At 35.6% G+C, this 51,714-nt stretch overlaps 4 protein-coding genes and 1 long non-coding RNA gene across 6 annotated transcripts; 2 read left to right on the top strand and 3 right to left on the bottom strand.

Annotated features, from left to right (window-relative positions):
* The first annotated feature begins 6,335 nt into the window (after window positions 1-6,335).
* On the top strand, window positions 6,336-9,406 carry LOC104906615 (putative glycerol-3-phosphate transporter 1). The gene is made up of 3 exons (XM_010695390.4): window positions 6,336-6,495; window positions 7,293-8,432; window positions 8,629-9,406. The coding sequence occupies exons 2-3, from the start codon at window positions 7,388-7,390 to the stop codon at window positions 9,177-9,179; spliced, it is 1,596 nt and encodes a 531-aa protein (XP_010693692.1). The 5' UTR covers window positions 6,336-6,495; window positions 7,293-7,387; the 3' UTR covers window positions 9,180-9,406.
* A 4,021-nt stretch (window positions 9,407-13,427) lies between these two features.
* On the bottom strand, window positions 13,428-18,907 carry LOC130590891 (uncharacterized). The gene is made up of 3 exons (XR_008968743.1): window positions 18,524-18,907; window positions 15,666-15,755; window positions 13,428-13,723 (listed from the first exon to the last, which is right to left on the bottom strand). It is a non-coding gene; the product is annotated as an uncharacterized LOC130590891 (long non-coding RNA).
* Window positions 18,908-22,272: 3,365 nt separating this feature from the next.
* Window positions 22,273-30,165, bottom strand: LOC104906614 (proteasome subunit alpha type-5). 2 transcript variants are annotated; one of them, XM_010695389.4, is made up of 10 exons: window positions 29,973-30,162; window positions 29,685-29,721; window positions 29,490-29,571; window positions 29,094-29,174; window positions 25,889-26,002; window positions 25,672-25,773; window positions 24,645-24,703; window positions 24,416-24,518; window positions 23,021-23,086; window positions 22,273-22,770 (listed from the first exon to the last, which is right to left on the bottom strand). In XM_010695389.4, the coding sequence occupies exons 2-10, from the start codon at window positions 29,696-29,698 to the stop codon at window positions 22,678-22,680; spliced, it is 714 nt and encodes a 237-aa protein (XP_010693691.1). In that variant the 5' UTR covers window positions 29,699-29,721; window positions 29,973-30,162; the 3' UTR covers window positions 22,273-22,677. The 2 variants fall into 2 exon arrangements, with proteins under 2 accessions (XP_010693691.1, XP_048497020.1); XM_048641063.2 differs by lacking the exon at window positions 25,672-25,773 and having other exon boundaries at window positions 29,973-30,165.
* A 7,339-nt stretch (window positions 30,166-37,504) lies between these two features.
* On the top strand, window positions 37,505-48,661 carry LOC104906612 (E3 ubiquitin protein ligase RIN2). Its single transcript, XM_010695388.4, has 13 exons — window positions 37,505-37,666; window positions 38,155-38,584; window positions 40,331-40,408; window positions 41,368-41,454; window positions 41,523-41,644; window positions 42,780-42,876; window positions 42,972-43,074; window positions 44,348-44,505; window positions 44,591-44,728; window positions 44,897-44,964; window positions 45,056-45,274; window positions 46,246-46,624; window positions 48,199-48,661. The coding sequence occupies exons 2-13, from the start codon at window positions 38,345-38,347 to the stop codon at window positions 48,253-48,255; spliced, it is 1,746 nt and encodes a 581-aa protein (XP_010693690.1). The 5' UTR covers window positions 37,505-37,666; window positions 38,155-38,344; the 3' UTR covers window positions 48,256-48,661.
* Window positions 48,662-50,482: 1,821 nt separating this feature from the next.
* Window positions 50,483-51,480, bottom strand: LOC104906611 (transcriptional regulator TAC1). The gene has a single exon (XM_010695387.3). The coding sequence runs from the start codon at window positions 51,460-51,462 to the stop codon at window positions 50,950-50,952; it is 513 nt and encodes a 170-aa protein (XP_010693689.3). The 5' UTR covers window positions 51,463-51,480; the 3' UTR covers window positions 50,483-50,949.
* Window positions 51,481-51,714: the final 234 nt, after the last annotated feature.

Below are 51,714 nucleotides of genomic sequence, written 5' to 3'. Positions count from 1 at the left end.
AACATCGTGTAAGGTGATCATAATATAAATCTTATGATTCACGTGGGATCGAATTCCATGTATATTAATATTCTCAAGGCTCCATATACAACAAAATCAAATATTATAGAGAGTGGAATATTAGAGTAAATTAAATTAGTTGTTTGGCTCGAGCGATATCCAAGTCATTTGACAAGACTTTGTGATATAAATGTTGGATTGACAATTAAATGTTGTAGCTTAATGGTTGGATGATGACTTGCATATTAAGAAATCAAGAGTATGAGAATTTTTAAAGACATTTTGGGAGGAATGGAGGCGACAGTGATGATACCTCTTTTTTTTTTTTTTTTCTTGATTATATTAACAAAAAAAATGGATTTTACCTATAGGTTTAAGTTCATATGAGCACTCTTATGGTGAGAACCGTGAAAACCACTCATTTTTCCTCATTTTACGAAAATTTTGATCATTTCACAACGTTTTTGCACATTTTATGCTCTACTTATTTTATATTTTTTTTCATTTAACATTTTTATGCTCATTTCGCAACTTTTTGATCAATTTACGTTTTTTTTTCTCATTTAACTGTTTTATGCTCATTTTACATTTTTCTCCCGTTACATTTTTGCTTATTTTACGTTTTTGATAATTCAATGTTTTCTATTCATTTTATGATTTTGCTCATTTTTTTTACTTTTTTTTGGCTCATTTTAGGAAGTTTTTGATAATTTAAGTAGTTTTCATGGTTTTAACCATTAGAGGGTTCTCACGATATATATATATATATATATACATATATATATATATACATATATATATACATATATATATATATATATATATATATATATATATATATATATATATATATACATACATATATATATGTATGTATATATATATATATATATATATATATATGTATATATATATATATGTATATATATATATATGTATATATATATATATATATATATATATATATATATATATATATATATATATATATATATATATATATATATATATATATAGGGTTGGGATCCGGTGAGAATAGGTCCCTATGTGAGAACACTTTTTTATGTGAGAATGAATCTCATCCGTATGTTCTCACATAAAAAAAGTGTTCTCACATAGAGGAGGTGTTCTCACAAGAGTGTATATATATATATATATATATATGTGTATATATATATATATATATATATATATATAATCTTATTGTTAAAATACTCTATCATAATTCAATCTAATCTTATTGTTAAACTACTCTATATCTCTTTCTTTCTTGCTTTCTTTCTTTCTTTATCTTGTTATGAATACTTTAAGAGCCTAACACTCTGTTATTTTAGACTGAATTAATCAAAATGTAGTTCAGTTAAGACAAATTCTATTAGTTCAATTTAATTCAGGAAAATTCAGTTCAGTTAGTTTCCTCTCACAGGTTTTTATTCACTTTAATTTAGTTTAACTCAGTTTAGTTAAATGCATTTTAACTCAGTTTAGTTAAATTCATTTCAATTCAGTTTAGATAAATGGAGAAATTATTTTTAATAAGTTAACCTTTGCGCGTTCTTCTAAGTCAACCTTTCGATTAACTATGAATAAGTTAACCTTGTATATGCTTTTGCTATAAATGAGCTAAATCACAATGTAATCCTATTAAAATGTATAGGTGATCATTTTGGCCCGGCCCGGCCCGCCCGTATTGTTTTGGCTTTGGGCGGGCTTTGGGCAAGCCAAAAACTTTTTAGTCTATTTTTTTACCCCGGCCCGTTTTGGCCCGCAAAGCCCGTTAATTTAGGCCCGAAATAGCGGGCTTGGACACAAAAATTCGGCCCGAATTTAGGCCCGTCCCGACCAATGGGTAAATTTGTTTGGCCGCGGCCCGGCCCGGCCCATGATCACCTCTATTAAAATGTGACACGTAGCACAATTTCAACGTCATTAACTCGTTTACAGCAGAAGTAGATACAAGGTTAACTCATTCTAAGATAAGCAAAAGATTGACTTATTTTGAGAAGATCAACCAAAGTTTGACTTATTAAAAACTAGAATTTTTTGCACGCGATGCGTGCTTGAATTTTTTTTGAAACAGAAACTCGATTTTCCTCGGCATAAGAGTCAAATTTTGAACATTAGACATACGAAATTGTTTTTAGTTGCAAAATTTGATTGGTTTAGTTTTTGTCATTTAAGTCTCTCACCATTCTTTTTTTTTTTACTTTTCAAAGTTAAATTATATGAACAAAATATAAATTTTATTGAATTTATTTATGATTTCTAATATTATAATTTTTTAGTTGATTTTTGAATTAAGTACAGTACTTCATAAATTGTAAAGAAAGTGGATACTTTGATTTCAAGTCACTTTTTTCATAGGTTGTATTAGTTTGTAAGTGAATTTTTAAGTTTTTGTAAAGTTTTCTCATTTTAGTGATTTGCATAAAGTAAATTATGCAAATTTATGATTTTAGTTGACTTGTGAGTGATTGGTATAATTATATTTTTGGTATTTTTGTTTGAAGCCCCTTTGATTTGTAAGTGAATTTGTAATTTAGAATGGGAAGGGGGAACATGGTCTCTTCATTCGGGGACATCATAGCTCCCCCTTCCCTTATATAATAGAGATATGTTGTACTTTAATTCTTGAATGATATTTTACATAAACCTTTTTACCTTGATAATTAATCGCTATTATATAATAGAAAAAGATAGGTCCAATTATATGTAAAAGTTTCATTATATATAGGAAACACTAAAAAAAAGTAAATAATTTTTTTCCTTGTTTAACTTTTAAATTGTGATTTCACTACAAATACACATCTATTTTTTTTTATCATGACCCGCCATTAATTGTGAATGGTTCTTGAGAATAGTGATTTGTAAGTAAATTTTTGTAAATGTTTTTGTATGTATTGACGTTCTAGGTTATTAGTTTTAGTTCAGTATGTTAATTTTAAGTTTTAATAAAGTTTCCTGATTATTTGAGTGATTGCTGATTTTTATAACGTGATTTTCTCCATTGTATGGTGATTTGTAAAGTTTCTTCTTTTAAGTGATTTATGAGTGAGAGTTGTAAATTAATTTTCGGTAGTTTTCTTTGAGTGTCGATTTTGATTTTGACATTCCTTTTGTAATTTAGAAAGGGAAAGGGGACAAAATAGGCATTTCAAAAGAGGACATCATTGCTCTCCCCCTTCCCTTATATAATAGAGATAATTTTTCCTAGATAAATTAAGTTCAGCTCAGTTCAAACAAATTCAATTTAATTCAGTTCAGTTCAGACAAATTCAATTCAGTTTAGTTCAATCCAAAAGAACAACCCTTAGACACCATCCTTAATTCTAATTATACTTATGGATCAAAAGAAAAAAATTATACTTTAAAGGACTCTGTAACAAGAAGAAAAAAATTAACTTAACCAAATAAAAAATAGATCAATGATATGATCATAGCATGATATTTTCATTGAGAAAAAATTTAGAAATTATGCAATAGTTTCAAATGTGTAAAAAAGAGTAGTTATAATTTTTTTTTCTAATGAAAATACGTTGTTAAATGTTAGATACTACTATAAGTTACAACTTTATCAAAAGTACATTCATCATACATCCATATGTAACGTATACCATGTTCATAATTCCTCTATATGTATGATAAAAAAATCCCCTTTTATCAGGTTTAAATTATCTGTTGTTATTAAAAATTCATTGATTATTTTTTTTTGGGTGGTGGGCATGGGCCGGCCTGTTCACAGGATCGGCCCGCGGGCTTGAGGAAATGACGGGTCGGGTCGGGCCCATGCCCATGAGTGATGGACCGTGCCAGGCCGGACTTGAAATTTTAAAAATTTGTCCACGGGCTGGCCTCGTGCTTTCCGTGGGCCTGACCCATGTTTTATGTTGTATTTTTGTCATTTTTAGGGTAAAAAACAAAGGAAAGAAGCGTTCGACCCGCGAGCCGGCCCACGCAGGCTCGTGCCGATGCGGGCCGAAAATAAAATTTCTTGACCGTGACTGGCCCGCGACCCACGTAGCAGACAACGGGCCGGTCTGGGCCGGACCCACCTCTACCTGCAAGCTATATAGACTTTGCTTGCATAAACCAAACACATTTATCTTATACTTATGCTACATGAGAAAGCAACCTCTATATATTAAAAGCAAATGGTGGTATTTAATAAAAAACAATCAATTGAATACATCAATTAGTCTTAAATAAGAAACAACAATTATAAAGACATGTTTACAATTTTTAGTTTTAAATAATAAAGATTTTACATTTTTTTTCTTATGATTGATAGATATCTCTTTATCCAGCCAATTTTTTTTTTGAAAAAATCAATTTTAAAAGACATATATCACTTCAAAATTTCGAGTGCTTGATGGGAAAAAAAATATTAATAAAATAAACACCAGTGTTCTGAGGTGACAAAAAAATGCCCATCCGGATTATGGCACAAGAAGGAATAAATGGAATATGCTTTCGGATTGGTCCGTATCTAAGGACAAAAGAACGAATATGCTCTTTTGCCTCTCCCAATTGAACCGCATAGACCCACTTCTACATTTCCTTGGTTTACTTTGCTTCATCCACATATATATCTAATATCCTTATATCGGAAATCAAAATTAGGACTTAGGAGTGATAACTAGTGGCACTCAAAATGTGGAGAGTAAGGCTTTGTTCTTTTAGACTTAATTAACGAAAATTTAGTTCAATTTAATTTGGTTTAGTTTAAAAAAATTTAGACGGTTCAGTGAATTTTTTCTCACAGCTTTTATTTACTTTCATTCGAACAAATTAAGTTCAATATGATTCAGCTCAGTTCAAACAAATTCAGTTTAATTTAGTCCAAAATAATAAAACCTATATCTTAAATCTAAGAGCCTATCTATTTCATATAAGTTAAAACAAATATCAAATATTTTCAAATAAGTTTCACAATGTTAAACTTGTAGGGGTCTTCGAACGACGCAAAAAGAAAAAGATACGAGAATCTAAAAGGATAGCTAGAACCCTTTACAGAAATAGAGGATGGTTAGGACATAAATGAAAATCAACGTAATTTTTTTAAATATAGTTAATCATTTTGACTTTATTCATTGACTTTCTTTCTCATGAAATTGTCCTTTGCACTAAATTTTTTAATCTCTTCCAATGAAAAGATAAATAAATAATACACATGTCTCCTAAACGCTAAAGTTAGTTCGAATATTATATGACTAAGTGATATACACTTTTGATTGGTGATGAAAGAATAGAAACTTGGATATTTGTGATGCAAACATTTAATCTAATCTAAATCTAAAAATTTATATTAAAAAGCGTACGGAAATATAGAACTGTAATAAGAGTAGGACTATAGTTTTGTAAAAGAAGAGAATTACAATAAAAATAGGAGACTATATTACTATATAAAGATAATAATTCGAGTAGAAATAAAAGACTATAGTATTACCGATCACATATAGATACAAAAGACTATAGCCTTATAAATACTTCAAATCTAGCATTTAAAAACTAGTCTATACTAATATATTAAAAGGTGTTCATAAGAAAGTTTGTGTGCCTCGTGACACTCTCATGTAAAGCTATAATACAAATGCTTTATTTTCAAGTAAAACCCTCAATTTTTAAAAAATAATGTCACACAAGGTATCAACACATGACCTTTGAAAGGAAAAGCGAAAGCTTAACCATTAATCCACCATAACTCCATTGTTTAGTATTTCAAAATAAAATATTATAATGTCTTGTAATTGTATCTAATTAAAAGATGTGTACAAGTAGTTAGATACCTAACCTTTTTATGATAATAACAAGATACTATTATAGACATACACTCTTAATCCAATTCTTTGTTCAAAGAATTGGATTAAGAGTGTATGTCTATAATAGTATCTTGTCATTATCTATAATAGGAAGAGATTAAGCGATTGGTTTCATCCTGAATTTTTAAAGTTTTAATTTTCAAAATCATGCAATTACGTATCGTGTCATTACGTCAATTTTCTTCACTTGAGAAAAAGTTACGAAAAGTAACAATCCGAAACATCGCCCGAGACCCACACTAGTTTTACATTAAAGGTAGAACCTGTAAAAACTTTACTAATTATCTTAGTGAACATAGATAGTACCCATCATTAAAAATATAATACACTAATTTATAAGTCATTATATAATTTATATAGGTAGAGAAAATACGCTACGCAAAAAGAAAATAAATAAAAAAAACTTCCCTAGTTCTTCACTCCTCCTAGTTGGCAAGTTCTAAACCAAAAAGTTACTGACTTGGATAATAACATTTATATTGTTATTATATCCTATAGTTTTTCATATAAGTATCCCACGTTAAGCTCTGAAAACGGCCTCGCTTCAAACAACCAACTCTTCTTCTTGAAGAGAAGCAAGCTATACCCTTCCAAAGTCTTAACAGAAAAGAGGAGAGAGAATATTAAGATAACCAAGTAATCTACTCTATATATCAGCAGAATTATTATTTCTAAGGTATATTTTCTTCATCATTTATTTCCTCTTTAATTCTTCAAGTTCTTACTTATTTTTCTTGAGTTAAAATACAATGGATGTTAAAAAGATTGAGTCTTTCTTATCTTAGATGAAGAATTAGCATTTTTTTTTGTTGAGAGAAAGAAAAAATTAGTAAAAGGGTGATCGTTAAATTTTGGGTATTGTTAGATAATTTTTTTTGATGTTTTTTTTTGTTATCATAATTTTTCTTATCATGCAAGAAAAAAAAAATTAGGGGTGTTATGAATTCTGGGTTTTGTTTGGATTATATTATTATTCTCATTAATAATAATGATTATTTTTGTTAAGTTATAAAAGGAGAAAAAATGGGGTGAGTTTGTTGGGTTAGTTCATGAAACAGAGGAATTTATTGCTTAAGTTGAGTCTAAAATCAATAGTTTTTTGTTATTTGCTGGCTGATAATTTTGGAAGTTATACTGTTAATAAACATTTTTGTGCTTTTGGAATAGTAGTGATTAGTAAATGGTTAAATATTCAAAATTGATGGTGAATAATGGAGTTTTTGGAATGATCTACTCAAATTGATTGAGATAATAATATAATTTTGTGAGTCACTATGATAATTTACTTATTAGTTATTACTCATTTGATTTGGAAAAAAAAAATTGAAAACTGTGTCAAAATCTTTTCATTAATCTCTAATAGATTATCAATTAGATTTTGTTTTTTCGAGGTATAAAATAATAAAATTATTGATTTATTAAACAATGATGTAATTGCACTCTAATATGTGTTTCTTTGTTTCTTGTTTACAGCTTGCTTGATTTGTTTCATGTAAGAAGAGATTAACCTTATTTTCCCTCTATAACCCAAAACTTTGGCCTTATTCCTCTATCTTTGATCTAAAATTATGGGTTCATCAATAAATTCAATTCATGAGCTATATCATAGTATTGAGATCAAAGATGAAAGACCTTTCGCAATTCGAATTATCGAAGATATAAGGAAGAGATCCCTCTCATACCATACCTACCAAGGACTTGTATTGATAGTTACATTCTTATCATACACAACATACCATCTAACCCGAAAAACCTCGAGTATAGTCAAAAGTGCCCTTGATCCTCAAACACCTACATCAGCATCTTTGAACTTACAATCCTACCCATGGCAAAGAAATTACCTGAACTTATCAAATGGAAATGGAACATTATTGGGTGCTAATGAAAGTGGATGGGCGCCATTTAATGATAGCAATGGCACTGCATTGCTCGGTTACCTTGATGTGGCTTTTCTTGCAGTGTATGCTGCAGGAATGTTCTGCTCAGGGCACCTTGGAGATCGAATGAACTTAAGAGTGTTTTTAACCATTGGAATGTTGGGTACCGGCTTATTTACAGCATTATTTGGATTAGGTTATTGGTTTAACATCCATAACTTTTACTATTATTTGGTAGTACAAATGCTTGCCGGTTTGTTCCAATCAACCGGGTGGCCTTCAGTTGTCGCAGTTGTCGGAAATTGGTTTGGAAAAGGTGGGAGAGGTTTAATTATGGGGATTTGGAATGCGCATACTTCAGTTGGAAATATCACTGGCTCATTGGTTGCATCTTCTTTGTTGAAGTATGGATGGGGATGGTCTATGTTTGTTCCTGGTGTTATAATTGGGTTCTTTGGCGTGGTTGTTTATTTCTTGTTGCCTGTTAGTCCCCTGTCTGTTGGGATGCATATGGGCGATGAAGATACAAATTCTCCTAAGAAAGGTTTCTTGGCAGAACCCTTTATACCTTTGGAGACAATTGATGAACACGAAACACAAACTGAGGAGCGGGCTATTGGATTCATGGAAGCATGGAAGATTCCTGGAGTTGCTAATTATGCTCTTTGCTTGTTCTTTGCGAAATTGGTCGCCTATACGTTCTTGTATTGGCTTCCTTTTTACATCAGTTATACAGGTACTTACTTTTTTTACTTCTTTGGATTGTTATCAATTAAAACTAATTGGTAAAATTCTATTCTTATCAATTAAATCACTCGTTGTGGGTTAACGCCTAGTGTCTGCATCTACATAACACATAAGACTACATTTTTCTAAGGCAATATAAGACTACATTTTTGCTTCATGACTAATTTCCATGTACTATATTGCAGAGATAGGAGGTGAATATCTTTCTAGTGAGACAGCAGGGAACCTATCAACCTTCTTCGATGTAGGAGGCGTAATTGGAGGAATATTAGCTGGTTTTGTATCTGACAAACTCGATGCAAGGGCAATAACAGCAGCTTCCTTCACATATTTCACCATCCCAGCTCTCTACATGTACAGAAATTATGGGTTCATCAACATGTACATGAATATTGGGCTGATGTTTATCACTGGAATGTTTGTTAATGGACCATATGCCTTAATTACAACCGCAGTTTCAGCTGATCTAGGAACGCATAAATCGTTAAAGGGTAACTCGAGGGCACTTGCTACTGTCACCGCGATTATAGATGGTACGGGTTCAATTGGGGCTGCAATAGGGCCTTTGCTTACTGGTTATTTCTCAGCTATAAGTTGGGATGCAGTCTTTACAATGTTGATGACAGCAGCTTTGATCGCGGGATTACTTCTTACTAAGCTTGTTATTGAGGAGATACGAGCAAAAATCGATGGATACAGAACTCCTAGAGGATCAACTGAAGATTTTCTTGTATGAAAAACAAATAAAAATTCCCAAACGATAAAAAAATGTTTGAAACAAAAGAAAGGGATAAAAATTTTGTGTTTATTGTGTGTGAAATCCCTTCTTGGGATCTCAGATAGGGAAAAGAAAGATGTGCATTTTTATTGTTCCTTCCATAAACTATATTTGGAATTATGGAGGGAGAAACTTGATGTTGTAAATTATATTTTTGTATATGTACAGAGTTTTTGGTATGTTTACTCAGAATTCAGAAATCGGCATTCGAAAAGATGGTTTATTCATGAAGCACAGAGTTATTTTTCTCCATTCTTTGATTTTGTACCATACCATTTTTTGAGATTTTTGAAGTTATATGCTCTCTTACTCCACTCTGTGTATATGAAACATTTTGATTAAGGTAGTCGTGCAAGAATACAGGTATATAATCACCTTGTGGTCATTTTTCTTAAAAAACACAATAAAGATTACAGTTACATAAAAAAGGTACAAGATGTCCTACATTGGTTGTTAAGTATGCTGCTCTATATTCTTCGCAGTAAAGATGATTGATTTCCTAGTGCTCAAAATGTTGAAGAAGTAATTTGATGTTTGTGACGATATTCTGAATTTTCTGTGGAGTGCTCCAATGGCCTTTATCAACGTTGATCATTTGCAAATTGTCGCCTTTAGATTATTGTTCTTAAGAGACTGATAGTAACTTTGGAACTTTTGAAGTGCTAATGTTTCCGCTATATATGCTAGTGTCGTTCCGAGATTGAAAGGTACAAGCTGTATTAGTGTTGACATCGGAGTCGTGGAGGATGTTACATGTTGTCGAGGATTATTTCTGCACGGGCCGTCGAAGTTGAGTTTGTTGATACCCGACGGGGGCATCCGATGTACCATTGTTGCAAAATGGGTGCTTAACACTTGATAGGAGTCTACCATCATTCTGAGTTCCCATTCTCGATATAAGAAGATAGTTCGAGGAAAACTAATCATCATGAGGGAACAAAAAGTTGTCGCTGAATATGCAATCATTGTGCTCTTCTAATTTGCTTCTGATCACAAAAATGAACAAATGTATTATGCTCGATCGTAACTTACAATCAGTTAGTCAGTTTTTGAAGAAAGTTGTCTGAACTTGTTAGGTATGACTTAACTAATGTTTATGGTGCATAACTAATAATTGTAGTATATGTACTTCTTTTGTCGACAATTAGTTATCACAATATTCTTAATGTCTCCTTATTAAGAATATGAGATTAAAACATTTTTTAGGGGATGATATTAGCATCTCGTGTTATAACACTAATATCTCGATTATCTCCCCTATTGTCTAACTAAGAAAAGGCGATGATAAATTTTTTTCACTTTATCTTGAAAAAGGCTTAATAGGAAACTTGATATCAATCGAAGAGAGTAAAAGTTGGTGTCGGGCTCACAACACTTTAACCAAAATGCCATTTTTCACATGTATGGTGCAAACCATTATATATGTACTCTAATATTTCGGGAAAAATAGTTGTTGAGACATTGTGAAATCTATTTAATTTAACCTCTTTCAAGATAAAGCAATTTCGCATAAGCTAATTAACTATGTTAAAGGCTAATACGTTCATATTAGTTTAGTTTAATACCAATAAATTCGGATAAAGTAATGTTATAAGAACTACCTCAGTTCATAGCCTATTCACAACTACCGTAAAATTCCACATAACTTTAAGTTCATAGCCTATAAAGAACTACCTAAGTTCGATTCACAACATCTTAAGTAATTAATTTTGCAGAATTAAATTTACAACCAATAATTTTAGATGAGTTAAGATGAAAGAAAATCAAGTAAAAACAAGAGAAATTATTTACATAAGTCCAAGGGAAAAAGTCATAATCGAATTGATATGACATGAAAATGTTAAAATTATTGTAGACAAAGGAAATTTCTTCCCCCCTTGTCCTCATCATGAGCCAACAAGAACATAGTTGTAACCCATTTGAAGGTTAGGCAAATGCATACTGCTCATTACACTCCTTATAAAACAGAGACATATGAGTAGAAAATGACATACACTCATACCACCAATTATAACCTATAGTTACCAAGTTTACTTGGTGGAGGTGGTGAGTCACAAGTTCGAACACTATTACCTACTTACGCTTGGGAGTAGGGATTTCCTTATATCCTTCTTATTTTCAAGCGTTGACTTGTGTTGTTGGGTTGGCTGACCTGAGCGAGGTGTTAGTCCAGTAGGGTCCTTCTTACCAACGAGTCTCTAATAAGGTCCAAAAAAAAAATTTATAACCTATAGTTGCCTTACACAATAAAAAAAATATAACCCATAGTTTTATTATCCCAATCTTATATAATATATACTATACTATAAAATGTCAAAGTTACATGTAGTGGTGATTGGTGAACGGTCTACCCTGTTTACTGGAAACAATATTAACCTTATATTAATAGTGATTAGCAGGCTTAAGTAGCTATCAAATGCTAAGTCACAACGAAATGGACAGAGAGATCGAAAGGGGTATTATCATTTTTTATGATAAATGTTGTGGTAATTAAAGTCTTGTGTAACGAAAAGAAACCAGGGACCACAATATATGAAAACAGTTGAGGTACATCATGCAATCTTTCAACGTATTAAGTATTAGGATGTGACGCCAGAAACCGTCAAAGGATGAGGAAACTATATTGCCCTTCAATAATATTAAAACTAGGGTTGTTCAATGTCGGACATCAGATCGAATTCGATCCGAAATTTTCAGATAAGAGGAATTGTGATCCGAATCCGACCCGAACTTTTCGGATCGGGTCGTTGACATTTTTGAAAAATTTCGATCCGTGTCCGATCCAAAAATCCGGATTTTTTTTTTCGAATTTTCGGATCGGATATTTCTTAACACCCCTAATTAAAACAAAAAAAAACAGAGAAGTGGAAATTGGACGAGTTTTTCAAGGTGGATTAACATTCTTAATCAATGCGTTATAGGTTCGAGATTAGATTAGGAGATCTACTTGAGCCCTTGATAAAAGAATATTACAGTTTGGACCACTTAAAAATCAAAATAAAGTTTTATCGTAAAACCGATTACAATGAGAAGAAAACTTCTTCCTACCATGTATAAATGTAGAAATAATTGTGTCATTATCTTGTACATTTTCTTGGATTTTAAACCTTGATCATACTTGATTGCAAGGACGGGAAAATATGAGCAAAAATAATGGAGGTTATGTACAATTTTCTTAATCGGGGTTTCATTTGTAGTTCAAAAAAGATAGAAGTATAAGATTCGTATTTCTAACTGACTAATGACGACTATCTTCAAAAGTTTAAACAACAAAACTTTGATGAATTTCATGGTCACATTATTTCTTCCCTTACACTTTTACCCTTACACTTTTACTACTGATCCAAATGTTTTCTTTCGTCTAATCTTCAAAAAAATAAAAATAAATATATTTTGGGGTCCCTATTCCGTCGCCGTGATTGCATGGGCCAAGTACCACCCTGCTTGATTATCCAAAGCAAACGCATCTATTAGCACAAATATAGCAATATACAAAAACAATTTACACGTACTGTTTTTAGAAAAATGGCTTGACCATAAGTCCATAACCAGTACTTGAGCTATAGGTTACTGAAACCTTTACTTGTCTTCTTCACGAAAGATGAAGGTTCATATGTCGTGGGAAAGCGGACTTGCTAATTTAAGTGCACAGTTGACAAAATTTGTAGACAAATGACTTTGATAACCGTAGTGACAAGAGATAGACGTTCACCATGAAAGATTCTACTAAATTATTTCTTGAATTGTTGGAAATTTGGCTCGTCGAATAACAAACTCTTGCTTAAATATTTTGAACACGCAAGTCTTAAAGTTGTAGTGCTCGTATGAATATTCTACACCTCATTTTCTAACTCCTATTATTAAACTATGTGTTTGTTTGGAACAAGTGACATAGGTGAATGTGCAACAATGGAGACAAAGCTTGTGAATTGAGATCCACACGTTCAATCTCATTAGAAAGTCATACTCATAGTCGCATCATCAAGATAAAATGCTTCACACTAATTATTGGTACCATAACCCAAAGAAGCATGAGTATAATTGGAATCATAACACATAAAGCATAGAGTATAATTGGTATCATAACCCAAAGAAACATGGAGTAACATTTTTAGTGTTACGTAGGAGTATAACGTTTTAGTTTCAAATACTTAATTTTACATGTCATTATCATTAGTGGAAGCCAAAAGGTTTAGGACTGTTAAAATTAAGTTTCGCAAGCTAGTACTAACAATTCGGACAATGAAGTATAATTGGTAAACGAATTTGGGCCATGTTAGTCATGGAGGAGTGCAAATTCACTTTACAAGACCAAGGAGGTTCACCAAAAAAAACATATGGTAATAATAGAAGTATTCTCTTATCCTTATAAAGTGGACACAACTCATGTATGTATTTCTTCAATGTGGAATACACATCCCAACACTCCCTGTAATCATGGCCCAGATCAATCCAAACCCAACTTGGCCTATGATACCATGTTAAACGAGCCTGGGCCGCGCCTGCCATAGAGGAGTGCAAATTCACTTTATAAGAACAAGGAAGTTCCACGTTAAAATCATATAGAAATAACGGAGTAGTCCCTTAATTCCAAATTCATTAATTGTGGGACAAAACTTCTAATTACATGGAGGTTGTTCATGGGCTCAACAATAATTAACAAAAATAAAATAAAAAACTAAACAATAAAGGTTACACAAAATTTAATGTTGAAACTACGAACATGTCACATATTGTTTATCACTTATATTACTTATAACTTTGACCGAATTGAGTTTTCGTCGAGTAAATTTCGACTAGCTTGCAAGTGACTCATGTTAAAAGCAACCATAAGGTAGAAAAATGTCGAATTTAGGCATTTTACTATTGATAATTGGGTCTTCAAGCTTCTTACGAGTTTTTGAGTCGAGTATTAGTTGTTCAACTCGACTCGCCAACATCTCGAGTTGAGCTTTAACCGAGTCGACCTCGAGTAACTCGCGAGTTGTCTGGCCTCATTTACACCCCTAACCGAAACAGGAAAAACTTTGTTTTTTGAACAGACATAAGTTCTTCACATTATTGGCCAACCTGAATGAGTCAGACACAACACACAACACACAACGTCGCAAAATTAAGGAAAAAGAGCCCACCAAAATGATCTTCTCCTAACAACGAAAAGTTAAACCACCTTAAGCTAAATCGCAAACCATCACCCCTAGAATAACTCTAAAAAACCAGTCATCAGAAATGAAGCAAAAGTAGTGTTTAAATTATTTCAAGTGATCATCGGTCATATGTTGGGGAGATTAATAATTTGTGTCATCCTCCAACAATTAAGCTACTAATGATAAATGATTAAGATTAATTAGTGTCATCATGCATCATTCGTGCTAAGCCAGACCTTGTGTTTACAATTTTTTATTTTCAGGTGGAAAGTAAAGTCGAATTATAAATTTAGAGCTTGTGGTTTGGACCACCCTAATCTCTTATGTGAACCACAAATTTGATGCTAAGCATCCCCTTAGCCACTTAAAATTAAGGTGATGATAACATTGCTTTACAGTGACATTAACCTTGATTATTTTTATCAATCAAGGTTCATTACTGTAAGTCTTACAGTGACATTAACCTTCCCTATTCGCAATATTAAAGTACCTGAAGCTGGAAGTAATGACATATTACTTCCTCCACCTTTTATAGTTCTATCATATTGGCTTTCGACACTACTCTTATATTTTACTTTGGACCATTTTGTATTATTTATACGTAAACGAAAATATAATCATGTGAAATCTTGTTACATTCATCTCAACGTACATTTTCAAAATATCCATTTTTTATAAATTTATTCATAAAAGTCAATATTTTAATGCTTGAAATTTTGTTTGGCAAATGTGCAAAATAAAAATCGTAGAACTATAAAAACAAAGCAATATAGTATTATACTTCCTCTGTTTCAAGATATTTGACACACTTCGTCGATTATGCTGGCCAACGGTTTACTCTACGTATTAATATTTTTGATTCCCTACCGGTAAAAGTTATCTTCAAAAAGTATATACCAAGACGTATCTAAATCCCACATGACTAATTGACTATAATTTTACTTATATAAGAATCACAAAACATGATTAAAGGAGAGTGTATAAGTAATGCAAACGTCAAACCATGTTATCTATTTTGAAATGGATGAAGTATATAGACTTGACAAAGGTAGTTCGGCAGTCGTGCGTTACTGTACAAAAAACTGCCTATTACAATAATAACGCCTGGGTCCTTAATCTTCAATTTTCCGAGGCTAATTAGTAATTATTCAGATTTCGAGGGAAAACATAAAATTTCAGTTAATTCCCTGAGTACCAATTTTAGATTATAGGCTCAGTGTGGCTCATGATAGATTATACATTCATTGGCCATTGCTCATTTGAAAATGAGATATGCAATAAGAGTAAGAGGACTCACTTGGGCCAAAAACGCAGGTTTTCGAAACACGCATACCACACAGGTAGAACACTAAATGCATGATAGTGCACGCCTATGAATAATAAGGCCCTGTTTTTTAGCACAGATTCAATGCGATTTAGTTCTCTATCACAATTTCAGATCAGTTCAATTCAGCCCAAAAGAACAAGGCTTAACTCTAACTAACCACACAATTGTTATAAATCTGTACGTGAAAATCACCCCGTAGTACTAGATCAAATGATTCAACTCATTATTTAAAAAAAAAAAGGTAATCATATTTACATTCCTGTATAAAAAATATTGAATAATATTGGGGTATGAAAATGATAACAGCAAGTACACAGAAAATCTGAATTAACACGGCCACCGTAACATTGAAGGAAAAGTTAATAGAAAGTACAGAGTCTGGTATTCTGGGAGTAAATTCATTGCGCGAATCGTAGTCTTTATATTAGGGCTTACTACACAGCCCAGAATGATTTAAGTTCAAACCATGAAAAGAATGGTTCCCTAACCATGTCATCTTCCCAGCAGAATGGTTGTCACAGTCCACAGATAGGGTTTCCAGACTTCACTCATAGGCAAGCAGATCCAAGTAGGCTTGTCAATCCAAACCGTACGTTGAACCTATCTCGATTGCACTGAGTCAAATCGGTTATACTTGTGAATTAAAACCACTTTCATTGACGTCCCATTTGGTAGTCGCTAATGAATTGTGGTAATGGGAATGAATTTTAAGTGTAGGTTACGAGGGAAGCAACATTAAATCTCCATGGGGAGGAAATTTCAACCCCCAAGTTTGTTTTTTTCTCAATGGGGAAGCAATTTCACCCTAATTTTCATTACCACTAATTACCATCTAACAAGGTGGTATTGAATGGGAATGAAAATTCAAGAAGAAAAATAGACACTTTAGGATAGATTAACATTACCATGAGAATGAGCAATGATTTTCTTCACAAATTTACATATAAATTCATTCTCATTCCCACCATTTATAACCAAATAACAAACGGGCCGTCAAGGTAGGTCATCCTGTTCCTGTCTTTGTTCAGCATACAAGTGCGCTCCATGCATGCTGTATGTTCAGAGTCGAGTTTCTTTAACTGATCCCTAATCTTAACAATTCCATAAATATAGTTCGCATCATACGTTCCTCCTAAGATGACATGATAACTGACAACCAATCAAGAATAGCTTGGAAAGACCACATTCCTAGAAAACAGAATGTAGGAAACGTAACAAAGAAGACATCCTCTTATTCTGCATTACGAATCTGCCACTCATTATTGGCATTGCAACAACAAGAAGCCAAACAAATCGAATAAAATCTAAAGGCAGAGCTACTGGATGTATAAAATTTGAAGGCAAGAGCTACTGGATGTGTAAACATGCAGCTATGCCGCTCCAACAAACTTATTTTAACAAGCTTTCCGCAAGCTCCCATGACTAATCATCATTCAGCAGGACTGCCTAATAGGGTGTAAAAAGTGACCTTAACCATGGCCCCAAATTTAAGGGCCTAAAAATTCTAGATAGTCCAAACAGTAAAGCAAAACTCATCACTCACCCTGAGTCATCTCGCTCATCTCATTAGGTCTCCTAGTGTTCCTTAAACCTTTTGGCTAATATTTGCTTAGATAATGATGCGGATTGTATATACTTCAGACATTGTGTCATCTTCTTTTTTATTTGGTCCCAATTATTAACATTAGCCCAAGGCCACCAATTGTATTGAGACAGTCTTGCTAATCATGCAAAGATACTAACATCGCACACAAATATGCAATGTTTACAGGTTAAGTGTCAGATAGATATGGCAAAAGGGCTATCATAAATCAGTTTCAGGAAATAAAACTGATAATTGGTTGATTGAAGGGGAGGGATTTGAGGCTCATGCACAATTCCAGAAAACTTGACATCTCACGAGATAAAGTTCAAGTACAATAACGAAGAAGGCTGGCTAAAGAGAAAGATAAATCACAATTCACTATCAAGCTTTCCATTGACACCTCCCATGATCTCATCCCTCAACCTAATTCCTAAGGAACTACAAATCAAAAGAAACGTATGAAAAGTCCACTCAGACAATGCAATGCAATATCAAGCTTTCCATTGAGTTATCTCATCCCTCGTCCTAATGATCCATAAATCACAAGGAGCTTATGTAAAGACAAGGTAGACATTGCAAGCATTGCAATGCCATATTAAGCTTTTCATTAAGTCATCTAGTCCCTTCCCTCGTCCTAATTAACAAGAACTTATGGGTGCATTCCGCAACATGCCAATTATAGGCAGGACATACTGCATTCACCAGAGGAAAGTGCACTCCCAAATGAGAAATGCTGGCAATACAATGCTGGCATATAGCATCTAACAGCATTCTACATTGCCTTAAAACAGCAGCACGAAAAAGTTCGATTCGTTCTTTTCAACTCCACATCCACGATTATCAAATAAGGTGATCTTGAGGTAGAAACATAACAAATTTCAGCTAGTATAACCTAAAGTATCATAATCATTAATCTACAAGTTGGAATTGAATCTCAATACTTACGCATTCATTCAAAACAAAATCGAAAATTTTCCAACAATTCCACAATAAAATTACAGCAAAAGTGTAAATTCAAAATCTTCCAACCACAAAAACTTCTTCTTGTTTCAATTTCTTTTTCTGGGTATCAAAATTTACATAACTTCATCATTTTCAATGAAAATTGAAACTTCCCCCGAATAATTCAAGTATAACCCACCTCATAAATCGAACTAAATCACCAAAAATTGCTACTAATACCACCAAAATCACATTAAAAAAACAATGAAATGAAACCCTAGTGTAAGAACTGTAAACTTACAAAGTGTTAGATTTAGATCATCAAAAAAAACTTGTTTCTCCATTCACAGAAGATCAATCTTCATCAGGTTTTTTTGGCTTACGATAATTTTCCTCAATGAGACGACCCATAAACAAAGCGGTAGAAGCGAGTTTCTGAACATCAGGAACTTTGTAATTTTGGGCGATATAAACACCACAAATTGTTCCCACCATGAATGAAAAGCAACTCTTCACTATTCCCATCTTTCAAAATCCCACCTTCTTAATTTTGCGTTGAATGTACCCTCAAAATAATTTGAGGGGTTTCGTTTTTGGGTGTCCTCTTTCGCAAGTTTCTCTTTTTACTAGTATTGGAGAGACTTCTAGAAAATAGTTTTGATTTCCTTTCAAGTGTCCCATTTTTTCAAATTATTGTCTTTTACAAAAAGTTAGTAACTTTGGAATAATATTAACACTTACTCCCTCCGTTTCTTTTTAGGCTATGTTCAGTTCACCTTATTTTTGCTTATTTCAGATCTAATCAGATCAGATCAGATCAGAAAAAATAAGTTCAGATCAGATCAGTTCAGATTTTGCTTATATTTAAAAATCATTATATCTTTCATAACATAATAGTAAAAATTATAATAATTGTATATTAATAAAGTACTCATTGAGACGAATCAAACAAGACCCCACATGACTATATTTTTTCTTATATATTGAGAAAAATCTAAAAGATAAGATCTTGTAATCAGATCAGTTCAGTTCAGATCAAATCAGATCAGAAAAAATAAGTTCAGATCAGATAAGTTCAGATCAGAAAATTTCAGGTGAACTAAACATAGCCTTAATCTACACACTTTCTTTTTAATCTGTTTCTTTTTAATCTACACACTGTTGCTTTTTCTATATTTGGTAACATATCACATCTACTTTCTCCCCTTTTTCCACCCATGTCATTCACTTTTTAATATTTTAACCCAATCTTTTGTTTCTCTCTCACACTTTTTAGTTTCTCTTTCCACCTTTTCAGTTTCTCTCTCATACTTTTGTATTTTTTCCTTGGTTTTCCCCCAAAGTGAACTAAGTAAATTAATATGAAACGGAGGGAGTATGAATTATGATTGCCTCTTGATAATTTTTACAATGGCTAAAATAGTATCTATACAAATATATTAAAAAGTATTACTCATGACCTTTGAAATGAAATATAAGAGTTTAATCACTAATTCATTACAATTTCAATGCTTAATGTTTTAAAATAAAACATATAAAGTCTTATAATTGTATGTAAATGTAATTATAAAAACATGTAGATAAGTTTTTTGATCTTTAACCCTTTTATTAAGTAATAACATTCTTTCCCCTAAAAAAAAAGTAATAACATTCTTTTACCCAAATTTTATTGAAATTGTTATTCTTATCCCCAATTTCATAGAAGTTTTTTTAAAATAATTTATCATGCCATAACGTCCATTTTTTAATTTCACATTAGACAAAAATATTACGAAAAGCTAATACAATCAATCATGAAATTTATGAATTATAATATATATTTGATAATTGTAACTGACCCGGAGTATTACCCGGGCCAAAATACTAGCGGTTATCATTATAACTTGAGTGCATACACCTAGATGTACCATGTACATCGTACATCCGATGTTATTTTTTGTTCATTTGCTCATTTAGAACTCTAATTATTATGTGATTATGCTTATTTAGATGTTTCAAACGAGCAATGAGCAAAAAAAAATAGTCTTGGATGTACCATAAGCATGATATACACCCAGGTATATGATATAAATTCTCTTATAACTTGTAATGTAAATAAAAAATATATATTTTAAACTTAATTGTTGATTGAGTTGCTTTCATAAATATATAAAAATAAACATATATGTTATAAAAATAGGCAAGTAAACTAAATTTTGTGATGTATATAGTCTTGTAGAACTCTGTGGATTTTTTTAACAATTTCTGATTCCATGGGCTATTATGCATATTCTTTGTACCAATTCCATACCTGAACTTCTATACATCTCCCAACAATTACTTAAAATCGCCCAAAAAACAATGAAATTACATTTATAACCTTCCTCATCTTTTTCTTAAATCAACACCATCCACCTCACCTCCTGCCTGCCTGGCTGCCGCCACCACCACCAGCACCATCTCCCTCACCTCCTGCCTTCCACCACCACCCACGCACCTCACTCCACCACCCTCACCTCCATTGAAATTACCCCTCTCTCTCCTTCACTGTTTACGTACCACCACCACCACCACCACCCTCACCCTCACCTTCACCTCCACTTCGCGTAACGTCGCACACCACCACCTTCGCATTACGTTGCACAGAACCACCACCGCGTCGAAATTTTTTTATACTGGAGAACGTCCCGACAGGACGTTCAGCCCATGGGGCGATCGTCCAGCCAGGACGTTCAGCCCATGGGGCGATCGTCCAGCCAGGATGTTCACCCCATGGGCAGAACGTCCTGGCCGGACGATCACCCCATGGGCTGAACATCCTGGCGGGGAGTTCTCCAACATAAAAAAATTTCGACGCAAAGGTGGTTGCGATGGAGGTCGACGGTGGTAGTGGGAAGGTAGGTAGTGGTGTGGTGGTGTGTGGTGGGGAAAAGAGAAGGTGAAATGGCAGTAGGTTGATATAAAAGAGGAAAGGGTAAATTGGTCTATAAAAATATATTTTGGGCGATTTTAAGTACTTTATGGGCGATGTTTAATTATCCTCATTGCATACTAAATGTAAATAAATTTAAATTGTAGTTGTTTAAATTCTTGTCTTTTTCTTATTATTGATTGATTTTATTTTAAAAAAATGTACTATTGTAATGCTTTTTTATATGTCTTCTATCTTAAAATGCATGATTATGTTGAGAGAAGTTAGTTTTGAGGACAATAACTGTTTTTGGAGAATGACGTGTAAGAAACAGAATTTGAAAAAAGAAAATTGCAAGGGTTAAAAAATGAGAATTGGCTAAAGCCTAAAGAGAGGTGGCAATTTACGTGTATGTTCAAAGGACCATGAACATAATCAGGTATCAAGAATATAAATTGCAAAATGGAAAATATTGAATTGCTACGTTTGAAAAATTTTATCTATAGGTTTTAGTGGACTTATAATTACCTGCGTTTGGCCCGAAAATGGCCTGCTTGGCCCGCATGAAAATTGATAGACTTGTATTGAAAATATTCTAAGAGACTTGGAACTCTGGACCTCTCACTTTTCATATATCATTCAACCACCAAATTATAACTCTTGCTTGTAATAAAACATCAATTTAGACAATATATCTTTTTTATCTTATAAAATCCTTGCTTTGTTCAACTTATTTTAACTTATTTAAAATCTTATAAATCAGAAAAAATCAAATCATAAAAGATAAGATGTTCTGTTAACTAATTTTCACTCATTTCAGAAAAAAATACAATAAGATAAAATAAGATTAGATAAGTTCAGATAAATTCAAACAAAATAAATTGAATCAAACGAACCCTAAATTAGACGAGTGTGACTACCATTTTTGGATGTCAAGTAACATTTATAGTGATACATTGAATTAAACCTCAAAAGGTTTAAAATATGTACTTTAACATAAGGGTCCAGTAGAAGTATAAAATATGCTCAATGCTCACAAATTACCAAATTGTTGTGATGTCAAAATACTTGCAAATTATGCGCCATCATAATGCGTAAATTAATTGAGAAAATTAGAGCCCAAATTACTTTTCATTTGAGGTGATCATCACTTAAAGATATTAAGATGCAAACAATCTATCATATTAAAACCTGACAGTGATGCAAAGGATAGAATCTGAACTTTCACATGATGCCGTTAATCTTGCAGCCAGTCTAACCCTCTACAACGGAAATATTAATGCAACATCAAGAGCATATCCGGAAAGCATAGGGTCCTGACATCTAAGTTCCTGTCCAGAATCCATAACAACATCATGGTTTAAGTTCCTCTCATGCTCAGACACCCAGCAAACAGAATTCGCTAGAGTGCAAGAACCGCTTTGGAAACTCAAATTCAATAGGGAGATTCAAATAAAACTCCAAATTGATTTTTAGCAATATTTGTTAACGAGAGAGAAGCGAAGCACCCGAGAGGAAATCAGGAGCACTAGGGACAGACACATCGGTTTTTTGCAAGGTGCTCCTCATAGACGACTGATGACAGCCTCGACTTCAGATGGAGAATACAAGTGGTAGGTTGGGGAAACCTTTGCGATGTCAACATTGTTTGGAGTTACCTACAAGACAAAACAAAAGATTGGACCAATGATTACATGCACTTTGTCACAGCTAAGACAACCTTGTTGGGTAAAAAGGATTAAGTATACAATTTGACTAGATTCTAGTTAGCTAAATTTTTGTCGCGTGTATAGTAGGGGTAATTTCATAACATCATTTTTATAAAGGACCACAAGCCACAACCCTCCTAACTCTTGTTTAGCTAAATGAAATTTAGCCAGATACCATTTTTTAAATTAATATCATTACCTTTTCCTCCATAACCTGCTTCAAGATGGAAAGTGCTATTGTCTCAGCTTCTTGAAAAGTTAAATCCTGCAGTGGAAAACAGAGGTATGTTTATGACATGCACACTTGCAATAAAACAGAAGACACTGTCTCACTAATACAAATATGAGCAAACTTCTTGAAAGCATAAAGAACACCACTAGTGGGGGGATTTAACCAATCTCTTTTAAACTAACAAATCTTCTCATTCTCATTAACAAAATCCTTTTCATGCTTCCTCATTTCCTTTAGACTCCTTATCTGGAAGGCCAAGACTCTGAAGGTGGTAAAGGCCAATGACAGTAGGAGATAATGACCTTAATAAGTGCATTTTCCCCTTGTGTGTGTCTTCTGTGGCTATGGTGTTCGAAAATAGGAAACCATCATCTGCCACTGCATTTTGAGGTGGCACCTTTTCTGTGGAACAAACTGTTTTAAATGACAGGGATTCAGTCGGCAAATTCACCTTCTATGTTGGCATATTTGCAGGTTACCTACATATGGTGTGGAAGGAAAAAGGGGAGAAAATTCCTTTCGAGATTGGCCTGTCCAGCAATTATTTGGTTCTTGCTAGAATTTTACTGTGCATAAATTGTTGTAAAATAATATATTTTACCTTGTTATCTTTTGGTGGAATTCAGAACCTAGTATGCCAACCAATGGGGGCCTTGGATTCCTAATAGTGGCACATGAAGACACTTAATAGGCAATGAAGTAGGTTTTGTACAACCTTTGAGGACTTAATTTTCCCTTGACAGTAAATCAATATATAAATATCATAATATTATACAATGGAAGCTGGCATACTGTGGAAACCATCAGTGCATATGAAGACCCTGAAACCCATCTCAAGTATTTGCTCTTTCTTTTCTGTGCGTAGCGGGAAGAAAATTCTAGACGGGCAAACATTTATCTATATACTTCAATGTTTTGATTGCCAATCCTCGTAATACATCTGTACAATCTGCCAACCTTCAGTTCTAAAAGTTCATAAAGGGTAATAATGGAAACATATGTCTTTCCCAGCTTAAGTCTTAGTGTTTCTCAGTACGTCAAATCATGGCAAGGAAAGCAAATGGAAGGTTTTATAATAGTGAGCTTATTCTGCTGATCCACAAGACGGAAAGAATAGAGAAAAACTTTAAGCAAGAACTATTCTCATCACTCATCAGACTTATGAGATTGTCACTTTTGCTTCACTTCGGGTACATGCATCAGGCCTTTTAAGTGACCATACTGATGTCGAAGACGATGCTATCTTGTGCTACAACATTTCTTTATTCACATTTTCTCAATAATTTTAGGAATTGGTATCATAACATGTTAAGATTGAATACTACATTACCAAGTTCCAACTTCCATACAGATGGGAGGTACCTTTCTGAATTGCTCCTGCAAGGAGCTATCCGCACCTTCAGAACCAGAACCAATAGCCTTTGCACTACACTGCCAAAATGTACCAGAAGGATCTGTATAATATCTACACAACAGATATAGGAAGGTTCAAGCTTCCGATAGACGAACAATAAAAGCACCAAGACTAAGGGTGAGGTAGAATTTAATAAAAATGACATTCAGTAAACTGTTCCAGTGAATTTTAACTTACAAGCTTGGTCCATTTTCATCATGCCCTGCAATGAGAAGAGACACACCAAAAGGGCGAGACTGCACAAAACATACAAGACATTCCATCAGAAACAGCTGTGAAATCAGAAGATTTTGTAAAAGTAGTGAAGGACATTCAGAGATTGGACTCTTAAACAGCTGCAAATAGTTTATACTTCATAACACTAGAAAGGAAAGGGAGCTATCTCCAACAATGACAGCTTCGTATTACAGGAAGGTCGTTTCTTTGCTAATATTACAGTCAGATCCGTAAGCGAGGGCGCAGTTTAATCAAGGAAACAAAGTGAACAAGAATTACTACGTGGTAATGGAGGCAGCTCAATAGTTAGTCACACCACTTGCAGCTGGATAACTTAATCAGCAAGAAAATATTATGACCCAATCAAATGGCTTCCAATAAGCACATCATCAACTAGTTACAGACTGATTTTACAGCTTGAGAAAGTAGATTAAACCGTCCAATCTACTCTTCAGTTGTTTCTGGACCAGCAGCAAGCTTCCGGTAAGCATAGATAACCCAGTAAATGGTGAATAAACCACTAGAATAAAACAGGTAGTCATATTCATGTTTGCCATTGCCTCGGAAAGGCTTAGTATGCAAAGCTTCAAAAGCCTATAGATAGGTCTGTATACAATATAAAAGCTCCATGCTGTCAACTTATCATCATGGTGGCAGGATATGTAGCCATCATGGTTCTAACTAAATCCAAGTTCAACAACTGAATAATGGTTACAACTCCGCCCGTCACTTCACTTCTTTATTTATTTTCCCCATCTCTTTTGTAAGTGCATCATTGCACCAAACGTAATGTGCAGGGTTTCTATGTTCTAGAGTGTGGTGAAAGATTAAGGTAAATTTAATCCACATCTCCATCCACAACATAATGCATTTTGTGTTTTCAGTTAGATTCTCCCACTTACTTTAAAGGCATGGAGTATCCCCTCCCTAACCATCCACAAGAGGAAGCGACAACTAGCTAAAATTAAAAAATACAAATGCTACTCACCATTGACTCTTCATCTCCTTCTCCAAAACGAAGCGCTAGATCACATAGAGCCTGTGTAGTCGACTCAACAGTCATTGGTTCACCATAAGAGAACCTATGATTCTGTTGTAAATTGCATTGACACCAAGAAGAATAAAAAAAACAAAAACAATAAAGGGAATAATTAGCACCCCCACAAGCCACATTATAGTAACAGCAAGATGATGTAAAAGAGCACCTGGGTCTCCACTCGTGCATGCTCAACAAGTGTGCGAGCATCAGCAATCAATCCACTCATGGCACATCCTATATGCTCGTCAATTTCCATAATTTTTTCAACACTGCTCGGCTCCTGAAAGCCATAAAGAAACAAATCTTTGAGATGAATCACCATACATAAGTATCCCCATCCAACTTGTAGAAACTAAGAAAAATAAAAAAGCAAGGGAAGTCCTGCAATAAACATAATAAGAATATCTTCAGTAAAGCTCCAGCATGTGTCGTACCACCAAACCAACTCCTCAACCCATTCAGACAATGTGTGGCTCTCCAAACATTATTAAGACGACATTATTCTTTAGTTAACATACCTAGGCTTCTTGTACCAATTAAAATAAGGATCATTTGAGAGGTAATACACAAAATTAATCAGGGGAGATCAATTTAAAAGATATAGAAAAATGAGAAAAAAAAAAAAGGAAAAAAAGCAGGAAAACAAGAGAGCGAAAGGGTAAAGGAACAGGACAGAACTATAACTTAACTGAAAATGTCAGTGAAAACCATAAAGGGGATAAGACTAATCAAGTGAGAAGGCATAAGTAGCAGGAAGTACTACTGCTTCTTCCTATTTAGAGTGTTACAATAGAGCATAACTTTTTCATTAAAATATTATTATATTCAAAATAACCAGAAGCAGTTTCATTAAAATATCACTTTTTCCTAGCTAAGATGGCCTGGGGAAAAGAAGCTGAAAAAAGACAATGGCTAAGCACCTTTTTCAAGTGATAAACAGCTGCATTAAGAGACACAAGAGGCATGGCTCCCAAAAACAAAAGCAAAGCTAAAAAGCAAAACCATAACCCTCCAGCTAATGGGTTTACCAGCTTCACCCTTAAACAAAATATTCCCATAGGAGCTTATCCAGACAATAAAGAACAGCTTATGCTCAAAATAAGTGTGCAACCTAATAACTCAAAACCCTTAGGAAAGGAGAACCTCACATTGCAAATAGAGCTTTGATCTCAAAAACCCTATACCTTTTTTAGAGGTGCACATCCTGTTGCAGATAAAACAAAACCACGCAGACATCTTCACGCTTCTTTTCAGCCCCTTATAAATTGTCCTTGAGACAAACTCAAACGCCATAGACAGAGCAGCAAAGTACTAGAAGAAGCAACCGATTCTTAATCCTCTATGCAAAGACTATGAAAAAGGCATAGCAATTTTGCAAAAGTCAGTATCCTAACAACTCACATGGAATTGTTATATTTTACTTCTTAGATGTTTTCCCTTGCTTTCACTTTTCCATAATGCCTCGTCACCTTTTCCAACAAACTTTCATATGATAAGCCAAATTGGCCCTTCTAACAAGGTACACTATACATTATATAATGTAAATGGTTATCCTTCATCTTCTTCATAGAGGATCTCCAAATGATACACTATACATTGGTTCATAAAGTCAAAAACCCTTTCAGTTCCCCCCTTAAATTGGCTTGCTAATAATTACTAAACAACCTAAACCAATCCTCGACTTCTCTTCATGCACAACATATTCAGTTTCTGATTAAAAGAGGTACTCAACATACTCCAGGTTGCAATATGAAACTTAATACGATACGTACACTATCAAAGCATTTCATCCATAAAATATGCAACTGAGGCAGAAATACTTTTTATATTCACTTTATTGCTATTATACATCCCACGTTCCAGCAAGAGAACCCTGCATATTTAATGCCCTAGAAAGTTGGCCACCACCTTCATTGTAGCTTCAACAGCTAAATGATCTTCAAAAAAATAGAATTCAGGAGTTCTAAAACCTAGATATCCCCAAGAATTTAGTGAAGATTAGTGGCTTTCAAGAAGTTGGACCTGAGGTGATTCACTGTTACACCACAAAAGTAAACATTCGAGTAACAGAGATATGATGATAGCAGAGGCCAATACCAACAAGTCTTTCTAGATCATATTCGACTATGAGCTATAGAATTTCCACTCAAATTCCCTTCGATCTATAATATTCCTTCAGTTATCATAAAGAAGCTCTGTTTCCATTTTCCAAGGGAAACCTAGCAGGATATTGTCAAACAAAAGCTAAAATACCTAGAAACTCATATTGTATACTGTAACAAAGTGCACATGCTTGTGAAAGGTGCAGCATGCTACAGCATTATATCATATGCAGTACCATATTATTTAAAGACCATGAGTCCATGTCAGCCAACCCATATCCTACTGATGTTGCGAAAATAAGCAGCATCAAAGAAGGTTGATTGTCCCATCCAGACCTTTATCCGGAAGAAGTATGCATGAGTAGAAGGAAACATCATACCTAACACCCTAATTTGGCCAATAGTAATTTACTGTGACTTTTACTGTGCAGCTTAAAGTAATTCTCCATAAGCAATATACTGTCGGACAATCAGAGTATCGGACATACGAATTCCTCATACGGTACCATAAGTAAACTCAATAAGCGTTTAACTGTTGAATGATGTCATATCTTCAGACTAAATCTTCCCACTACTTCTCTAACTGTGATTAGCATCACTCATATTATATCATACCTGATTCTTATTTTCTAGGCTAATTTATATCAGTGCCACAATGTGATGTTCTCCCTATCATTTTCGAACTCCAAAACCTCTTTCTATGTATTCCAGCTGAATGGAAACAAATACCTTCTAATAGACTGGATACATAAACATACACTAATGCTCGGTACATTTTACAAGACCAAAGAAATACTGAATCATCCATTTATAAACATAGCGCAAGTAAGGAAGACGTAATGTTTGGTCAATAAACAAATGAAGAATGAATGTCATCCATTTGACACACTAAAACAAGTTTTATACGAAATCGATGATGCCAATTAATGGCTCATGCAAATTGACAAATCATCTTTACTTCTTGTTCAATTACACAAATATAGTTAGATTGCATATATCTCACAGAAGCTTTATAAATCCTATTGGGTCTGAAATAGGACCAGAAGCCGCTTGTACAAATCATGACATTGAAGAGAAAAAGGCGGAAATGAGAAAGCCTGAAAAACATTTGTTTCAATGGAAGTCTTAAATTGAATAGCACCATATCATTTGGGACAAACATTTATCAGAAAGTATTCAGAGATAAATCAGCTTAAGGTACAAGGCCTCATATAATAAATGTAACAAGTTACCAATTTGTATAACAACAGTAAAGAAAGGATCGAATACCAGCAATGGAGATGTGATACGTTTTTCGACAGCAAGCACAACACCTTCCTTAGTCTTTATCCCAATTGCAGTAGAGCCCAGCTGCATTTAGGGAAGACAGACATATCATAACTGTAGCTCTAGAGTTTTCAAGTTAACTCTACAAGCCTATGTTACTCAGACACGGATCGAGTGTCTACTCGGATGCAGGTGTCCAAGCGTCCGACTTGGCTATTTTGTAGAAAAAGTCAAATTTTTAGTTTAAAATTTAGTATCCAAGTAAAGTGTCGTGTCGGACACGACACGACACCCCGTTTTTAGCTAAATGAAGGTGTCGGAGTAACACTGCTACAAGCCATCCAAAGTCTTCTCCCAAACAAAGAAAAATATCTAATCCATAAAAAGCGAACGACATACCTTGATTGCCTCAATAGCATACTCAACCTGAAACAACCGCCCTTCAGGTGAGAAGGTATTCACTCCTCTGTCATACTCAGTCCTTTATAGACACCAACCATATCAAAAGTTTCAACATAAGCCTCGTTATTAAAATACATCAAAGCATACATATGGGAATTGTTCGCAACATATATAGACAGAGCTTGATCTTACCTAGTGAGAAACATCTTGGATAAATGAAAACAACTATCTGAAAAACATAACAATGGGGGATCAGTACATTCAAATCATTTTTCCACGATCTTCAGGTTTTTGAACCACGTTAATCTTTTAGCATACCAGTGAATAAAATTAAGAATTGAAAATGAAAATTTCCTGAATTCTTACTCAAATAATCAAGTGTAAACTACAAAATTGAGATCTTAAAACTCACTATAGTAAAAATTAGTCCTAACCAAACCTTCAGTTTTTCGGATTCGTCGAAAAAAATCAATCTCTTACCTCGAAATAACTTGAATTGATGTTGGAAATGCGAAATACGAGATTGAACTTTGTGGATAGAAAAGAAAATTGGAATTTGGAGAGGAATGGGATGGGTTTACGCAAAATTTAATTTGGAAGGTTAGGTTTACAAACTTTTCTATGTTTCTTCTTTTCCTTTCCTTCTTTCGGTATCCCTTTCAACTTTTGATTTAAAAAAGGAAAAATGGATCAGAATACCCCCAACTTTGGACGGTCCGCTTTTAATACCCCCAACTTTGGATTATTTTTAAATACCCCCAACTTTGGGGGTGGTCCGCCAAAAATACTCCTTTTACCTGCTTTCACCGGAAGAACTGGTAAATTCTTGCACGTGCTTTACTTGTGATCCATTTTTGCCTCGTTAATTCACAACCTTCTCATCTCTCTCCTCGTCTCTTTCTTCGTTCTTCAATGGCTTCCAAAGTTCCAACACCACTACTTGGGGAATCATCGTTTCTGAAGGAGAATAAAAAAACACAGTTTGAACATGACAAATTTGCTACTCATTACTGCTTTGTTGATTGGCGGGAATCATCAGAAATAAAAAGGGTATCTTCAGATTCAAGTTGGGTTTTCTCTTTCTTCAATTTCTCCTCTTCATACTTCTTCAATCTTTCATCATATTTCGCCTAAAATTCAAATGACCCAGATAAAATTAATAGAAATTTAACAAAATAAATCTCACCCAAAAAAGATTATTGAACAAAAAAAGAGAAAAATGAAAGAAAAATATGAACCATGTAAAAATTTTCAGTACGATACATGACGTAAAACCCTAAAATACCCCAGCAATGGTGCCGGTGATAATACGAATATAACCCCATCTTTGCGAAGGAAGTGTGCTATTTTTTTTTCGAGTTTTGTTTGGTTTTGCTGCGGAAATTAGCAATGGTGCGTTGCTAGCAGCGAGTGAGATGAGGACGATGGTGGAGTTGGTGTTGCTCGGTGGTTGCGAAGTTGAAAATCTGGTGATGATGGCTGAAGGTGCACAAGGCTGCGTGGTGAACTGGTGATGGTGGAGGTGAGAAGGTGAGGTTAAAATTGGTGGGAGGAGGGTTGGGTGTGGGAAGGGTACGGTGGTAGGGGGCTACTGGGGGTAAGGGTGGGGTGTGGGAAGGGTGGTAGGGGGCTGCCGGGGGTAAGGAATGGGGTGTGGGAAGGGCGGTAGTGGCCAGTGGGAAGGTGGCAGTGGGTGGTAGTGGGGGTGAGGGTAGGGTGGGAGTAGAAATTGAAAATAAAAATAAAAGAGATAAAAAATAAACAAAATTACCTTGCTAACAGGTTACAAGTCATCTGGGTGTATTTTTGGTGGACACCCCCAAAGTTGGGGGTATTGAAAAATAATTCAGAGTTGGGGGTATTAAAAGCGGACCGCCCAAAGTTGGGGGTATTCTGATCCATTTTTCCTTTAAAAAAAGGATTTTTTGGTTAAAACACCTCTATGTTTGGTGATTTTTAAAACAATTCCTCTTTTGTTTTTTTTTTTTTTGAAATTAACCCCCAAACGTTTCTAAAAACTTTTGGTTGCACCCCAAAACCTAACTTCCGTCAAATCCAGACGTTTGTGGGGCCCACCTATGCTATTATATAACAACCACTTCATCCTCAAATCAGGATATTCCCTCTCTAACAACGATCATTTTCCGACACCCCAAATTGAAGCTGCTAATCCAAAATTTCAAACGGAAAATTGCAATCCCACTCTCAATTGACAATTCGTGACATCCTTCAAATCAAGTAAGTGTTACATTCATTTCTAGGCATTAAATTTTGGGTAATTTTGCAATTCTAGGGTTTATTTGCTTATTTTAATTTGGGTTAATTGTTCAATTAGGGTTATGGCAACCAAATGCAATTGTCGAATTCTTGCTAAGATTTTGAGGTCATGGACGCATGACAATCCTAGGAGGAGTTTTTATGCCCTCAAATTCTCAGATGTTCATACTGGAGAAGGGTGTGGATTCTTTGGATGGGTTGACAAGAATCAGGAGGAGTGGCAGAAGGTGGCCATTAATGAACTGGTGCTGGAGAAGAGAGTTATGGCACCATGCTTTTGTTTTACCATCCATAAAAGTTTCCCCCTTTTTTGTCATTGCAGAATTCTCCATGATGACGAGAGAGAGAGAGAGAGTGCTAGATGAGAGAGACTGAGAGGGAAGATGAAAAGGTGTAGATGATGACAAGAGAGAGATGCTGAATTTCTAATTGAAGCAAGTGAGAGAGATGAAATAAGAAACAAAGGAATTGAATGAGAGAGATGAAGAGGTTAGTTGAAGGGTTTTATTACCCAAGGATACAAATGTCATTTCATGCAATATTTAGGAGGAAAAATGGAAAAAAGGGCCCCACAAACGTCTGGATTTGACGGAAGTTAGGTTTTGGGGGTGCAACCAAATTTTTTTAAAAACGTTTGGGGTTCATTTCAAAAAAAAAAACAAAAGGGGGATTGTTTTAAAAATCACCAAACATAAGGGTGTTTTAACCAAAAAATATGGACCCGATGCCCATGTAGTGAGTTAATAACCTTATATGCGTGCGTTAATTTGAAAACTTATTATCCTAGGAAAAATTGATATTAACAATACATATTATTAGTGATCTTCTCTAATCAGTCCCAAATATCGATTATTTCTTTTTTGTGTGTGAATTGAGAGGCACAACCTCAAAAGGAAAGGGCAAAACAAGATACAGAAACAACTGTAACCTACAGAGACCAACCAAAACGGACAATAAAAAGAAAAACAAACCACTAAACTACTCCTAAGACACTGAAATCGCTAACTAACTTCAGAGCTTCCAGCCGGCACCACTCGCCTCTAAGCCACGCCACTGAGGTCCTCCAATAAAACAGTATGAAGGTCCTTTGGGACTGCTTCCATAATGAGAATCTTGCGGTCTAGAGCAACTCCATAGTTAGCTAACCAATCCGTCGCTCGATTAGCCTATCTATAGCAATGTCTCACCACTACTTCCCACTCGTTTCTGTTAATTAATGCTTGGCACTTACGAATAATATGAATGTAAGGGGAGTTGGAAGGTGTTTTTCCTTCCAACAATCTAACAACCACTACTGAATCCACCGTGAGAATCACTCTCCTATGGCCTCCATTCCACGCAATCAACAACCCATGCATAACCCCCAATAATTCCGCTTTCATACAGGAGCACACTCCACATTTGACAGCAAACATCTCATGAAGTTTTCCTCTATGACCTCTAATTGTTCCTCCAACTCCTGCCTGGCCAGGATTACCTTTCGCAGCTCCATCGGTATTTAATCTCACCCATCCTACATTTGGTCCAATTCATCTGACATAAATTTCTTGCCTATTTCGAGTTTGAATCGGTCTCATCTTTTCTTCTCTAACCATAGCCTTCTTTATATCCCCAACTATAGCAAAAACAAAGGATCTAAGGAAACATTAGGTACTACTTGAAAGCTCCTCTCATTTCGCCAGTGCCACAACTAGACCTGAACATGGGTCGAGTTGGGTCGGGCTTGTTCACGGGCTCGGACCGCTGGCTTGGGGAAATAATGGCGGGCCGGGCTTGAAATTTCAAATTTTTGTCCGCTGGCCGGACTCGTGCCTCCTGCGGGCCTGATCCGTGTTTTATGTTGTTTTTTTTGCATTTTTGATAGTTTTAGGCTAAAAAACAAAGAAAAGGAGCGTTCAGCCTGCGGGCTCGTGCCGGTGCGGGCTTGAAATAAATTTTTTTTACCGTGACAGGCCCGCGGCCAACGTAGCGGACAACGGCTGCCCACCTCTAGCCACAGCCACCAGCATGTCACCGAGAAAACTCGAGGCCACTCGTCTCCCATACCAGCTCCATCTCTGTTTATGTTATTCAGAATCCATTTTGGAAATGTTAATTATTTTTAGTTCGTCCCAACTATCATTTGTATTTGATAAAAACGGACCTGATGACTTGTTTACCTACTATTATAGGTAAAGAACCCTTCATGTGATTTGCACGTGCCATTTAATGAATTTATTTTCTAAAAATATTTATTTCTTCATTTTTTTACTTTATTTTTTCCTACCATTTTTCCCTTCCTTTTTTTCTCTTTCGTCTTTTTAATTTTTTATATTTTTTTCCACTGTCATCTTCTTCTTCATTCTTTCTTGCTCTTTCTTTGTTCTTTTTTTTCTTCGTCACTTCATTAGTTATTTTTTTCTTATGTATTATTTCATTTTGTTTTGTCTTTAGTCACTATCTTCTTCATTTTTTTTTTTTACGTTCTACATAATTCAAAACTCAAACCAAATAAAAATACAAATCAAACAAATATCCATCAAGCCAAAAAAAAGAAATTGACAGTCGGCTTTACCGGCCGTAAAGAAGAAGTGTCGACCTCGGCCACTCTCTCCTTCAGCATGCTCTTGGGGTCCTTATCCCCTTCCTGATGCGACGGAACGACAGTCGGCTTTACCGGTGTCTTATCCGGGGGCCGTTTTGGCTTTTTTATCGAGGGTTCCCTCAACCTTCCTCTTTTGAGGAATAATAGTTGACCATCTTAAGGCCAAATGGATGGAATCTCTCTCTTCCTCCTCGTTACCATTACACCGACTGACGCCTCGACCCTGCTTCCCTCCTCGACCCCCAATGCTAGGAGGAATGGAAGTAAACTTGCAAGCAGGTCTAGGCGACATATTGTTGATGGGCTGATAATTTTGGTTGAGGTGAAGAGTATCTCTGATTAAATGTTCCGGGCCTGCAATCAACAAAAACAAGGCCAGTAACCGAGAGCAAAAAAAGTTAAAAAGCGAAAGTATACATGAACATAATAAACTACATGACTTTTAAAGTACGGAATGACATTTAAACACCCATCGTGGGGATCAGCCTTGTTAAATTCGAGAGCAGATTGAGCTGCATTGCTCAAGATGTACTTGGCATGAGGCAACCAAGTTAACAACACCGGAACTGGCTTCCCCCCTTTCGAACTCGGTACGAAATAAGCCTCAAATAAATCAAACGCGCCCTACTCTCGACGTGTAAAACGCCGATCAGGAATGTGCTCCATCTGTGAGTAGGGCTTTGTCCAATACCGGCGGAAAGGAAAATCAGCGGGAATCTTAACCTAGAAAAACCGGGGTCGCCATTGTTTCAAGAAAGTAAGTTTAGGATATACCGTCAATTTGCCACCCTTGGTGTATAGAGACATCCAACCACCCTAATTAAGCTCGTTGTTGGTCTTGGACCTCTTCCTCTTACCCTTACCCTTGCCCTTCGCGGAACCGTTCTCTTCAATCCAATGCAACTTTTGGAAGAGGTTAAGGGTCTCAGGGAATTTTTTATATCGGAGAGTCCAGGCGTAAGCAATAAGGTTACGCCACCCTAATGGCGTTAGCTAGGACATACATATGTTCTAGGCTTTGAAGAGCTTTGTCTAGAGGGAACCTGAGGCCGAAATCAAGCATATGTGTGTATACTGCTACGTGTCCAATCAGATAGTCTGTCACTCGACTCCCGACGAACGGCAATAGCAGCTCATACCCGTCCGAGAAGGCAAAAGCCTTAGTCGTTTTAATGCAAAATTTGTGTTTTATACATGTCTCCCTCCAACTAGAATCAACTTGTACAAAGGCAGCACTGCCGACCTCACTGGGCGACATGTACAAATTGTCCAAGGTTTCATCATCTTCTTCCCGGATGACCTCGGGGGAATCCTCGTCGTTATCGGCCTCTAGAGTTAACTCTGTCCACCTCGTCCGAATCAATAGATGACACTTCGTCTTCTAAACTGTAATTTTCTTCAATATCGTCACTCGATAAATGAGGAGTGGGTGCACCCTCCTCCAACACCCGTGTCGGCCTAGAGGATGATGGCTCACTAGGGGGCAAAGTGTAGGGGAGATCGGTCGGCTAATCCAATCATGGTCTCATACTGATCAAAGACGAGAACTCCTATGGCATCCCCAAGGGCCATAGCGATAGTAAGAGGTGAAGCGTGTAATACCAGCTCCTCAAGAGCCCTACTAGAGGTGCTACAGTCATGACTCGATTTTCTCCTACGTTCTCTAGTCAAGTCTACTACCGGTGGACTAGCAGATACTACATGACTAGAAGTGGAGGTGCCAGAAGATACATTATCATCGATCATGGAAGGGGGGCTTCCAGAAAGGTTTTGGGAATCAGAATTGTCCGACATGCTTATAATTTAGAAGGAAATATGATGAAAAGAGAGGATTTGTGGGAAATACCTGGAAGAGAAGAAAACTGACAAACAAGAAAGCAAAAGCAAATGGTCAATTCAACCGGCGGAATAGCCTTGAAAAAGCGGCATAATATGATTTGGAATTTGACGACAAAGGATTGACACTTGTTTGCTGAAGATTTGGTTAAAATTAGAGAAGTTGCAAGTGAAAGACAATTCAAAGTTTAGAGAGAATAAGTGCTCGCTAGAGTTTAAAGTTTGGAGGCAGTTGTGAAAATGAGCAAGTGAGGTTGGCAAAACCCTATTTATAGGGAAATTCATGGCCCTGATCAAAGGATGCTTCGCCTTCCCAACCACGATCGCGACGCGTGGTACCAAATGCAAAACAGTTGTGAAGCAGTTCCTCCAAGTCTTTGACACAACATGTGCACATAAACTAAGGCGATGATTCGTATTTCACAAGCCAACGATATTCCTGAAAATTCTAAACGGCTACATCCATGACGATTTATCATTGACTAAGTAGGATATGCTTGTACCAGTCATACGAGCTTGGGGGCTAGTTGTATGGGGCTGTCTAAGTTCCATAATGGTCCTGCTGAACCGCTATCAACCGTCATGGTCAACTCTTACATCTGAAGGCAATTGACTTAGAATAAGTCAATCCCTGTTACCGGCATCCACGTCATGCCGACCTTATATGGATACCTTAACGGTGTTCCTAACTTGGGCCATCCTCAAATGGGTCTGTGTCTAATCCAGTACTTACTCAACGCGCCTATGGGCCTAAGGATAAGTATCAAAGAAAATAGAATTATATCCAACCGATAGGAGCAGTGTCCTATCGTAATAAGGACACTACCAGCTCCTATACATACCCCATGACCCGAGTCATAAGGTACATACACATATACTTATATACTCCACTTGAGATATACCAATTATTACCCTTTACTGACTTAGGCATCAAAGGGACGTTCTTCGGATCAATCCTCGAGGTTAGTTTATGTATTTTGCCTTGCAGGACATCAAACCGGTTCACGTAGTTGAAGGATACCAATTCTTTCCAACAATATTTATTCCATACCGAAAAACTTTAATGGTTTGGTAATGTAGTGCTATTGTGTTAAGATGCCATCTAATAAAGATCAGTGACAAGCAATTAAAAGGTTGCTTGCTTCCATAGCATTATTAAGCAAAGTTTGGCATGGTAATCAATCACACCAGATCCACATTATAATTGTGATTCAATAGGGTCAACTTTAAAGTTTAAATACAAAGAAGGCAAGCAAACGACGCTGTTTATAGTGACATGTCCCAATTATTCTTAAAGAAGCAGCAGTCAGAAAATTCATTCAATGCCTTAATATCTCGTTTCCAACAACAAAATTTCCCTTTTGCTTTTTTCCTCGAAAAAGCTGACCCCAATCTCTCTCCTCTCTCTATCTCTCAATTTCACCCCCTTTTTATTTATCCAAACTTCATATACACCCCTCAATTTCGCCATCAATAGGTTTGTCTAATTCTTAGATCGATTTCTTCATCACGATTTTATTTTTGTTCTGATTCTATGTAATTTTCAGTGGTGAATTTATTATACCTATATTTTTTTGTTCTGATTTTGATTATCGTTGACTCCAAATTTTGGATTCTGTTTAGTATATGATGAAAAAATTAGGGTAATGGATTTGCAGAATTTGATGATAATTTGATGATCTGGTGTTCACATGCAGTTTTTATGTTCCAGAATCGAAAATTTTGGGTTTTAGAAGTTAAGAGTTAATTGCGCTGTCTTGAATTCACCTGATTTTGATGTTTGTTCTTTAGCTGTTATGTACATTTAGTGGTTTATGATTTCTTTTGTTGTTTTTTCACGCAAAAAGCTAGAAAATTACAAGGATTATTAGCAGGTTATGTCATATTAGTTTTTTCCTTGAAAACAGTCACCCTATCTTGGGTTTATTGATCACAAGGGTTTCACGTTTTGCTTATCTTCCACAGGACAGTTGGTTAGTCCTGAGCTGAATAAAAACGTCGAAATTTGAGATTACAAGTGCTAATGCTTATTGGCACCACTTATAGTTTTGTCAAGACTAGGTGACTGATTTGAGATAAAAGAGTTATGTTGATCTTGTTCTGATGAAATTGGGGGAGTTTAGTCCTATTGAAGAAAATAAAGTAGTTGCTAGCGATGGGTGTGCGCTATCTAGCAATCTCAGCAGCATGTACGGTAATCAGCATGATAGGTCTACAATGCTGGACGGAGATATCACTTGAGAAATTCAAGGCCGATGGACTCATTGGCAAGAATACACTTTACTCAGAGAATGCTAATCGTATTGTGGAGCTTCTGCTGCGTTCTCATGCCACAATTACATTGCTGGCAATTTGTGTGATCAATGCATTTGTGCTACTTATCTTGAGTCTCAAGGTATTGTCTCTTTGCTGTGCTACTCTGTATCTTTTAATTTAGTTTTGTGGGTTATGACTGATCTACGACATATGCATATTGCTTGATACACCCTAGAGCGTACGTTTGGTCATCCTTGTGCTTTCTTCTGAGCTCCTGGGGATACAGTAACTGGTTTTGAGACTTTTGTTCTAGTTGTCTGATAATCGATTTACATTAAAGTAGCTTTAATTGTTGGATTCACTTGTATCACATGTCGAAACACACAATATGTAATACTCCAATCTTCTAAGTCACTGTCTAATGTAAGTCTTCCTTCATATGATTTAATGCCTCTGAAATAGGCCAACAGCAAAGAGAATCCTGATATGTATTCACATTCAGATGGGTTTGGGGAGGCTTTTATATAGATCTAAGGTGGGAGAGAAACTAGAAGATTTATGTGTGGTGTTATTTTTCATGATTTCAGCTATTGCACTGGAGAAATTTCAAGTTGCAGGGTCAGTTTGTGACTGGATACTTGTAACTAGAAGTGCTGATTACCGACTTGACTTTTAGTTCTGGAGGGGTTAAACAAGATGCTATAGTTTCTCTTGTATAAAATAACATACAAATATTTTCGTACTTAACTGCCATCGACAAAACATCTAGATTGGAGGTGTGTGGTTATTAAGTTTTTGGCGGCAAACAATTGGACATGTGACATGGCAATGTTTGATTTCTTTTGATGGATACTCATCCCCTAAGTGAAATGTACAACACACCTATAATGTACTCCCTCCAGTCTTTATTAGCTTAACCATATTTCTTTTTGAAATGTCCCTTATTAGTTTATCCATTTCTTTTGTTTCTATTTTTGGAATAGGATCACTAACTTTCCATCACACATACATTCAACTTTAATATAATAATAGTTTCTCTTTCTTTCTATATCCCACAACATTATTTCTCCTAAAACTATGTGCAAAAGAAACGGGTAAAGTAATAAAGACTGGAGGGAGTATATGCTAGACAGAATTGGTGATTACTTTAACCTTCACAAGCTATAGAGTGGGTCTTATGTAAGAGGGATATGTAGTGAAAGTTAAGGCATGCTGACTTTTACGTGATATGATAATTTAAGAGGCGCCTTTAGAAAGGGTGCGGGTTAATTTGAGCAATCTTAGTGTCTAGCATCTCATACAAGAATTAGCCAAGTGGAGCACCTTCTCTCATTGTGAGTGGTTTATAATTCTAGGAGTAAAATGTAGTAGTTTTCTCTTCTATTGCTTTCTACCTGCTCCCTTGCTTGTGGGGGAGCGCAGGAGCAGAGATTTTTTTTGGAGGAAAATAATGACTTCCAACTTCATTGCATATGCTGTTTCTTATCATCATATATCTTTTCCAGTTTATTTGGATTAGATCTTACATTTAGTTTCAGTGGAAAATCTCCAGAGTCCAGAGACCAAACCAAATAAATGGATAGCATATATTGAAAGCCACTTTCTCAGTTGTAGAAATTTCTTTTGAGGAGAAACAACAAGCAATCATAGAAATCTGATTCTATAGTGTTAAATTAAGAGCATGGAGATTTCTAGTGAGAAATACTGTGTCAAAAACAATAAACTGCATCTTACGTGGACATATAGTGGATGAGGTTTGTATTAGTGAATTAGCTTTTTAGGTTTATGATTCTTTCAACATTTTTTTTTGCTTGAAGAAAATTTCATGTATACATATTGGCCTTTGGATTTTTGTTAAGTATATAATGCTTCATTTTTTCCGCAGACTATATTTTTTGGAGATCTATACGCTTCTGAAGCTAGAAAGGTGGTGGAACGGCTAGTCAATTATGTTATCTACAAGGTAATTCAAGTGCTAGGTATCTGTCCCCTACAAGACATAGTTTACATGTGCATTGTTAGTGACTCCAGAAGCAAATTTGGGCCTTTTGTGATTGAATTTTGGGGGCTTGGTTGGAAAAGGAGGTGAGTCTTAAATTTATATGGCTAAAAAGGAATGTCCAAACACCTTAGCTGTATTGGAAAAGGATGGGTACAATATGTTTGTTGACCTGTAGTGACTCAAAGTCATGACAATTGTGCTACCATATTTGGTAAGTTGTTGAGAGTGAGGGTGATTTAGGGGTTCCATGGCTAAGGAAATGGTGTTCATGTTTGATTTGAAGCAGTGCATAGTCAAATCAAATGTTAATAAGTTATTAATCTACCGTTTATATGAAAACCTAAGTTTATTCTGAATTTTTAAGATGAAGCGCACATACAAGATTCCAAAAAAATCATTTTCATTTCGTTAATTGCTTTCTGTCAGGTCTGTATGTCCTCTTTGTTCTCTTTTAGCCAAATATGTAGCTTTTCTCATGGTTTTAAATCTGCTGTACAGTCACGATCCAAATAGGTTGTGAAACCACCATTGTAGGCTATCCAGATGGTTTACGGCTGTTCGGCCTAATATTGTGGTCGTGTTAAGCTCAAAAATCTTTATAATGGTAAATTTGCCGAGATTTGATAGTATGATTTTTCTTTCTGAAGCTGGTATCTTTGGGTATGGGAGGTTCTGTTCCGTCAATCGAGCAATTATATCCATGTACCTTTGTGGCTAGAGGCTATTTAGCTGAAATGGTACTGTAAAGAACTAAAGACCTTCAAGTGTCATTACCTCACTGTCTCCTAGATCCTCCTTCCTCCCCAGAAGCAGAAAATGATTTTCTTGAGTAAAATGTAGCTATTGATCTTTGTTATTTTGCTGTCAAATCCAAGTTATTTCTTCATGATTTGATTATTGTATTTTTGGATGTTTTGCAGGGAACATTTCTTCCATTAATCATTCCGCCAACAATATTTCAAGCCACATTGTGGTCGACCTGGTTGACCACTCTTTGTTTCCTGAAGGTATTATAAACACCTTTTGTAATTCATCGACTTAATCGGGGTTCTAACATGTTTCTACATTTATGCAGATGTTTCAAGCGTTGGCTAGAGATCGTCTTGAACGTTTGAATGCATCTCCTTCTGCCACCCTGTGGACATATTTTCGTGTATATTCAGCACTATTGCTTGTTTTGGCCTTAGACTTTCTTTGGTAATTCTTGACCTTCTATCTTGAACAATGTGGATTTTGATGAGCCTTTATACTTTCTTCTTTTATCTGTTAGTGCACTTTTAGTCTGGAATTTTTTATTTGACTAACTGTATTAGAGGGTTTAGAAGTGGTAGTTTTTGCATTAGAAGTAAAGTAGCTAATCTATTTCCAGTAATCAGCTCCATCTATTACGTTCGCTTGGAGTTTGAGTCACAGTTTTTTCTGACTTATATATGTTGATGATCTTGAATCTTATTGTCTATAACTACAACGTTGGCAATTATGACACTCATTAAAGAATGCAAATATAGTAATTGACCTTTTTGTATTCTTATTTCAACATATGATGCATGTAAACTTTCTTAAAGGTCCTGTTTTGTGTTTCAAAAACTTGGACTCTAGAATTTTAGATGGAACCTCTTCTTCAAAGTCCAAAAAGAAGTTTTCTTTTTTACATAATGGCTTCAAATTAACCAAAACTTACACCAATTTTTCCTTTTAACAGAGATTCTAGGTCCCTAAGCAAAAATAAAAATAAAATGATTTACTATATTAGAATATATAGTGGATTCCATGGATGAGATGGTTTGTGGGATTTCCTTGAATGTATGTACTAATATCAGTCCTTTTGAAGGAATGGATTGAATGATTGATGAGAATAGAGTTGTTCTGAAATCTGAAAGAAGAGCCAAGGACTTCTTTTCTCTATGGACTTTGCATTGTGGATTCTTTTCACCCAGCCTTTCTCCAATTTTATATTCTACCCCTTCTAGTCGAACTCTTGTTTCCTGTTCACGTAAAATTATTATATCTGGTGATGCTTTACGTTCTAGACAAGCAGTCCATTTTGGGTTTTTCAATATTACAGAAACTCCTTTTCTGTGTAGACATATATGCATATTTGCATATTACTTCTTATGAGCTGCTGTGCTTCTAGTATAAAGACAAGATAAATGCTACATTCTGTAGTATAAGCATAACTGCTGAATTTTCTTCTACCATTGGGTTAATTGTGTCAAAGACCTTCATCTCTCCTATCTTGTTGAGGTTTATTTATTATGCTGCCTTAGATTTGATTATTTTTTGATTCTGGAAAGCTTTGTCTCTAAAACTACGAGTCTTATTATATTTATAGGATATGGTTTTGTGCGGCTGTATCTGGACCTTTAGCTTCATCCACTTATTGGTTGTTATTCTTTGAGCCACTCAGCATAGCATTCGAGACATTGCAGGTGTGGTGCTCCCGCGATTTAATTTCATCAGTGTATATGTCTTTATGTGAGCATCACTTATTTACAAGTTTACGCTGAATGTAAATTATCTCCAGGCTATTGTGGTACACGGATTCCAGCTAATGGATATTTGGCTGCACCATTCTGCTGCAGAGACTTCTGATTGCCAAAGATCAAAGTTTTTTGACACAACTGCAGGTACTCCCTGTTTCCACAGAAGCATTCATGGAGAATTTTTGTCATGTATGGTGTCTTTTGTGGTGGTGGAAGGATCAGTCTTTCATGGATTGGGCAATATTCACATTGGGGATATTTTGCTGCAGAGCTGGCAGTGACATCAAAACAACTCACACATAAATTACACAGAAATAATGAATTACTTGAAGCATAGACTCCACCACATAAGTTTGCTAGTATGTATCGGATTTTAAAATAAATTCGTAGATAGGAGTAGATGTTAGGAAAAAAGAATAGATTATCAAAGATCAAACCAAAAATACAACCGGAGAGGGATCAATAAGGTACTTTGCCTTTTTATATGCATATATGCAGATATCTTTTGATTTATTTTACTCCCTGAATAGAAAAATTGTAAGAGAAATTATCTTAGTACTGTTCAGTTATCATTAGATTTTCAAGCGAGCACATAAATTGAGTTTATATATTTAAGTTTAATTGAAAGTTACATTATACCATTACAGAATGTTCTTTGCATAAAAAGTACTCCCTCCGTCTTTTATTAGTTTACCCCTTTCGGGGCACATTTGCCGAGATACTAATTAGAACCTTAATATCTCTAATCTTCGATAAGCAAAAATTACAAAAAGTTGATATTTGGATAATACACATTGAAACGAATCCAACAAGATCTCACATGACTATATTTTTCCTTAAATACAAATTACAAAAGATAGTCAAAATCATGTATGTGAATAATGTCAAAGGTCAAAAGGGGTAAACTAATAAAAGACGGAGGGAGTAATTCAGAAGAAGCATCTTAGACTAAAGTACATAGGTTGATCAATAGATTGTTATAAGCTAAAAAGTAGGTTGCTGAACATTCATGGCATAGGCTTTTAATGACATTAAATATGTCTAACTGAGCTTAGGTGCAGAAGTTTGAAATCTAGTCCAACATTATCTGTTAATGTCCCTTTTATATGCCTAAAGGTGGTGTTATCTCGGGACATCAATTGGCCAGACATAATCTTGCCTCTAGCTGGAAGTTGCATTGGTCTTTTTGTAGTAAAATTTTGGATTTGATTAAACTCCGTGCTCATTGCTGATACAACATATAAACTTCGGCATTTTAACATGTTTGGTAATTTACTTGAAACTTCTTTTTATTAGCAAGCTTTCTGTGTTTCATATTTTGTTGTCTGTGTACCTTTTTCTCGGGTGAACCCAAATGCACCATGGCATGCTCGTTATTAAAATTTTTCTTTTATATTTAATGAGGGATCTCGTGCAGGCTCTTTGTGGGAATGGAAAAGCAGTGTTGTTCGCAATATGGGATTTTTCCTGGATATGATGACACTCTTAATGGCACTTGGTCATTATGTGCTTATTTGGTGGCTCCATGGCATGACTTTCCATCTTGTGGATGCAATTCTTTTCCTGAACATTCGTGTATGTGTTTGATCAGTCCTTGGTGGCTAGGATTAATTTTAGTTAGTATATGACTTGTGATAATCCTTTTCCATGCGATGAACAGGCTTTACTAAGTGCAGTTGTAAAGCGTATCAAAGGATTCATCAAATTGAAGATAGCTCTAGGCGCACTTCATGAAGCACTTCCTGATGCCACGTCGAAGGAGATACAAGCATATGATGATGAATGTGCCATCTGTAGGGTAAGTGCCACTCATTATATTTTCCCGTTCCGCCTATTGTGTTTCACTCTCTATGGTGCTCTGCATCTTTCTCCTCTTTTCATGTTTTGTATTTTTGTAGCTGGCTTTTGGACTACTTTCATATTTACGCTTAAACAACTTCTCATAGCCTCTACTGGATATCAACAGGAACCAATGGCAAAGGCTAAAAGGCTTCCTTGCAATCACCTTTTCCATCTGGCTTGCTTGAGATCTTGGTAAGTTTACTGCCAACTATATTGTTCTGCATTCCTCAGCTTTCTATTCCTATTTTGGTGCTGGAGCTGAAAACTGACGCTATCATCCTAGGTTGGATCAAGGACTTAATGAGATTTATTCATGCCCTACCTGTCGGAAACCCCTTTTTGTTGGAAGACCTGAAAGTGAGGCAACCTCCCATTCTAGGGCAGTTTCTAGTGATGAGCAGCTTGCTCGCCAACTAAGTTCAGGGCTTGATCGGGCAAACGCTGAAGGTGGAGGAGTTTTCCCTAACCAAAATCAAAATTCCACAGAAGCTAATGCTTGGAGGTTTGATGATTCACTGCTCAATTTCTTTTTGTGCCTCTTTTTTTTTTTTTTTTTTTTAATATATTAAATTGCTTTGTTTTATGCATCATCATGGACAACCATTGGAGATGCAATATTGAGTTATGTAGCTGACGCTGTCCTTGGGATTAAGAGTTTAGCTTTGTTATTGTTGTTGCATGTCTTTCTGAGTCTTACTTTTGTAGTAAGATAATGTGATTTAGCATATTATTGGATCCTATATCCATATGGAGCCAGATGTTTCTTCTCGTTATTTTGATATGCAATGGGGCTACTCCACAGTATACTTTGGGTTTGCTGGGGAAATGTTATATGGCCACCACATTTGCATTTTAGCACACAAGTAAGCATCACGCAGTGCATGCAGCAACAAATAGCAAATTTTTGATTTGCATATTCCTTCGTTGATTCTTGCTTTTCCATAGTGTAACAAACCCTCATTTGTGTTGCAAGATACTGGTAAATCTCTTGTAATTACTTGAACTTTGAGTGTCTGCAACCTAGCCACAAATTTGGAGTTTTGGACTGTTGAAAAAAATCCCTACAAGGTTACTGAAAGAGAAAATCTCTTCTAATTACCTGCACTTTAGGGGTCTGCAACCACTGCCAGAAACTTGATACTATATAAAAAGTTCCACAAAGCTATGTTTGCTATCTACTTTCTACAACCAACAACACAACAGTTGCTCAGTTTCTGCACTCAACCACTGCTACTCCAGCTGAACATCAGACCGTTGTGCTGTTGGTTCTAAAAAGTGTACAAGTGAGTTTTTTTCATGCTAGTGCCAAGTTTGTCAATGGTTGCATACTGCCCAAGGTAATTGGAGACAGTTTCTGAAAAAAAAGGAGATGATTATCCATTTCAGATAGATCTATTCATGAAACTTATGGTTCATTATTTGTCTGATTGGTTGTTAATCTGAAAAAGAACAATATTTCCTCTTTTGGTGTAGAGGAGCAGGATCAGATTCAAGTTGGCTGCAGCCTTGGCCAAGTCAGGATCTTGATGGAGCTGGTCCATCAACTGCCATTAGGTCTGCTGGATTGGGGAGAGTCCAGATGATGATGAGGCATCTTGCTTCTGTTGGAGAAACCTATGCTCAGACTGCCCTTGAAGATACTTCGTGGAACCTTTGGCCGGCAAACTCTTCTCAGGCTACAGCATCTAGTACAGCATTTCCCCTGGCTGCACACAGATACCCCGCAGCAACTGTTGCTGCAGATAGGAGGACTGTTTCCCATCCTGCAAATGACAGTATTGCGAACTTACTTGCCATGGCAGAAACTGTGAGGGAGGTACTCCCTCACATCCCTGATGAAATGATTTTCCAGGTATAAATTCACATGATGTGCTTATCTTTTCTATGCAGCTCCTATATTTGAATGTTTGAAATCCTTTCAACCCATAATCTGGAAATTTGTTATGAATCAAATGAAAATATGATGACCCGAAATTTGAGCTAAAACTAATCTACCCTAACCTGCAAATAGAAAAGCTGACAAGGCTGCAGCTTGCCAGACTTTGATGTTTGAAATCCCTTCAACCCATAATCTGGAAAATCTGTCATGAATTAAACGAAAATTTGATGACTCGAATTTTGAGCTGAATGAACCTGCCCTATTCTGAAATACTGACCTGCCCAACACATTTGACAAGTGTGGTTGTAATAAGGGAGTTCCTCTTGATGATTTGGTAAGTTTTAGAGGGTATCTGGCAGCTGATGATTTCGTCAGAGACTAGTTTATAAACTTGAAATAGGCTCCTCCCTGATATCTTGTTGAACTCACAAAATGAAACTTCTTTACGGTTAAAAACGGTTTTTCCACCATATACCCTTGTCAACTTTTTTTTTGCACCATATACCATTTCAACTTTCCAAGTTCACCATGTACCTCCCACCTTTCAAAAATACATCGGACTACCCTTTTGACTAATGCTGTTAGACTTGTGTTAGTCATTAGGCCCTAATCCTCCCTAACCCTAATTAAGTAACCTAAATCAAACCCTAACCCTAATCTAATACACTAACCCTAATCCTAACCACCCTTCCCCCACCCCTTACCCCCAGTCCCCACTGCACCACCACCCCTCCCCTTCCCCCGCAGCCTCCCAACCCCCACCATCCTTGAAGCCTTCCTTCCCCCTCCCCTCCCCTCCCCCCACCCTTAAAATTGAACTCACAAATCGCAGCCCCCTCCCCCTCCCTTCCCCGCAACCCTCTCCCCTCCCCACCTTGAAAATCGAATCCACTTAAGAGGATTAGGGTTAGGGTTTGATTTAGGTTAGTTAATTAGGGTTAGGGGAGGATTAGGGCCTAGTGACTAACTGAAGTCTAACACCGTTAGTCAGAAGGGTACTATGATGTATTTTTTGATAGGTCTGAGTATATGGTGAATTTGGAAAGTTGAAAGGCTATATGGTGCAAAAAAAATTTTGTCAGGGGTATATGGTGAAAAAACCGAAAAAAAAAGAAACTTCTTTACGGTTCTGTCTGGGATCACTTTGGTTTTGTTTTTTCGGGGAGGAAGAATATATATGGAGCGACAATAGGCAGTGTGGACAGGATATGACCATAGGTTTGGCCGTTTGGGTCAAGTAGTAGTTCTTTACATAATTGTACCCCCGACAGGTTTCAAATGAGTACAAAATCAGAAAGGCAGTAAGCACTGGCCTGAGACCCCAGAATTTACGGTGGGTTGAACATCGTCCTGTTTGCTTTCTTTTTTGAGCAACCATCCAGGTTTAACCTTTTAACTTGGTTTAGTCATAGGAACGAGCTTCAAGCTGCACTGCTTCTATCAGTCACGACTTGACTAAACCCAGTCAATGACAGAAAATATTGTTCATTTATTACACTCTTCTTGTTGTGGTTGATTGGCGCCTAACCCTTTTCCAAAAATGTCAGGACCTGCAGCAAACAAACTCTGTCGCTGTGACTGTTAATAACCTTCTTCAAATGTGATACTGGACCTTCCTCAGAATAAGCTTTCCAGATCCACAGATGACTTACAACGATGCAGAGTAAATAATGTGATTGACAAGTGCCAACAGAACCTCGAGAAACTTTAAACACTGCCCTAGTATGTTGGAACTGTTGTCTGCTTGTCGTATCGGATCCTGTACATAGTGAACATATTACCAATCACATTGTCATCTAGGAAGTATTGGTAACAAACAATGTAAAAGTATCCTTATAATGGTCTTTTCTTTTTTCCGTGCATAGACCAAGTAAATACTAGTTTTTTATCTTGGTCTCGCAACCTAGAAAGCCCAGGTATACTTGTGAAATTGTGGCAGATTTTGTAATTTGTATGTTTAAATGTATATTCTTATACTTTTTAAGCAAAAAAATGTATATTCTCATCATAGATGTACATGCGAGATTTCTCTGGTGAGGGTGTAGAAGTGCCATTTTCCAGTGTACTTGCTGTAGGCTGTAGCGATATGTTGCATTTGCATATGATCACTACTGAGCTGACTCACAGGACTAAGAATTTACCCTATTATCAAGTAGTTGTTATTACTCTTCCGTTTTTTTTAATTATTACATCTTTTTTAACTGCTACATTTTCTTTAGAGGGTTGTTTCTTTCTAGTTGCTACATTGTTCAATTTTTTCTTATTTGGAGTACTTAAAAGAAATACTATTATTACACGTTCGGAATTATCAAAGGAAAAGCAAGCGCGATTCCTGAACGAACTGACAGATTTACAAGCGACAAATTTGTAAACTTTTGAAATTCACTAGAAAAGGAGTAAACTCTCAAATATTATTACCAAGATAAAAAATGTCTTTTAATGAAGGCTAATAATTTTTAAATAGTCTAAACAAAACCCTAACACGAAAATTAGAAAATAACAAATATGGAAATAATTAAAATGTTGTTTTTGGGTCCTAAACGAACTCAGATGGCTAAAAAAGCTTGTTAGTCGCAGTGTAGTGGTAAATTTTTACTCGTTGGCCCGTTTTCCTTTTCAAAAGGTATATATTAAGCATTCTGACACTAAGAGGCTGAGTAGTAGAAATCATTTTAGCCTTTTTCCATGATGGAGTTTTTTGTCGAACTGTTCAGCCAACCTTCCTACGTCAATCTCCTCCACCTCTGAAGAATCGACCTCGAGTTCGTATCTTCATAAATAACGTCTTCTTCATAATACTCATAAATGTCAGCAACATTACAAGTGTTGGATATGTTTATCTAATTCGAAAGAGCTACCACATAGGCATTGTCATTGATCTTGCGAGTCACTTTGAACGGTCCATAATTGCGTGGCTTCAGCTTGCTATAAGTACCAACTGGGAACATCTCGTTACGGAAAAACACCATCACATATTTACATAATCTCCCACACTGAAAACCTTAGCTCTCCTGCGTTTATCACCTGCAACTTTATTTTTCTACCTCGTAGCCTGTAACTTAGCCTTGACAGCTTCCTTAACAACAATAATCTCTTCAACCATATTCCTCGCGGCTGCACTAACTCTAGGAACTTAAGGCAATTCAATGAGATCAACTACATGCCTAGGAAAAGAATTGTAAACTAGAGAGAATGGTGACTTCTTCGTAGCCGAATGTACAACACTATTGTATGCAAACTCCACCTTAGGGTAATACCAAATCCCACTTCTTCGGTTTATCTCCATAAACACTATGAATCATATTCCCTAGGTGTTAGTCACCTCAGTCTGCCTATCTATTTGTGGATGAGCTGTAGAACTCATGCATGTTTAACGCGTCTCAAACATCATCCAAAGAGTAATCCAAAAGTGGCTAAAAAGTTGGTGTCCCTATCTATCTGACGTGATAGAGGTTGGAACTCCATGAAGACGCACCACCTCCCTGAAAAACAACTTAGCTACATTGGATGCTTATGCAATCTTCTTACAAGCAATAAAGTGTGTCATTTTGGAGATACGATCAACTACCACAAAAACAAAATCCACACCTCGATGAGTACGAGATAAACCCAACACAAAATCCATTGCCAAATCCTGCCAAAAGTATAAAATTTACTACACTATTTAGCATATAAGTTTTACATCATAGGAACTTGCTTACAACTATGTAAAAAAATAGATAAATGTTTTATCTTTAGCATATACGTTGGATCATCTTATGATGAAGAAATTATAAGACGAGTATGAATTTAGTATACTAAGAAATACTCCATGAAATATAGTAAGCATATAGGACTTTTAGAATTATTCAGAGAAATTAGAGTTTGATTTTCAATGAATTATCTATAAATTAATAATTTAATTGAGTATTATAACTTTTACTACATATATACTACAAACATATACACCATCATGTTATAATTGAGTAGAGTTGAGATTGTATTAAAATAATTATCATTAAATAAGAATATAATCATATTACTAAAAATACATGTCTAAATAAATATATAATTTGTCTTATTTATTATCACACAACTATGACATGAATATATACCAAATTAAAAAAACGGACGGACTTCAAAATCTAGTATAAGCCAATGCATAGACCTTTATTTATAATTACAACATAATTTTTGGAGACTTTATATTTTTATCTTGTCACAACTCACAACAATAAACTAAATACACAAACATATAGAAAATGTATGGAACTACTGACCTTCTTGATCCATTGCCTAGGAGGCTTAATTGAAACGAATCACTTTTGAGATCTTGCACCACTTCCTAGTCGAAGTTCAAGGTCTACGCCAGAATCATCCTTGTTAACCTTAAAGTGATCACTACTATCTTGCTTGCTCATCGAAGGACTATCAACAAATAAAGGAAGAGCCTCTCTTTCACCACTAACATCATTAAATTCACTTCTTGTACTAAGAAGTAAGTCACTATTAGGTCTATATGTACATACTTCTGGCTCTGTGGAAGCGCAAGGATAACCTGAATTTTCGTGTTTCGAATTTAGAGATCTTAAATCGTTATGAGATGATGGTGATTGACGAAGTTTTGCTCTGTCTTTTCGATGAATGTTCATATGTCCTCCAAGAGCTTGTGCATTAGAAAAACCTTTGTTGCAGAAGTTACATATGTAAGACCTAACATAATAATCGTCACTATATGAAACATGCTCTTCATCTACGGGGTCCGGCGTTGATGTTTGCTGCATTTTGGCTGACTTTCCTGCGTGTTGAAGGATCTTCACTTTCGATGACATGAAAAAAATACAGCATTATTGTACGTGACATTTGATAAGGTAATGTAATAGATTTTATTAAGGAGATAAATAGCCTGGTCAACAACAAAACTGGTCGGCTGGATGGCATAGAAAAAGCCAAACCACGCAACGTATGTGACAAGGTAATGTAGTAGATTGTCTCCAAGATAGCTACATGTGAAATAAATTAATTGAAGATAGTATTCAGTTATTATGGTATAGAATTAACACAAGTAACTAATATATACACCA

The sequence above is a fragment of the Beta vulgaris genome, chromosome 3 (assembly GCF_026745355.1).
Source record: "Beta vulgaris subsp. vulgaris cultivar EL10 chromosome 3, EL10.2, whole genome shotgun sequence".
Taxonomy (NCBI): Eukaryota; Viridiplantae; Streptophyta; class Magnoliopsida; order Caryophyllales; family Amaranthaceae; genus Beta; species Beta vulgaris.
Note: the sequence above shows the minus strand (reverse complement) of the source record. Positions and strands in the feature narration are given on the sequence as shown.

What these genes read in the sequence shown, in the direction of transcription:
- LOC104906615 (XM_010695390.4), top strand. Translation starts at nt 7,388, where the DNA reads ATGGGTTCATCAATAAATTCAATTCATGAGCTATATCATAGTATTGAG. An exon ending in TTTTTACATCAGTTATACAG is followed by an intron (nt 8,433 to 8,628) that starts GTACTTACTTTT and finishes ACTATATTGCAG; the next exon opens with AGATAGGAGGTGAATATCTT.
- LOC104906614 (XM_010695389.4), bottom strand. An exon ending in GATGAAAATGGACCAAGCTT is followed by an intron (nt 24,519 to 24,644) that starts GTAAGTTAAAAT and finishes TCTGTTGTGTAG; the next exon opens with ATATTATACAGATCCTTCTG. An exon ending in TGCAGGAGCAATTCAGAAAG is followed by an intron (nt 23,087 to 24,415) that starts GTACCTCCCATC and finishes TTTCCACTGCAG; the next exon opens with GATTTAACTTTTCAAGAAGC.
- LOC104906612 (XM_010695388.4), top strand. Translation starts at nt 38,345, where the DNA reads ATGGGTGTGCGCTATCTAGCAATCTCAGCAGCATGTACGGTAATCAGC. An exon ending in TCAATTATGTTATCTACAAG is followed by an intron (nt 40,409 to 41,367) that starts GTAATTCAAGTG and finishes GATGTTTTGCAG; the next exon opens with GGAACATTTCTTCCATTAAT. An exon ending in ACAGAAGCTAATGCTTGGAG is followed by an intron (nt 45,275 to 46,245) that starts GTTTGATGATTC and finishes CTTTTGGTGTAG; the next exon opens with AGGAGCAGGATCAGATTCAA.
- LOC104906611 (XM_010695387.3), bottom strand. Translation starts at nt 51,462, where the DNA reads ATGTCATCGAAAGTGAAGATCCTTCAACACGCAGGAAAGTCAGCCAAA.